This window comes from Tachysurus fulvidraco, chromosome 12 (genome assembly GCF_022655615.1).
Source record: "Tachysurus fulvidraco isolate hzauxx_2018 chromosome 12, HZAU_PFXX_2.0, whole genome shotgun sequence".
NCBI lineage: Eukaryota > Metazoa > Chordata > Actinopteri > Siluriformes > Bagridae > Tachysurus > Tachysurus fulvidraco.
In genome coordinates this window covers 27,534,241-27,606,329 of record NC_062529.1, presented here as the reverse complement: position 1 = coordinate 27,606,329, position 72,089 = coordinate 27,534,241, and the positions used below count along the sequence as shown (strand labels likewise).

Here is a 72,089-nt window from a genome sequence, read left to right as displayed (position 1 = left end):
TGTGTGTGTGTAGTGTGTGAGAAGTGTGTGTGTGTGTGTGTGTGTGAGTAGTGTGTGAGTAGTGTGTGTGTGTGTGTGTGAAGTGTGTGTGTGGAGTGTGTGTGTGAGTGTGGAGTGTGTGTGGAGTGTGTGTGTGAGTAGTGTGTGAGTGAGGTGTGTGTGTGTGAAGTGTGTGTGTGAGTAGTGTGTGAGTAGTGTGTGTGTGGAGTGTGTGAGTAGTGTGTGTGTGTGAAGTGTGTGAGTAGTGTGTGTGTGTGTGTGTGTGAGTAGTGTGTGTGTGTGTGTGGAGTGTGTGTGTGTGAGTAGTGTGCGAGTGTGTGAGTAGTGTGTGTGTGTGTGGAGTGTGTGTGAGTACTGTGTGTGTGGGGAGTGTGTGTGTGAGTGTGTGTGTGTGTGTGTGTGTGTGTGTGTGTGTGTGTGTGTGTGTGTGTGTGTGTGTGTGTGTGTGTGTGTGTGTGAGTTGTTTGGGAAACTGTTCAGTTAGTACAGGTGAGTATTCTTTTGTGTAATTCATTTGAACTGAGTCACACACTGTTTTTTGTAGTGTGTGTGTGTGTGTGTGAGGTGTGTGTGTGTGTGTGTGTGTGTGTGTGTGTGTGTGTGAGTAGTGTGTGTGTGTGTGTGTGAGTAGTGTGTGTGTGTGTGTGTGAGTAGTGTGTGTGTGTAGTGTGTGAGAAGTGTGTGTGTGTGTGTGTGTGAGTAGTGTGTGAGTAGTGTGTGTGTGTGTGTGTGGAGTGTGTGTGTGAGTGTGGAGTGTGTGTGGAGTGTGTGTGTGAGTAGTGTGTGAGTAGTGTGTGTGTGAGGTGTGTGTGTGTGAAGTGTGTGTGTGAGTAGTGTGTGAGTAGTGTGTGAGTAGTGTGTGTGTGGAGTGTGTGAGTAGTGTGTGTGTGTGTGAAGTGTGTGAGTAGTGTGTGTGTGTGTGAGTAGTGTGTGTGTGTGTGTGGAGTGTGTGTGTGTGAGTAGTGTGCGAGTGTGTGAGTAGTGTGTGTGGAGTGTGTGTGAGTACTGTGTGTGTGGGGAGTGTGTGTGTGAGTGTGTGAGTAGTGTGTGTGTGTGTGTGTGTGTGATTTAGCCTCTCACACTGACTCGTCATTGTAAAGGCTTTATGTTTGTAACATTATGAAGCGTGACAGAGACTCACTGTGTGAACACCACAATGTTATGAACTTTAATGCTGGCCATGGTGCAGAAAGCACTGTTCAATTCAATTCAAGTTTATTTGTATAGCGCTTTTTACAATAGACATTGTCTCAGAGCAGCTTTACAGAACATAAACACAGAGCAGAAGGTAAACATAATTAATGATAAAGGAAATAACGAATAATAAAAGAAATAAGAATTAACAGAATAAAAATTCTAGATTATTATTAGATGTATATAGTTCACAGTGTGTATGTATTTATTCCCCTATGAGCGAGTCTGAGGTGACTCAGGCAGCAGTGGCAAGGAAAAACTGCCTTAAATTGGTAAAGGAAGAAACCTTGAGAGGAACCGGACTCAAGGGGGAACCCATCCTCATATGGGTGACACTGGGGGTGTGATTGTAATATACAGTCAGATAAATGTTGTATTGGTGTGAGGTTTAAGGACTTCTGATCTCCTGAGTACCACAGAGTCTAACTGGAGATGTCTCAGGATTCTTAGAGTCGGCCTCGGCTCAGTGGACGTCCAAAGGCTTCGTCCCACAGAGGACGTTGGGAGCTGGTACAGTGTCTGGATGCCTCGGGATGGGTACAAAGAGAGAAGCAGTGGAAAGGGATTAACATATCTGCTGTTCATAAAAATGTGCTGGTCTGATGTACTGGTGCATGATATTATGGGATGTATTATGTGTACGCCTGACTAAAGAGATGAGTTTTTAATCTACATTTAAACTGGGAAAGTGTGTCTGAGCCCCGAACACTATCAGGAAGACTATTCCAAAGTTTGGGAGCTAAATAAGAAAACGCTCTACCACCTTTAGTAGACTTAGATATTCTGGGAACTAGCAGAAGTCCTGAGTTTTGTGATCTCAGGGAGCGTGAAGGATTGTAACGTGTTAGAAGACTAGTTAGATACATGGGAGCTAAACCATTAAGAGCCTTGTACGTAAGTAGCAGCAGTTTGTAATCAGTTCTAAACTTAACAGGTAGCCAGTGTAGAGATGATAACATTGGGGTTAAAGGTCATACTTTCTTGTCCTAGTGAGAACTCTGGCAGCTGCATTTTGGACTAACTGTAACCTATTTATTAAAGATGCAGAACAACCACCTAGTAATGCATTACAATAGTCCAGTCTAGAGGTCATGAAGGCATCAACTAGCTTCTCAGCTTGGTGATATTTCTAAGGTGAAGAAGGCTGTTTTTGTAATATGGTGATATGAGTTTCAGAAGCTTTAAAGCCTTTTAAAGCAGAAAAAGTCACACAAATCGTCTGTAGGCGAAAAACATCCTCATAGAACATCAAGAGTTTCTCAGAGATTGATGCAGTTGTGTGTTGTAGTAGAACACATTCACATTTACAGTAGGAAAAAATTCATTCAACTGTTAAGTCTGACAGCTGTGTGTTTACTGTTCAACACCACACACACACACACACACACACACACACACACACACACACACACATATATCTGTGTGTGTGTGTGTGTGTGTGTGTGTGTGTGTGTGTGTGTGTGTGTGTGTGTGAAATGATCTGTGTTTTCTTGTGTTTGTACTTGAATGTAACAGGTGCTTTATGTGTATGTGTAACAGGTGCTTTATATATATATATATATATATATATATATATATATATATATATATATATATATATACACACACACACACTAAATTGTGTTTAGATTGGCTGAGAGCAGTACAGTGTGTTCTGATTGGCTGAGAGCAGTACAGTGTGTTCTGATTGGCTGAGAGCAGTACAGTGTGTTCTGATAGGTAATTTGGAGACATGTCTCATGTGTTAATAAATCAGTAAGTTTACTGAGAGAGGATTCACAGTGCCATGTGCTCTCAAAACATCAAACACACCTCATCATTAATCCTATCTTCATCCTGGGAGCACATTAACATTATCACACTTCTGACTCCATTCTGATTCGGATTATTTCCACAATGCAGTGTAACTGAGAGAAGAGTTCAGCGTCTCATCTCATCGGCCCTGTTTGTGTGCTTTTTAGGTATAAATAACATGAACCTTCCTGTGTAAATTCCTCTGTGTTTATTAGACTAAAGTCTCTCCACATGGGGGCGCTGATGGCCTTCAGGAGTCTGTAAAAAAGTTACTTCACACACGTCCTCTCACACTACTGAACACACACAAACACACACACGTCCTCTCACACTACTGAACACACACAAACACACACACGTCCTCTCACACTACTGAACACACACAAACACACACACGTCCTCTCACACTACTGAACACACACAAACACACACACGTCCTCTCACACTACTGAACACACACAAACACACACACGTCCTCTCACACTACTGAACACACACAAACACACACACGTCCTCTCACACTACTGAACACGCACAAACACACACACGTCCTCTCACACTACTGAACACACACACGTCCTCTCACACTACTGAACACACACAAACACACACACGTCCTCTCACACTACTGAACACACACAAACACACACGTCCTCTCACACTACTGAACACACACAAACACACACACGTCCTCTCACACTACTGAACACACACAAACACACACACGTCCTCTCACACTACTGAACACACAAACACACACACGTCCTCTCACACTACTGAACACACACAAACACACACACGTGTTGAACACTGAAAAACAAACTTCGTCTGAAAATCAAGGCTGAGATTGTACATGTCATGGGGAACCATACAAAGAGGTGTGTGTGTGTGTGTGTGTGTGTGTGTGTGTGTGTTTGTTTGTGTGTATTTATGTGTGTGTATGTGTATGTATATGTGTGTTTGTGTGTGTATATGTATGTGTGTATGTATGTGTGTATTAGAGCTTAGAGAAAATTTTGACTTATAAAATTGCTTTTGGTTGTGTAACAGTATGTTTTTGTAACAGTGTTTGTGTAACAGTGTTTGTGGAGTAGTGTGTGTTTGTGTACCAATGTGTGTGTGTAGCAGTATGTTTACTGGGCAGTGTTTGTGTATTAGTGTGTGTTTGTGTACCAATGTGTGTGTGTAGCAGTATGTTTACTGGGCAGTGTTTGTGTATTAGTGTGTGTTTGTGTACCAATGTGTGTGTGTAGCAGTATGTTTACTGGGCAGTGTTTGTGTAGCATTATGTTTTTGTAGCAGTTTGTTTGTGTAGCAGTGTGTGTGTAGCAGTATGTTTGTGTAGCAGTGTGTGTGTGTAGCAGTATGTTTGTGTAGCAGTGTGTGTGTGTGTAGCAGTGTGTGTGTGTATTAGTGTATGTGTATAGCAGTGTGTTTGTGTAGCAGTGTGTTTGTGTATTAGTGTATGTGTGTAGCAGTATGTTTGTGTGTAGCAGTGTGTGTGGCAGAATGTGTGTAGCAGTGTGTTTGTGTAGCAGTGTGTGTGTGTAGCAGTGTGTGTGTAGCAGTATGTGTGTGTATTAGTGTATGTGTGTAGCAGTGTGTTTGTGTAGCTGTTTGTTTGTGTAGCAGTGTGTGTGTGTGTGTAGCAGTGTTTGTGTAGCAGTGTGTGTGTGTGTAGCAGTGTGTGTGTTTGTGTAGCAGTGTGTGTGTGTAGCAGTGTGTGTGTTTGTGTAGCAGTGTGTGTAGCAGTGTGTGTGTGTAGCAGTATGTTTGTGTAGCAGTGTGTGTGTGTGTAGCAGTGTGTGTAGCAGTGTTTGTGTGTGTAGCAGTGTGTGTGTGTATTAGTGTATGTGTATAGCAGTGTGTTTGTGTAGCTGTTTGTTTGTGTAGCAGTGTATGTGTAGCAGTGTGTGTGTTGCAGTATGTTTGTGTAGCAGTGTGTGTGTGTGTGTAGCAGTGTTTGTGTAGCAGTGTGTTTGTGTATTAGTGTATGTGTGTAGCAGTATGTTTGTGTGTAGCAGTGTGTGTGGCAGAATGTGTGTAGCAGTGTGTTTGTGTAGCAGTGTGTGTGTGTAGCAGTGTGTTTGTGTAGCAGTGTGTGTGTAGCAGTATGTTTGTGTATTAGTGTATGTGTGTAGCAGTGTGTTTGTGTAGCTGTTTGTTTGTGTAGCAGTGTATGTGTAGCAGTGTGTGTGTTGCAGTATGTTTGTGTAGCAGTGTGTGTGTGTAGCAGTGTTTGTGTAGCAGTGTGTGTGTGTGTAGCAGTGTGTGTGTTTGTGTAGCAGTGTGTGTGTGTGTAGCAGTGTGTGTGTTTGTGTAGCAGTGTGTGTGTGTAGCAGTATGTTTGTGTAGCAGTGTGTGTGTGTGTAGCAGTGTGTGTAGCAGTGTTTGTGTAGCAGTGTGTGTGTGTAGCAGTGTTTGTGTAGCAGTGTGTGTGTAGCAGTGTGTGTGTGTAGCAGTGTGTGTGTAGCAGTGTGTTTGTGTAGCAGTGTGTGTGTTTGTGTAGCAGTGTGTGTGTAGCAGTGTGTGTGTTTGTGTAGCAGTGTGTGTAGCAGTGTGTTTGTGTAGCAGTGTGTGTGTAGCAGTGTGTGTGTAGCAGTGTGTGTGTGTAGCAGTGTGTGTGTGTAGCAGTATGTTTGTGTAGCAGTGTGTGTGTTTGTGTAGCAGTGTGTGTAGCAGTGTTTGTGTAGCAGTGTGTGTAGCAGTGTGTTTGTGTAGCAGTGTGTGTGTGTGTAGCAGTGTGTGTGTTTGTGTAGCAGTGTGTGTTTGTGTAGCAGTGTGTGTGTGTGTGTAGCAGTGTGTGTGTTTGTGTAGCAGTGTGTGTGTGTAGCAGTATGTTTGTGTAGCAGTGTGTGTGTTTGTGTAGCAGTGTGTGTGTGTAGCAGTGTGTGTAGCAGTGTGTGTGTAGCAGTGTGTGTAGCAGTGTGTTTGTGTAGCAGTGTGTGTGTGTGTAGCAGTGTGTGTTTGTGTAGCAGTGTGTGTAGCAGTGTGTGTGTGTTTGTGTAGCAGTGTGTGTAGCAGTGTGTGTGTGTTTGTGTAGCAGTGTGTGTAGCAGTGTGTGTGTGTTTGTGTAGCAGTGTGTGTGTGTTTGTGTAGCAGTGTGTGTAGCAGTGTGTGTGTTTGTGTAGCAGTGTGTGTAGCAGTGTGTATGTTTGTGTAGCAGTGTGTGTGTGTTTGTGTAGCAGTGTGTGTAGCAGTGTGTGTAGCAGTAACACTCCACTGAGGGGAAGTGGACAAAGGAACTATTAAAGGGAGTTTAAACAGAACTGGACCACAGATTTGCCCCCTGGGTAAATACACCACTGTGGGAAAATAATTTTTAAGTCATTGTTTTATTTCCTTTTAGTTCTAGCATATGTCTGTGGATAATATAGAAGCCCAATCAAGTTACAATGCTAGTTAAATTCAAACTTTACATTAGACTTGTAGTTCCTGTATTTCATTAATATGAAAGGAAAAGGGACAAGGTAACTCAGGTTATCATTTGTCTCTTTGTGCCATTTGTCCCGTTGTTTAAGGTGGCCATTTGATTCAAGGTCCGAGTCAAGAAGGAATGCTAAGCATTAGAGGTGAACTCGTTTCTATGTTAATGGGATTAAGGGTGAAAGTCCAGGATCTGGTGTGGGGGCTGTTACATCCTTTCATGTTTTGATTGTCACCCGAGTGTTTTGTCACTATCTGATTGGACTGCCCCCTAAAATGTGTATATTTTACCATGTATTACAACTGTAAGTCAGACTTGATGACTGCAGCACCCGTGCCAGTACGCTCTGACTTGCAGACTCGTTTCATCGTGTATCTACAATAAAGACTACTGCACAAGGATATCCAAGTCTCCTGGTCTTCTCTGGAAAAAGTTTACAACAGATGGTGCCGTGACCCGGATAGAGCTTCTCATCTCACTAAACTTCTTCAAAACTTCAAGCTCCAGAATCTTCAGATTTTTTCCAACTCAACTTTGGTTTGGTGAGTGTCACTCTATCCAAAGAACCTACAGACCAGTATACATGTGGTTATCCTCTGCTTTGTCAGGGAAGAGTTAACAAACAGCTGCAGGGTTTGGTTTAACTACAATTTTGGTTTATCCTCTGTTTATGCAGGGACAAATTTTGGTTTATCCTCTGTTGATCAGGGAAGAATTTTGGTTTATCCTCTGTTTACCAGGGAAGATTTTGTGGTTTATCCTCTGTTGATCAGGAAAAAATTTTGGTTTATCCTCTGTTGATCAGGGAAGAACTTTGGTGTATCCTCTGTTTATCAGGGAAGAAATTTGATTTACCCTCTGTTTATTGGGGAAGAGTTTTGGTTTATCCCCTGTACATCAGGGAAGAATTGTGTGTTATCATCTAGAAATCAGCAACAGTTATGGGTTATTCCCTACTTTAGAGAAACTAACAGTAGATTGTCTAAAAAGAGAAATCCCTAGCAATCAAAATGTTTCAAAAGAATGCAAGACTGATCCCCACTACTGAAAAAGGTGGATTAGCTACCCCTTTGTGGACTAGTGGAGAGTTCAAATCACTGTTAGATGAGCAAATGAATGTTATAGTAACAGACTCAGTCAAACAGAATTTGACAAAGAAATATGGCATTCATCCAGGCAAAGTATGGTCTATTGAAGAGTGCAAAAAGGTGCTAGGTGCTTGTATCAGAAAGAAAAATGTCAAAGGAATTATCTGTTGCCACATGGAATTTTGTGTTACCTCAGCACAAGAGCATGCCCAACGTATTGCAGAGCTAGAAGAGCAAAACAAAGAATTACGTGAACGAGTATCTTCCATCACTAATGTATATACTGACTTGCATTTCTTGTCTAACCAAGAGGGAGATAATGTGTCCTTTAGTGACCTTACTGATCAGCCAGTCAATGCCCTTGTGTGTGGAGCTCGAAAAAGAGTTCAAAGTAGAATAGAAGAGGCAGAAAATTCTCCTTGCCCAGCTCCAGTATTACAAGTGCAAACTGTCATTAAAGCTTTAGGGCCTGAAGAAATAGAGAGACTTTCTCAAAGTTTGCCATCAGCACATTCAAATTTTTTTGAATTTAGGAGAGCATTAGCAAAAAAACTGCGTCTCTATGACATGTCTCTAGTGGAAGTCACTCAACTCATGTCTCAGGTGTTAACAGAATCAGAATTTAAGTGTTTTGAAAGTACGGTGTATACTTCTGATTTTAAACGTGCCAGCAAAGATGAGTTTCGAGAAGGAGTCCTTAGGATACTGAAGGATATTATTGGGCCAAAGATTGACTGGGCCAGAGTCACTAGCTGTGTGCAGAAAAAGGAAGAAACTGTAAGTGAATACACTGAAAGATTTTGTCAATCTGCAGTTGCATACAGTGGAATAGCCAACAGTCCAGATGATGTGTTAGATGATAAGGGACCATTAGTCAGGGCATGGTTTGATGGCCTTTCATCAGAGTACAGGAATGCTCTTCCTTTCTTAGACCTTACTTGGTCTATTCAAACACTGAAAAGCAACTGGGACAGGTTAGCGATCTGGGAAAGGGATTCTGATGTTAAGATAAAAGTCAGAACAGCCGCAGAATCGCTAAATAATTCCTATACAGAGACTAGGCAAGAACCCGGATTCCCTAAGAGAGAGGGAACATGTAACTATTGTGGAAAATCAGGGCACTGGGTAAAAGATTGTAGGAAAAAGCAGCAAGATAACAGAAGAAAACCCACCCAGCCTGCTTATAACCCAGAGGTAGTCCATCCTCTTTCTAGTGAAACCATAGGACAGCTTGTTCAGGCCTGTACAAATGCAGTTTTAGACCAAACAATAAAAGTCAGGTGCCCAAATTCAGTATCCACATCAGAGAATCAAGCTAAAATCACCTCCTCCTGTTGGGGAAATTGGTTAACTACTCTCACAGCTCTCAACTTGGTTTTGGACCATGCCCCTGTCACTAACCCATCCTCTTGTGTGATGTCTGCAATGACTGATGTTCCTTTAGAGGATGAAGAAATGACTCATGATTGTGTTGTGCTTACACACTCATCTTCAAATGCTATTGCAGAGAGTCCGCTAAATAATGCTGATTTTGAATTGTTTGTTGATGGTTCAGCTCAGGTCATTGGAGGGAATAGAAGAGCAGGAAATGCAATGACCTCTGTATCTGATGTAGTAGCTTCTAGTCGTCTCCCACATTCCAAACCTAACACTGCTGAATCTCAGGGTAAAGCTCTTGCAGACGTTGCTGCTAAAAAAGCCTGTTCATACGATACAGTGCAAGTTGGTACTAGAATGACAACAAGCAGTGTCATTATGCCTCCAGACTCTCTAACAGACCTCTACAAAGATGTTCCAATGTATGAAGCATGGAAATGGTTAGATAAGGGAGCCATGGTTGATTTAACAGGCTGCTGGACCAAAGGGGGAAATTATATGGGAACAGAATCAGTTCTGCCATATTTGGCTCAGCAGTTACTTAACTTAAGTCACATTAGTCCAGCAGCAATGATTCAACCTTTGTCAAATCACTGGTGGAATCCTGGAATCCGGCTTGTAGAGGTATAGCCACAGAGACAGCTAAACGCTGTGTTGTATGCCAACAGAGTCAGGTTGAGTAGAGAGAGAAAACAGGACGTATTTTACAGGAGAAGTAGTGAAGAAAGTTGCCAGAATGCTACTATGTAAAAGAAAAGGGTGGATTCATGTCTCATACTGTAAAGTAATTTCATCACCTGCAGGGATAGACTAGGACACACAGACCAGTAAGGAGCCCAGGGAGGAACCGAAGGCAGTAGGCCTCGGGGGTCAACCCGGTGGTGAAGACTTCCTTATAGAATTCCCCTTTTATTAGCTTATCCCTACCTAACTGGTCCTTAGGTGTCATAACACTGCAGATTAGGGAAAGTAAACAACAACAAAAAAACTATACGATCACAGAGATTCTGAAACTAAAAACTATACGATCCTACGATAGATTCTGAATATAAACTGTAGTATGGAAATATTGCTCTCCTGCTTCTCTCTTGCTCGCCTTCTTATGTTTGTGTTACAGATACAAGGACTGAAAAGCACTGCGACAACCAAGGCAACAGAAGCACCGAAGTACTGACATTTGAAGACATCTGCAGAACCACTGCTCAGGACTGGCAGACAACATTCTTCATTTACCTGATGACAAAAGGGAAATCATATATCAAGCTACAATGTGCACTGCAAAAGCTTCGGACTCCAGGAAACAACAAATAACTATTACCCTTAAAAAGTTTTCTTTTGCCTACATCTTAGAGTTGCACGAATGTCTATGTTAAAGCACTCATGCCAGATATATATTTTTTGTAAATAGAAAACTGAGCGTGACTTTAATTTATTTTTTATTATTGACTTAAATCTATTGTGAGAGTTATTAGAACTCTCAAAGGGGGAATTGTGGGAAAATAATTTTTAAGTCATTGTTTTATTTCCTTTTAGTTCTAGCATATGTCTGTGGATAATATAGAAGCCCAGTCAAGTTACAATGCTAGTTAAATTCAAACTTTACATTAGACTTGTAGTTCCTGTATTTCATTAATATGAAAGGAAAAGGGACAAGGTAACTCAGGTTATCATTTGTCTCTTTGTGCCATTTGTCCCGTTGTTTAAGGTGGCCATTTGATTCAAGGTCCGAGTCAAGAAGGAATGCTAAGCATTAGAGGTGAACTCGTTTCTATGTTAATGGGATTAAGGGTGAAAGTCCAGGATCTGGTGTGGGGGCTGTTACATCCTTTCATGTTTTGATTGTCACCCGAGTGTTTTGTCACTATCTGATTGGACTGCCCCCTAAAATGTGTATATTTACCATGTATTACAACTGTAAGTCAGACTTGATGACTGCAGCGCCCGTGCCAGTACGCTCTGACTTGCAGACTCGTTTCATCGTGTATCTACAATAAAGACTACTGCACAAGGATATCCAAGTCTCCTGGTCTTCTCTGGAAAAAGTTTACAACACCACCCTGACTGAGGCAGTTGTTCATAAACATTTGGTCTGAATGTCTGGGGACAAATCAGACTGGACTTTAAACGTCAGACCTTCATGACGAGGACGAGTGTCACCATGGCGACGTCTATAAGAACAGAACCAGGACATTTATCACCGTCATCTCACTGAATGTTGAAGTAGAAACTTTACACTGAAGTTTTTTATTAAAAGTCTCAGTTCATTATAATCGGATGTAACGACCTTATTAAGTGTTAATTAACATTAATGAACAAAGCATAAAACCTCAACACTAATAAGTGACAGTCAGTAAATATGGATTGGATTTTATTAAATATTAATGAGATACAGCTGTGTTAATAATTGTTTATTCAGTATTCAGGTATAAACAAAATAACAGAACGTTCATTAGAAGCACGTTGTGAATAAAATATAGTTAAAAATATATTTTTATTGTATTTTTAATAAAAGTTCACAGAGCTGGATATAGACGACAAGACACGAGCAAAACTTACACTGAAAATAGAATGAGAGAAAAGAAGCACATTAACTCTATAGTTTATATCATAATCAGTGAGGGAAAGAAATGAAGTTTTATTACTTTATTATTTAAATTCATCCTTTATAATATGATGTAATTCATTCCTTCTAAATGTATGATGTATTTCTACAAGACATTTTAAGTGCCTTTATACAATATAATGTTAGTTATGTACCCAGTAATATAGTAATGAGTCTGTCTGTGTTTTGCCCTGTTTCTGTCTGCTGTCATTCCCTGCTGTTAATTGTTGGCCCCGCCCACTCATTTGTTACCATGGACACTAATTGCACTCAATCTCTTCCCCAGGTGTTTTGTCTTTGTCTCTGATTGTCTCTGCTCTTTGTTCACGTCCCTGATGTTAGTCGTTGTGGTATGTTGTCTGTTTATGTCTCTGTTCCTGTTCCCTGTTCCGCTCAGTGTTCTGCCCTGTTTTTGCCTGTTTATCTGTTGCTTGCTTCTTGTTCTGGATTGATAAAAGGTTAAACTGCATTTGGATCCTCACTCGCCTTTATGTCATCGTGACTAATATAGCTATAAATGTACATGTGTAAAAAGTGTAAATTATATCACAATAATAAACACATAATAAATGACACAAACAGTAAAATGAACAGGGTTCAGCTCGAGTTCATGTGGATTTTCACCTGCTGTTACAAATAATCCCTCAGGTTTTTATGGGATTGAGGTCCAGGGAATTTTATCCAGGGATCAGAGGTCATTATAAACTCAGTGTAGAATTGTGTTTAGTCTGATTCACTGTACACGATGAACACACACTTCTCACGTCTCTGTGTGTGTTTAATGTGTTAGAACTAAATGAGTGATGTGTTAATAAACATGTTCTCTATTCTCCATCATGGTAATGCAGGAACACTGGAGTCTTCATCACACACAGATATTCATTAGAAGCTGAATATGAAAGAAAAAGATGTGAATTAATCAGCACAAAGTGGACTGTGGTACTTCATGACCAACAGCATGTAATCATCTCTGCTCCAACAGAAACATCATCATCTCCTGTTTATAATGAATCATTCAACATTTCTTCATTCTTACTAACATCTGTGTTCTAACATTTAACTAGAACAAATGAGAACTTCCACAAGTTCTAACAGGATAATGAGCAGATCTTTACCCATCACATCAGTGCTCTTATCCAATCACAGGAGCTTTTTTATATAACAAACACTACTGTGTCATTTAGATCTTGTTCTACATTTATATTTAAGTGCAGACTTTAAGAACAAACTCAGGTGAATTTTACAGGAATGACAGAAGACACAATGTTCATTAACAATCACTCTCATCAACTCATTGGTGACTTTTTGTAGACTGTCTGAATCCCTGTTTTCTGCCTTCACATGAATTTTACATCAACACACTTTACTGAACACAAAACAGCATTAAAGAGAATCGTTAGAAAAATCCTGATTAAACAGAATATAGTGACATTTTCTAACCTGATAATGTGAAAGTTATTGAAGAGAAATGTGATGTGTATCAATGTGTAATGATAATGAGGGGAAACTTTTATTAACAGCTCATTACTCACCTCACTGTCTGTAGTTTGTAATGTTCATCATCCTTAAGATCAGACAGCAGCTTCTTTACTGAGTCTCCTAGTTTATTACAGGACAGATCCAGGTGTCTCAGGTGTGAGGGGTTTGATCTCAGAGCTGAAGTCAGAGCAGCACAGCCTTCATCTGAGACATCACACTCATACAACCTGTATAGAGACACAATAACACACTCTTCACTGGTTGTACACAGGGACGTTTCTAGTGTTTAATCACTTTCATCACAGAACACAGTGTGTATTATTGTGGACTGAGTAACACACACTTTACAGACCAGGACAACACATAAGACAAAACTTGGACTTTTTCTGGACTTTCATACACAACACTGAGACATCAGCCAGATTTTATTTTACACAGAACATATTTCATATATTGCAGTATTTAACACATCTGAACTTTATTAAAACACTCACATTGTTCTGCCACTGATCCATATTCACATTTATTTTTACACTCCATTAAACTGATCCTTACATTTCTATTTGTTACATCTATTCTATTTTTATTCTAGTTTCTTTTTTATTATTCTATTTTATTTGATGTTTAAATCACAGACAGATTAAAAACATGTCACTACGTGTCGTACTGTGTATGGTTGTGTATGTGAGAAATAAAATATTAATGTCAATGTTTTCTGTAACTTTTCTCTGTTTCACATCTCAACAAAATCTCTGTTTTAATCCGAGTTCACATGAACAGATGTTTCTTGAGAAGATCAGACTGTCAGTAATCAGACCTAAAACAGGGTCAGACTCTAATTAGTGTTTGGAGAAGTTGTTAGTTCATTGGTGTATTTTTTAACCCCAGACAGTGAAAGTGTAAATGGTTTATTCAGTATTGACAAGAACAACTGTGACTGTGTTTTATTTATACACAATGTGTTTATCTATTATTACGACCTGGATGAAGATTAGACCATGATTTATTATTAATGTTTTAATAGATGATCTTACCTCAGTGTCTCCAGTTTACAGTGAGGATTCTCCAGTACAGCAGAGAGACTCTTCACTCCTGAGTCTCCTAGTTTATTACAGGACAGATCCAGGTATCTCAGGTGTGAGGGGTTTGATCTCAGAGCTGAAGACAGAGCAGCACAGCCTTCATCTGAGACATCACACTTATACAACCTGTATAGAGACACAATAACACACTCTTCACTGGTTGTACACAGGGACGTTTCTAGTGTTTAATCACTTTGATCTTTTTTTTTTTTTTCCAAAATCACCAACAAAGCCTTTAATTATTTGTTTGTTTGTTTGTTTGTTAGTTAGTTTGTCATCATATAATGTAAGAAACCTGAATGTAACTTTGAGCTGCAGATCATTTTATTATTTCAGTTTTACATTTTATTTCACTGTAAAGATCTTTACTACAATTACACATGTAAACTTTTTTAGCTAAACAACCTTAAATCCACAACTAGTATTTTTGTAAGAAAACTAACTAACTAGTCATCTAAATGAATAAATCACTTCAGAAAGCTTTCACTGATGACTAAATCACATCCAGTTTTAGAGTTTAGAAATGAGGAGAGAAAAGAAAAGCTTCTTTTAGCAGTTAACAATTTAACATTATTGATCAAATCTGTGGCAAATAAATCAGATGTGTAAAACAGGAAGTGGTCATTCATCTAAATCCACATTCACATACTACTCATTAACACAGTGATAAGTGTTAGTCTGGTAGTTACATCTCCTCAGTCCTCAGGTACAATGTGGGATTATTAATTATCATCTGACTGCAAGTCCACATTAATACTGAGAAAAGGGAACAAAGGGGGTGCAGTGAGGTGGTGGGGCACAATATGGGGAGGGTCACAGTGTTGGGCGGGGCATGTGAAGGGGGTTGTCAAAGTGAGGCGCAGGGCACAGTGATGGGGTCAAAGTTAGGGGGTGGGACACAGTAAAGGGGACTGGGTACAGTATGGGGCGTGACGGGGCACAGTGAGGTGGCAGGGCACAGGGGTGTCAAAGTGAGTGGGTGGGGCACAACAAGGAGACGGGGCACATTGATGGGCATAGCTTATGATAGGCGGGGCTTATGACTGTAGGTACAGGATATTTTCCCTTCAGCTAACAGTACAATCAGTCTTCATGTTTTAAATCATGATGTAAATATTAATGTGTGATGAAGACGAAGCCTATTTTCAGACATATCTACTGTAATCTACATCATCAGACACTGATTTATCAGGAACATTTTACTGGGGCTCGAGTGTCGACCCTGACTGTAGACAGTGTGTATTATTGTGGACTGAGTAACACACACTTTACAGACCAGGACAACACATAAGACTAGAACTTGGACTTTTTCTGGACTTTCATACACAACACTGAGACATCAGCCAGATTTTATTTTACACAGAACATATTTCATATATTGCAGTATTTAACACATCTGAACTTTATTAAAACACTCACATTGTTCTGCCACTGATCCATATTCACATTTATTTTTACACTCCATTAAACTGATCCTTACATTTCTATTTGTTACATCTATTCTATTTTTATTCTAGTTTCTTTTTTATTATTCTATTTTATTTGATGTTTAAATCACAGACAGATTAAAAACATGTCACTACGTGTCGTACTGTGTATGGTTGTGTATGTGAGAAATAAAATATTAATGTCAATGTTTTCTGTAACTTTTCTCTGTTTCACATCTCAACAAAATCTCTGTTTTAATCCGAGTTCACATGAACAGATCTTTCTTGAGAAGATCAGACTGTCAGTAATCAGACCTAAAACAGGGTCAGACTCTAATTAGTGTTTGGAGAAGTTGTTAGTTCATTGGTGTATTTTTTAACCCCAGACAGTGAAAGTGTAAATGGTTTATTCAGTATTGACAAGAACAACTGTGACTGTGTTTTATTTATACACAATGTGTTTATCTATTATTACGACCTGGATGAAGATTAGACCATGATTTATTATTAATGTTTTAATAGATGATCTTACCCCAGTGTCTCCAGTTTACAGTGAGGATTCTCCAGTACAGCAGAGAGAATCTTCACTCCTGAGTCTCCTAGTTTATTACAGGACAGATCCAGGTATCTCAGGTGTGAGGGGTTTGATCTCAGAGCTGAAGTCAGAGCAGCACAGCCTTCATCTGAGACATCACACCTACACAACCTGTATAGAGACACAATAACACACTCTTCACTGGTTGTACACAGGGACGTTTCTAGTGTTTAATCACTTTCATCTTTTTTATTTTTTGTAAAAACTCCAACAAAACATTTATTTATTTATTTATCAATGTGTTTGTTTGTCATCATATAATGTAAGAAACCTGAATGTAACTTTGAGCTGCAGATCATTTTATTATTTCAGATTTACATTTTATTTCACTGTAAAGATCTTTACTACAATTACACATGTAAACCTTTTTAGCTTTAACCTTAAATCCACAACTAGTATTTTTGTAAGAAAACTAACTAACTAGTCGTCTAAATGAATAAATCACTTCAAAAAGCTTTCACTGATGACTAAATCACATCCAGTTTTAGAAGAGTTTAGAAATGAGGAGAGAAAAGAAAAGCTTCTTTTAGCAGTTAACAATTTAACATTATTGATCAAATCTGTGGCAAATAAATCAGATGTGTAAAACAGGAAGTGGTCATTCATCTAAATCCACATTCACATACTACTCATTAACACCGTGATAAGTGTTAGTCTGGTAGTTACATCTCCTCAGTCCTCACGTACAATGTGGGATTATTAATTATCATCTGACTGCAACTCCACATTAATACTGAGAAAAGTGAACAAAGGAGCACAGTGAGGGGGCGGGGCACAACATGGGGAGGGTCACAGTGTTGGGCGGGGCATGTGAAGGGGGTTGTCAAAGTGAGGCGCCGGGCAGAGTGATGGGGTCAAAGTTAGGGGACAGGACACGGTAAAGAGTTTGGGGTACAATGAGGTGGCGAGCGGGGCACAACCAACAGGGTGGGGCACAGTTAAAGGGACGGGTACAGAAAGGGGCAGGGCGGGGCATGCGAAACGGTGAGGAGGCAAGGCACGGGGGGGTAAAAATGAGGGGGTGGGGCACAACAGGGAGACGGGGCACAGTGATGGGCTTATGATGGGCGGGGCTTAAGACAGAAGGGTACAGGATATTTTCACTTCAGCTAACATTACAATCAGTCTTCATGTTTTAAATCATGATGTAAATATTAATGTTTGATTGGTCACAGCAACGTAGCAATATTAGCAGCTAACAGGTCTAAGCTAGCGGAGAAATGTCTGACTTGGAGTTGATTCTGCGAGAACTATAAGAGTTTCGCCGAGAAAATAAGGAACAATTAGAGACAATAAAAGGAGAAATTGTAAAGGTGAATGCCAGACTGGACGAGGCAGAAGGGCGAATTGAGAAAGCAGAGGAGAGGATCCAAAACACAGAGGAAGTTATCACGGCTATGCTACAGCTGCACACTAAAATGGAGGATAAGCTGCTGGATCTGGAAAATCGCTCCAGACGCGATAACATAAGGATTTACGGGGTGCCGGAGGACACTGAGAAGGATTCAACAACGATGGTTTCGTTTGTGGAAAATTTACTACATGGGGGCCTCGAGTTAGCAGAGGACATGCCCGACCTGCAGATTGAGAGAGCTCATCGGTCAGTGGGACCGAAGCCACCCGTAGAGGCGCCACCACGCAAAAGAGACAATACACCGCAAAGCATGGCAGAGGAAGGGGTTTACCTGGCAAGAAAACCACTTAAATCTGGACCACGAATATCCAACTCAAATACTCAAAAAACGAAGAGAATATTCTGAGATCCGCAAAGTGCTGAAAGAAAAAAGTTCCATTCCAGACCCTCTTCCCAGCCAGGCTGCGCGTGAGGCACAATGACAGAACCAAAACCTACGATAATATAGAGGAGGCATCAGAGGACCTGCGGAGAAGAGGTTATACTGTGACAATCACCAGGCCTCCGGACAATCACCAGGCCTCCAGGTGCAGTGGTTATCATGGACAAGAGTGGACAGACGAGCGAGGAAGGACACACTCAAAGCCGGGCGGGAAACATGCTACAGGGAGAAGCTCCGAACCTTCAGAAGGCCCCCTCTGGTACCTAAAGGATTTAACCTCAAGCTTGAGGAAGACGGAGTTAATGGTGGAATTTCTAGAACTGTACTGTAATTAAGGGTGGAATTCCATGACAGGATTGACTGGTTCGTTCGGGATTATTTTTCACCTTTGACACCCCCCCCCCCTTTTTTTTCTTTCTCTCTTTTCTTTTTTCATTATTACTCTACTATGCGAATGTTGAGAAGAGGGGGATTTTTCCCTTTGGGACACTTTGGGAAGCTCAAAAGGGTCAGGTTAACAGACCCCTACATAGGAAGTCACACGGACAAATTGTGTTCAGGTTTATGTTTATTAATATGTTAGTTGTTCATTCCCTGCCGGTTCTTGCAGGGAGGGGGAAGCGCACCAGGTTTTTGAGTGGGATGAAGAGGGGAATCACATAGATGCAAAACAGGTCTTTAAAGGTAGCATCATATATAAAAATAATATAAATGGAGTACTCAATCCAATTAAGAGGGGAAAATCTTATCAAAATTAAAGAAAGAGAGGATTCAGATAGCTTTTTTGCAAGAATCACATCTTAATGACTCTGAACATGCCAAATTGAATAAATCAGGATTTAAACATGTCTACTTTTCTTCCCACAGATCGGGAAAGAGGAGAGGAGTGGCGACTCTGATATCCGGTGCTGTAAATTATGAACATATATCAGAACATAAGGATAGTGAAGGCAGATTTGTGATGGTTACGGCCAAAATAGAAGGAATAGTGATGAGTCTCATTAACGTGTCCCTCTGGGCAGTGACTGGTCCTTTTATAAATATATAATTGATCTAATGACAACAAAAAGTCAAGGGATCCTAATATGTGGAGGAGATTTTAACATCCGATTAGACCCGAAAATTGACTCATCAAACGGGAAATCTGGTGCCAAAAGCATTTGTAGAAGATTAAATACTTGGTTGAGTGAAGTGGGGATCGTGGACAGTGTGGCGAGAGATAAACCCGACGAACAGAGATTACTCGCACTACTCATCCACTCATAATGTTTACTCGCGTATAGATTACTTTTTTATGCTTAAAGGAGATCTTGCAAGTGTAGATGATTGTGAAATAAAAGCTAGTACTATTTCAGACCATAGTCCCATTTATATGTCAGTCCATCTGAATATTAAGAAGAAATCCACTCTTTGGAGACTGAACTCAAACATTCTGAATAACCCAGCTACTAAGGATAAATGAAAAGAGAAATCCGATTGTACTTAGATAATGATGATAATGAAGAAGTGACCCCACCTATTCTCTGGGATGCATTAAAAGCAGTGATTAGGGGCAAAATAATAGCCATATCTTCATATGAGAAGAAAATGAAGGGAATAAAACTCCAAAAATTGGAAGAAGAATTAAAGAGACTACAGGAAGAACATGCAAAGTCCTTCAAGGATGACAACAAACATACGATTAAAAAGTTAAAAAAAAATAGACGAAATAAACACGCAGGAAATTCAAAAAAAGCTCCTCTTCACAAAGCAACAATATTATGAGGTGGGTGGAAAATCACTCAAACTTTTATCATATAAGTTGAGAAAACAACAAGCAGATAGAACTATACACACAATAAGAAACTCTGCAACAAATGAAATAGAAACCAGTCAAGAAAAAATCCAGCAATGCTTCCTAAAATATTTTAAAACATTATATTCTCAGCCACAGGAAAGCAATGACAATCAGATCGATGCCTTTCTGGCCCAGATTAATCTCCCACAGATCACTGATGAGCAAAACAGGAAATTAATATCTCAGATAACAAAAGAAGAAATTCAATCAGTAATCAGGAGAATGAAAGTGGGTAAGTCTCCAGGCACAGGCGGATTTCCCACAGAATGGTACAAAGCAATGCAAGATCAATTAATTCCAACATTATTAAACGTTTAATTGGGTTTTGGAAAATAAAAATACCCAAAGAGGGTAAAGACAAATTGGATTGTGGGAATTACCGTCCTGTAAGTCTTTTAAATAATGATTATAAACTATTCACCTCCATATTATCTAAAAGAATAGAAATGATATTACCAGAATTAATACATAAGGACCAGACTGGCTTTGTCAGACAAAGACAGACCCAAGATAACATCAGGAAGACACTGCACGTTATGAGACGAATCACACAACAAAAACTGGAGACACTGATATTAAGCTTAGACGCAGAGAAAGCATTCGACTCTGTGAGGTGGTCATTTTTATATAAAGTACTATCAAAATTTGGCTTCCATATGACTATAATTGATACATTTACAGCTTTACTCAATAAACCAACGGCTTGAATCAAAATCAACAGAGATCTAACCAATTCATTTATTCTGGAGAGAGGAACGAGACAAGGGTGTTGTGCGTCGCCGCTCCTCTTTGCCCTGTTTATAGAACCCATGAGTCAACTGATTAGGCAGAGGTCGGATATAAAGGGGGTAACAATGGAATCTGGGGAGCAAAAACTGGCCTTATTTGCTGATGATTTGTTGATCAGCATCACACAACCCACTCTGATACTTACCAAATTGATGAAATTACTAGAAGAATTTGGTTTCATTTCGGGTTATAAAATTAATATCAACAAAACCCAAATATTAAAATTTAACTATGAACCACCAGCTTCGATTAAGACCATGTACAATTGGAATTGGAACGCTGAGTCTATAAAATACTTGGGTGTTTTTTTACCTAGGGACTTCTCAAGACTATATGACATTAATTACGGCTCATTAAATTTAAAGATAAAATCAGATATTCATAGATGGAATGTTATTCCCTTTCTGAGTTTAAGTTCCAACATAGAATCAATAAGGATGAATATTCTTCCACGGATGTTATACCTTTTTCAATGTCTACCAACCAAAACACATTTTAAGCAATTCTTGGAATGGGACAGATTAATAGCAAGGTATTTGTGGCAAGGGAAAATAATTAAATTTAAGACACTGCAATTAAGAAAGAGAAGGGTGGAATGGGCCTTCCTCGATTACAAGAATATTACCATGCAGCCCAACCAAGGCCCTTAGTCTGCCTATGTTCACCAACATATACTGCAACATGGAAAGACATAGAAGGTACAAAGTTAAACGGAACACCAATAACAGCTCTACTAACTGATATCAAATTACTAGAAGAACATGCCATCCCAGATGATTCTATAACAGGCAGCTTTCTGAGCTTTCTTTTAGGTACCTGCAAACAAAAAATAAAAATATTAAAGGGGTTAAGCATTGCCCCCCTTTTGCAGCTTTTTTGCCTACATGACCTACCCAACATAAAGTGGTACAGCTCCCACATACTTTGACACACAGAGGTGAGCCTGGTCTCATTGGAAAGAAGAGATTCTCTAGTTTCAGAAACTAGTTTCAGATTGATTCTAAGCCTTACTGGCACAAAGTTACAGGGGTTAGAATGCAGGTTTTCATTTCCGCCTGGGTTGTTTACCTGATAAACTGATTAATCTTATTTTTCTGGAACATGTTAGGGACAAAACAACAACTGAGAGTCATAGCCACATGTCTTGGCTTTCACCAAAAAAATTTCAAGTCAAAAGACCCAAAAATGGATTTTATATGAATATTTTTCTACGGCCCTGGTCGTCGGGTGCAGCGTTTTTGTGTACTTGTTTACTATATAACTTTGAAATAAAAGGCTGCAGGCTCAGTCTGACAAGCCATAAATAAGCCTAGACTCTCTCTCTATCACTCTGGTGTGAAAACAGGCCTGTAACTTGACACCCTGAGCTGTGAGAGGGACAAAAGGTCAGGGATTACGCAAGAATTCTTCTGCGCATCCAGTTCACGCAGACACAGGCAAAGAACATACGGCATGTCATATACCGTTGGAATCGTCTGCTTATTGGCTAAACGGCTGTAGAGGTCCCGGCCCATTTCATTGCTATTGGAAGGAGTAATTGTCAGTCAAAAGCGGGTTCCCAAAAAATGAGGTCATGCCACCATTGGCTTCCCAGCCGTCTATCTCTGCCATACAAGCACCGATTGGCTCAAACGAGGGCTTATTTGATTCGTTAGGACCTGGGCTATAAATACGACGTAGACTTTGAATTTTTGAATATCCCAATTAGGAGTTAGAGCGGCAAAACCAGATGATGGTTTCCAGTTTTCAGAACACTAACGGAACCAGAGCGTTTTGGATTAAAAGGCTTACAGATTTCAATTCCTTGGACCTGTGTGGATTTTTGTGGATTATTTGTGTTGGAATATATTACCCCAGTGAAGAAAGAGACGCGTCTAAAGGTAAGGGAAAAACCGGTCTAGTGCCACCTAGGTCAGTTTTGTCCAAAATTTTTTTCTAATTGTATGAAGGCTGTGAATCATATTGTGCTTTGTGTGTGGGCTTAAAAAATTATTGAGAGTATAAACTTTACTAGGTAAATAGGTTTTTTCGTGTTTTCGGAGGATTTGATGCTTTAAAGTTGAATTGAAGCTTGTTTCTGGGTCATCCCCTAGTGGTCACTTCTACTTCCGTGCCGTGCACGGCACAGCGACCCGTTAGAGGTTCTTAATCCAATCACTTCCATATTTTTTGGGACTGCCAGACAATAAGACCTTACTGGAAAGAGATCCATGAACATAAACAATGTATTTAATGTAAACATTCCATTTAAATGTGAAACTGTATATTTGGGTAATCTAGGGTTGGAAACATGGAACGTTAACGATAAAAAACTGCTTATGATACTATTGGCGGCCAGTAAGAAATCTGTTACGAGGAAATGGTTAAAAGTAGATCCACCCACTATTGATGAATGGATTGAAATTATCTATGAGATTTATGTTATAGAAAAGATATCTTTTCCCTCAAAGTTGAAAAAGAAAAATTTTATAAGATTTGGACTAAATGGACTTATATAAAACCAATTAGACCTGATTTCATTTAACTGTATTTGTGCTCAATGTAGACCTGCCCTCTTTTTATATGGTGTTTTACTTAATTGAGGTGGTGCGCAGCCCGGTTCTGTTCTGTTTTGTTATGGTTCTTAACTGGAATAAGTTGTGGTCCATAAAAGAAAAGGTCAGGAAGGCAATACGATCAATCTCATCTAAAATATCTATACCCATCTCCATCTATGTACTTGTACGACTAGAATTGTAACTAATGTACTTGATGTGAATCTGCCTTTCTGAATAAAAAGATAATTAAATAAATAAATAAATCACAGACAGATTAAAAACATGTCACTACGTGTCGTACTGTGTATGGTTGTGTATGTGAGAAATAAAATATTAATGTCAATGTTTTCTGTAACTTTTCTCTGTTTCACATCTCAACAAAATCTCTGTTTTAATCCGAGTTCACATGAACAGATCTTTCTTGAGAAGATCAGACTGTCAGTAATCAGACCTAAAACAGGGTCAGACTCTAATTAGTGTTTGGAGAAGTTGTTAGTTCATTGGTGTATTTTTTAACCCCAGACAGTGAAAGTGTAAATGGTTTATTCAGTATTGACAAGAACAACTGTGACTGTGTTTTATTTATACACAATGTGTTTATCTATTATTACGACCTGGATGAAGATTAGACCATGATTTATTATTAATGTTTTAATAGATGATCTTACTCCAGTGTCTCCAGTTTACAGTGAGGATTCTCCAGTACAGCAGAGAGACTCTTCACTCCTGAGTCTCCTAGATTATTACAGGACAGATCCAGGTGTCTCAGGTGTGAGGGGTTTGATCTCAGAGCTGAAGTCAGAGCAGCACAGCCTTCATCTGAGACATCACACTCACACAACCTGTATAGAGACACAATAACACACTCTTCATCAACACATATAAAACCCTTTATTACAATAACTAAAATATTGTCAGATTTATTAAATAAATAATTGTGACAGAAACCACAAATAAAGATTTCTAGTGAGAAAGTTTCCTCACATCAAATAGACTAGAACACAATAAATGTTCATCTATTACACTGCAGAAAGGCATGAAACACTTTAACTCTGTAAACAATATGGACATCCATGGGTTTACATTTATATCACTTTACTTTTGTAACAGAGATGTTTTTAAATTGTTTTAATATTTCCAACATCAAACTTACCTCTGATTTAATTAATCATCATCATCATCATCATCATCATCATCAGCTGATGAACAGGTTTGTGAACTTCAGAATATATAATCAGTACAAATCTGTTCTTAAATTGTTTAAACGTCTTTCTATTACTAAAGTATACAACACACCAGACAAGACACAACCTTTATAACACCTCTATAAACTTTATAAGGAACCACATAAGTCACCATTAACTTTCAGTAGACTTTCAACATCACTGTACAAAACCTTTATCATGGAAACAAAATCAGGACTAAAACTAAATGCTGTGAACACATTCATAAATAGTTGTGTTCGACTCGGTCAAAAGTCTTTTCTAGGTCTACTGACACTAGACCAAAATCTGGTTAAGACTCTTACTGATATCTAAAAGATCCCAGATAACAGAAATATTATAAACATTCATCTTCCTGGGACACAATCTGTCTGATCACGATGGACGACTTGTTCTAACACTTCACTCAGTCTGTTGGCCAAAACCTTGGGGAGTAATTTATAATCTCTGAATAACAAACTCAGCAGTGTCCAGTTTTTAATATCATTTAGGTCAGGTGTAGGTTCCCCTTCAGAGAGGGCTTTTAGTACTGGGGGAATATTGTTCCTCTCTTGTGGTCCTCACTAAAGCTGGATCATGTTGATAGACTTGTGTTTCTAACTAAAACCTTGACAACACAAATGTATAGTACAAATACTGACATGTATAGTGTAGGTTTAGTTCATTCAGCTCTGAATCATTCTGTTTTCTACAGTGGAGTCTTATTACAATTTAATTTTATTATAACAGTTAGAGTGTAAAACAGACCCACTTGTACACTGAACACAATTTTACATCTTCTTATATTATAATACACAGAACTTCTTTATTTCTCTTCTGTTTATAAGTGAAATAAAAAAGCTGATAGCTGACAGATAACTGCCTCTTGATGATCATTTTAGCCTTCATCATGCAGCCCTTCTGCCCCTGATGGAGGGTAAATCCATCAATTCTATAATTTGATAGTGTGAGCTGACCAGAGACTCTTGTGTAAGTTTAGTCTCCAAGTTCTATTTATTTCCATCATTTCCATGTCAGTGCTGCTTTTAAACCCTGCAGCTCACACAGTACATTTAGTTTGTGTCCCAGCTCCAGTTTGTGTCATTAGTTCCAATGTTTTAGTAAATTTCACAGTAATTTCAGACACATTGCAGTTACATCAGAGTCTGTGAGAAATCATCAGTGTGCAGTGAAAAGAAACAATCTTCCTCCTCAGGACATTGATGATGAACCTAAAACTTCTGCTTCAGTCTCACTATTAGAGAATGTGTCTTACTGAGGAGAAGGTCATGTGATGCTCAGAGAGATGATCTTACCTCAGTGTCTCCAGTTTACAGTGAGGATTCTCCAGTACAGCAGAGAGAATCTTCACTCCTGAGTCTCCTAGATTATTACAGGACAGATCCAGGTGTCTCAGGTGTGAGGGGTTTGATCTCAGAGCTGAAGTCAGAGCAGCACAGCCTTCATCTGAGACATCGCAATCACACAAACTGTATAGAGACACAATAACACACTCTTCATCTACAGATTTTATTATATAAAGTATAATTAACACTGAACACAACATTCCTGTCAGATAGTGAACAGTAGGTGGTCCTGGGTAAAACAGGGTGGGCACAGGGTTGAGAAGAAACTCAACATCAGCTGTCACTCAAAAGAACTTACATGAGTGTAAAAAGAGGACAATGAGCTGAAAGAGATCTGTTCATTTATCAGTTGTTTATGTAGCACACACACACACACACACACACACACACACACACACACACACACACACACACACACACACACACACACACACACACACACACACACACACACACACACACACACACACACACACACACACACGACTATTTAAAGTCTATCAGTTCAAACACAGGATATTTTTATTTAAACATTTCAGGCTATGATGTTAAATCATGAAGGAAAATCTAACTAATGATATTAGATAAATTATTGTTTTAAAATAACTGATAAATCACACATTGTTTTAGCTGAGATTTCTTTTCAGATAAAGTCTTTATTAAACTAGTCTGTTACACGACTAAACACCACACAGAAATGTTACTGAGCAACGTCACTCAATGAAGCTTCTTAAAGCAGCAGCTCCTAGTGAGTGACAACTGGGGTTTATTAATAACTCTAACATTATAACAGAGTTTATGTAGGTGGGCCAGGACTCCACATGGGTGGGACCAGGACCCTGGGGCTGCACCAGTCATATTAGTTTATTATATTATTTACAATTATTGATATTAAGTTTATACAAAAGTTTTGCTGGTGTTAAAAATAACGACTCTTCTAAATGTTCTCTTATTTATTTATTTGTTTGTTTGTTTGTTTGTTTCATTCCTAAGTTATTGTGTAGAAAACTCATTAACACTTAATGACTAATGTATTTGTTGTGAATGTTGTAGTGTTACAGAACATTTCAGGTGAAAAACAACACTGTATATAACTGCTGCTTTTAGTGAGTTATTGTGACGCTCAGAGAGATGATCTTACTCCAGTGTCTCCACTTTACAGTGAGGATTCTCCAGTCCAGCACAGAGAATCTTCACTTCTGAGTCTTCTAGATTATACTCAGACAGATCCAGTGTTTTCACAGTCAGATGAAGTTCTCTCAGTTTGGAGGTTTCTGATCTGAGCGCTGAGACCAGAGGTGACCAACTTTCCTCTTCAAGTGAATCACAGCTGATACTAAAGGGAATAAAATAAAACATAATGAACTCACACAAATGATCAAACTCGTCCTCAAAGCTTTCACTGAACCTTCTCATTGTTATAAATACTGAAAGTACAAACACCAGTTAGACAATATGGTTAAAGTGACACTGCAGTCCACATCTACATGTTGAGGACATTAAAATGGGTAAAGTTAGTGTTTAACTACAGCTAACTAACTAGTATCTAGAGTAGGGTTGTCCCTGTCCTGTATAATATGGGATTGTCTTGTATTGAAAAAGACAAAGATCTCACATTATGGCCAGAAATTCCTGAAGTGATGTGACCTTAACAAACAATCGATACTGGACTAATTATTATAGGAACAAATTGACTTTAAAACAACACTTTTAACATATTATTACTAGTAAATCTGTAAACTTGGTATATACACTGAACACAATTATAAACACAACACTTTTGTTTTTGTCCCATTGTTCATAAGCAGATCTAAGACTTTTTCTATGGACACAAAAGGCCAATTTGTCTCAGATATAGTTTACAAATCTGTCTAAATCTGTGTTAGTGAGCACGTCTCATCTGCTGAGAAAATCCATCCACCTCACAGGTGTCATATCACTATCCTGATTAGACAGCATGATTATTACACAGGTGTGACTTAGGCTGGTCACAATAAAAGGTCACATGTGCAGGTTTTATCACACAACACAAGGCCACAGATGTTGCAGGTTTTGAGGGAACCTGCAATTGACATGCTGACTGCAGGATTGTCCACCAGAGCTGTTGCCCGTGATATGAATGATCATTTCTCTACCATAAGACGTCTCCACAGGCGTCTCAGAGAATTTGGCAGTAAATCCGACCGACCTCACGACCGCAGACCACATGTAACCACACCAGCCCAGGACCTCCACATCCAGCATCTTCACCTCCACGATACTCTGAGACCAGACCCCCAGACAGCTGCTGCAACAATCGGTTTGTATAACCAAAGAATCTCTGCACAAACTGTCAGAAACCATCTCAGGGAAGCTCATCTGCATGCTTGTTGTCCTCATCGGGGTCTGACTGCAGTTCGTCTTCGTATCCAACTTAAGTGGGTAAATGCTCACATTCGATGGCATCTGGCACTTTGGAGATGTTTTCTCTCTTTGTGGATGAATCCCAGTTTTCACTGTACAGGGCAGACGGCAGACAGCGCGTATGGCATCATGTGGGTGAGCGGGTTGCTATGACAACGATGTGGATGGAGTGACCCATGGTGGAGGTGGGGTTATGGTATGGGCAGGTGCATGTTATGGACAACGAAGCATGTTTAGGATGCTCTGGATCGGTGTATATACGACAGCGTGTTCCAGTTCCTGCCAAAATCCAGCAACTTCACACAGACAATGAAGACGAGTGGACCAACATTCCACAGGTCACAATCAACAACCTGATCTACTCTATGTGAAGGAGATGTGTTGCACTGCGTGAGGCAAATACTGGTTACACCAGATACTGACTCGTCACTACCACCTCCCCCCCGACCCCCGATACAGTAAAACTGCACATTTTAGAGTTTATTATGTGGACAAGCCTAAAGCACACCTGTGTAATAATCATGATGTCTAATCAGCATCTTGACGTCACCCCTGTGAGGTGGACAGATTGTCTCCCAACAGGAGACGTGCTCACTAACACAGATTTAGACAGATTTGTGAACAATATGTGAGAGAAATTGGCCTTTTGTTTACATAGAAAAAGTCTTAAATCTTTGTGTTCAGCTCATGAAAAATGTGTTTATAATTTAGTGCAGTGTATTTTATATGTCCATAAAACGTGACTCTGCTCTTCCACACTCGTGTCTCAACTATTGCTTAAATGAAATAAACCTTTAGTTTTCCTCCAACTTTCTCAAAATTCTCAAAGGTTCCACTTATAGGTTCAAAATCTACTCTGTCCAAGTCCAACAGTCTCTTCTTTATATTGATGCTTCCTCCTGCCTCTAGAGTCGAATTCTCTCTAATTATTATTATTATTATTATTATTATTATTATTATTATTATAAAAATGTTTCCTCTAACGAGTATAAAACTTTTTAAAGTCAGTTTTCTATGAAAGACCATTTCCACCTCACAAATAAAACCTAATAATGAATAAAAACTTTTTGGGGATTAGAATTTGTCATTACTGCAGTAAACATGGTTCTTTATGTCTGGTACACAGGTGTGTTTAATATACATCAAACATCCAACATAAAACCTGCATTAACTTCATCATTATTGTAAGATATTAAGATAAGTCATAACTACAAAACTACAAAACTCCCTCAAATGTAATCACCTGCTTCTACATGTTTAATAGCTGCACTTCAGTATCATTCATTTATTAATGCAGTTTTTATTCCCTAATTTATCTATTTACATGAACTCCACTCTGTATCACCTTCAGGTCAGAACATCCCAAAGTCCATATTAGAGTGTGTTCAGTTTCTCTCTAACACTGTAACAGTAGAACAGTTATATTCACATTTACTTACATTGCTTTACTGGATGCTGTAATCACAGGCATCATCTTCAGAACAACATCTTCTGTTATCTTATCTGTACTGAAATATTTACTCTGGTCAAACTCATCCAGCTCCTGTGCTGATGTCAGTAACACAAACACCAGAGCAGAAAGCTGGGAAGAAGAAAGTTCACTTTGTTTTCCAGATTTCAGGTAGTGTTGGATTTCCTCCACTAGAGAATCATCACCCAGTTCATTCAGACAGTGGAACAGATTGATGGATTTCTCTGTAGGAAGATCTTCACTGATCTGCTCCTTAATGTACTGAACTGTTTCCTGTGTGCTCTGAGGGTTACTTCCTGTCTGTGTTACTAAAACATGTAAGAGTTTCTGATTGGACTCCAGTGAGAGACCCAGAAGAAAGCGAAGGAAAAGATCCAGATGTCCAGTCTGACTGTGTAAAGTCTGATCTACAGCACTGTTGTGTACACCTGAGATTGTATTTTCTTTCATCCACCTGTTATAACCCTGATTCTGTATCAGAACATTTCTCTTCTCCTTCATGAAGGTCAGGTGCACATACAGAGCTGCGAGATGCTCCTGAATGCTCAGATGAACAAAGCAGTACACTTTACTGTGGTGAAGCCCAAACTCCTCTCTGAAGATCTGAGTACACACACCTGAGTACACTGCTGCTTCTGTCACATCAATACCACACTCTCTCAGGTCTTCATCATAGAAGATCAGGTTCCCTTTCTCCAGCTGCTGAAAAGCCAGTTGTCCCAGTTTAAGAAGCATTTCTTCATCACTCTCCTGCTTCTTTGAGTATTTTTCTCTGATGATGTTTGTCTGAATGATGAGGAAGTGTGTGTACATTTGAGTCAGAGTCTTGGGGATCTCTCCACTCTCTGCTTCACCCAACATTCTCTCTAGAACAGTGGCTGTAATCCAGCAGAAGACTGGGATGTGACACATGATGTAGAGGCTTCTTAATGACTTCAGGTGTGTGATGATGTTATTGGCCAGGCTCTGATCACTGATCCTCTTCCTGAAGTACTCCTCCTTCTGTGGGTCATTGAACCCTCGTACCTCTGTGACTCGATCCACACACTCAGAGGGGATTTGATCAGCTGCTGCAGGTCTGGAGGTGATCCAGATGAGAGCAGAGGGAAGCAGATTCCCTTTGATCAGGTTTATCAGCAGCACAGGCACTGATGCTGGTTCAGTTACATCACACACTCTCACTGTGTTCTGGAAATCTAGAGGAAAACGACACTCGTCCAATCCGTCAAAAATGAACAGAACCTTTTCCAAACTGGACATTTCTGTTTCTTTTGTTTCCTTAAAAAAGACATGAAGGAGCTCCATCAGGCTCATTTTCTGGTCCTTCATCAAGTTCAGCTCTCTGAAAGGAAGTGGAAATATGAGGTGGACGTCCTGATTTACTTTCCCTTCAGCCCAGTCCACAATGAACTTCTGCACAGAGACGGTTTTTCCGATGCCAGCGACTCCCTTTGTCAGCACAGTTCTGATGGGTTTGTCTTGTTTAGATGATGTATTTGTCAGCACAGTTCTGATGGGTTTGTCTTGTTCAGATGATGTATTTGTCAGCACAGTTCTGATGGGTTTGTCTTGTTTAGATGATGTATTTGTCAGCACAGTTCTGATGGGTTTGTCTTGTTCAGATAAAGGCTTAAAGATGTCATTGCATTTGATTGGTGTTTCCTCTGTTGTTCTTCTCCTGGATGCTGCCTCCATCTGTCTCACCTCATGTTCATTATTGACTTGTCCACTGTCTCCCTCTGTGATGTAGAGCTCTGTGTAGATCTCATTCAGGAGTGTTTGGGTTCCCAGGTTTATTATCACTCCATTCAAACACTGAAACTTCTTCATCAGATTTAATTTGAACTTTTTCTGGAATTCATTTCCACCAGCAGATTCTGGGTCGTACCTGTGATATGGAGAAGCAGGAAGACACGGGGTTCATGTATTAGACTTAATCATCTGTTTTCAGTAATCTAATGACTCTGTAGTATACAGACTATTATTTGGACACTTAAGCCATATTTGAATGCCATCGTATGAATTTCACTGCATTACAAAACAACGTCATTTGAAGAAAGAAACCACAAGCAAACATTCCAATCACAACATTTCCCAATAAACAGACTGAGCGATATTTAAACACATAATAGTGGCTTTATTACAGTCAGAGTTCTAGTGTTGTAGTATTTAGTTTGCCCCCCCTGTTTATCTCATTAAATACCCTTTAAGTGTAACTTTAGCATTGACATTAAAAGTTAAGAGACGTTACCTGTGTAGAAGTGAGGAGTCTACAGCTTTAACCTCCAGATGATGATCCATAGGCTCATGACTCTTCATGGAGCTACAACTGTGTGTTGGTGATTCTGATCTCTTTCCCTGGAGTTTACTGTACAACATTATGGACACGTCTTTAATTATTTATTTACGATCTTTACAGTTTTTAACTCACTTGATAACTGAATGTGGATTTTTACATACAATAAACAGAATGACTTTTTTATGCTCAATGGTGACTGTGGTAGCTTTTTTCACTAGTGGAGCCTTTATTTAAGTTCATTTTATATTTACTCACTAAACACACTGTAGCACAGAAACTAAGAGTCCAAACCCATTCCAGTAGCACACTGCCCCTGTGCACAAAGGACCTGCAAACTGGATTCTGTACCCTTTCTCTATAGTATCTAGACCCCATTGAGAAACACTTGGAAGGTAGCGTAGGCCAGGCGAACCCCAGAGTCAAGGCTCCCCGGAATCCCAGCCCTGAATGTAGGGTTTTCTTTTTGTAACTCCTGCCATAGACGACCTCTTAGGTCCTGTCTAGACTGATGGGGCTGGCCTTGGCTTGCTGATCGGAGACCTTTCCTTATGATAGGGAGCCCGTAAGCAACACAAGCCTTCCTCTCCTGTCTAAGAGAGCTAGACTGGGGCCAACTACAGATTATGCTACTGATTAAACTTTTTAAATGAAATAATTCCTTATGAAATATGACCATCTAATTGAGATCAGTTGCTTTGCTCGTTTCTGTTTGAAAACTATTAGCCAGAGAGCTCCATCACAGAGATATCAAGGTGAGAGTAGGTGAAGTAGCCTGCTGGAGTTTTACTGCAGAAAGTAGAAAAGTCGGTCTGTAGTTATAAGGTAAGGCATAATGTTATTTTAATCATTTCAGTGGAACAAAATTAAGGTCATTTATGGTAATGCTGTTAATATGTCAGGGTTGTTTAATAGGAGATTGTGCTGTCACTGGGAATAAAGGAGTCTCCCACATGCCATAAATGTAATGTAAATGTAAAGACAGATGCTATTAGTCTAGACTAACACTTTTACGTTCAAACCCTAGATGATTCTTATGACTTGTTTCCTGTCATTAGCTCAATAATGCTAATCAGTGGTCTCGCCTGCAATGACTGAACACACAGCAACCCCCAAACTACCACACTAACATGTGAATTTTACTGTATTACAAAACAACATGTCAAACCAAGTGCTATTTATATTAAAGGTGCGGTGCACGTTGTTTGAGAAATGCTTCAGGAAACTGAGTCGGGCCGACAAACAAAACAAACGTGTAGCCAATGAGTAGAAAGAGGCGTGTCTTGTCAATATGGGCGGAGAGTGTTCAGTGCGCATGTGTGACATTAGCATAAAGAGGCGTGTCTTGTCAATATGGGCGGAGAGAGTGTTCAGTGCACATGTGTGACATTAGCATAAAGAGGCGTGTCTTGTCAATATGGGTGGAGAGAGTGTTCAGTGCGCATGTGTGACATTAGCATAAAGAGGCGTGTCTTGTCAATATGGGCGGAGAGAGTGTTCAGTGCGCATGTGTGACATTAGCATAAAGAGGCGTGTCTTGTCAATATGGGCGGAGAGTGTTCAGTGCGCATGTGTGACATTAGCATAAAGAGGCGTGTCTTGTCAATATAGGCGGAGAGAGTGTTCGGTGCGCATGTGTGACATTAGCATAAAGAGGCGTGTCTTGTCAATATGGGCGGAGAGAGTGTTCGGTGCGCATGTGTGACATTAGCATAAAGAGGCGTGTCTTGTCAATATGGGCGGAGAGAGTGTTCGGTGCACATGTGTGACATTAGCATAAAGAGGCGTGTCTTGTCAATATGGGCGGAGAGAGTGTTCAGTGCGCATGTGTGACATTAGCATAAAGAGGCGTGTCTTGTCAATATGGGTGGAGAGAGTGTTCAGTGCGCATGTGTGACATTAGCATAAAGAGGCGTGTCTTGTCAATATGGGCGGAGAGAGTGTTCAGTGCACATGTGTGACATTAGCATAAAGAGGCGTGTCTTGTCAATATGGGCGGAGAGAGTGTTCAGTGCGCATGTGTGACATTAGCCGAAAGCGATTGAAACATTGACATGGAGGATAAAAACGAAAAGTGAAGAAAGGCTTACAATAAGACAAGAAGCAGGACGTGTTAATATAGGATCAGATTTCCAGCGCTGGAGAGAACTGAACATGTTCCATGTTAAACAGAGCTAAACCTCACGCTACAACACACAGTACTACACAAACACATCTGTATTACCACAGTATTACTCATTGTGTTCATTTACTGATAAAAAATACCCCCTCGGCCAGCTGCCCCAGCAGGTTCCCCCATAATAGTTGCCTGGGTTACGTATTTATGTGTGGGGCGGAGCTACCAAAACAGGGGTGACACCCATTTGGTTTAGGGGCGTGTTTGTTTTGGTGATTTTAAATGTCAACATTGGCTTTCAAACATCGTGCACCGCTCCTTTAAACACACCACAAACACACTTTTCCCCAAACACATTTCCAAATAAAAGATTAAATAATACAAAAAGTATTTGGACACACAACAGTGGCTCCATTACTGTGTTTCAGTATTTATTTTGTCCTGTTTATGTAGTTAAACTTCCCTTTAAATGTGACTTTAGCAGTGACATTAACAGTGAGGAGACGTTACCTTTGTAGAAGTGATGAGACTCCAGCTTTAAACCTCACAGGAACATCCATAGATGCATCACTCTTCATGGAGATACAGCTGTGTGTTGGTGATTCTGATCTCTTTCTCTGGGGTTTACTGTACAACATTGTACACAGTCCTTTAGACATTTATATAAACTCTTTATTTTACTTACATTATATTTCCCTTTAAATGTGACTTTAGCAGTGACATTAACAGTGAGGAGACGTTACCTTTGTAGAAGTGATGAGTCTCCATCTTTAAACCTCACAGGAACATCCATAGACGCATCACTCTTCATGGAGATATAGCTGTGTGTTGGTGATTCTGATCTCTTTCTCTGGAATTTTTCTCTGTACAACATTATACACAGTCTTTTAGTCATTTATATAAACTCTTTATTTTACTTACAGTTACACATGAAATGATAACATTAACCTGGATAATGATTTTGTCTTTTATTCCTCTCGTGCAGTGTGTGTGTGTGTGTGTGTGTGTGTGTGTGTGTGTGTGTGTGTGTGTGTGTGTGTGTGAGTGTGTCTGTGTGGTCAATCTGTAAAAAGCAAACAATTCAGAATTACATTTTAACAGCTTTAGATTGTAAGCATTAAATTATGCTAATAAATCAATATATAATAATCTCTATGATGCTGAGATCACATATTTGCAGGAAATTAGTTATTTGTGTTAAACATTATCACACATTTGTCTCTGCATCACAAACACGTACTGAACATTGTTTAGCAACTAAATGCAACAACATGTATATTGCATGAATATTGACAAGCAATATAAAAACAGTAAATGTTCACACAAACATATGTGTATAACATTAGCCGCTAATTACAAATAGCGATCTACATAACAACATCTCAGAAACTATAAATTCACTAAACAACATTAATAACTCAGCACGCTGGGAATATATAGCTTTAAATTACTGTTTCGAACTGGAAATGTTATATAAGTTCTAACAAGGTTTTAACATGACAACAACACGGCTTTTTCTCTGTGTTTTTTTTTATAACTAACTGCAACCTTTTTTTTCTAAGCAATCACGTGTGTCTTTATCACGTGTCTATCATGAGCTTTAAACACACTGATCCCTTTCCCATAGATGTTATAACTCCTTGTATTAATGAAATAAACATATTAATGACCAAGAACTTCCTTAAACTAAATACAGATAAAACAGATCTGCTCTTAGTCGGCCCTCCTAAATGTACTTCATCTCTTAATATTGATAAAATTAATATCACTGGCTGTCATGTAAAACCCCCAACCACTATCAAAAACCTGGGCATAGTGTTTGATTCTTCTGTCTTTCTCCTCTCACATCTCATCTCTCACCAAATCTGCCTTCTTTTATCTACGAAATATTGCCCGATTACACCCAAGTTTAAATATCAATGATGCCGAGACCCTTGTCCATGCTTTCATTACCTCCTGTCTAGATTACTGTAATGCACTTTTTTATGGTTTACCATCAACTTCTTTAAAGAAACTCCAATATATGCAGAATTCAGCAGTAAGAGTGTTAACACACACACAGAAATCCCCCCACATAACCCCCATCTTATACAGTTTACATTGGCTCACAATTAGTTTCTGTATTCAATATAAAGTTCTCCTCACTACATTTAAAGCTCTCCATCGCTCCTGTCCACAATATACCACAGATCTCCTTCACACATATACCCCTGCCCCTGCACTTAGGTCCTCTGACTCTAATTTATTAGAGGTTCCTCGTTATAGGCTGAAATCTTTTGGTGGTAGAACCTTCTGTATTGTGGCTCCCAGCCTCTGGACTTCTCTCCCCAGAACATTCGAGACCTGGCGTCTTTACAGGATTTCAAAACTAATCTGAAAACTTATCTGTTCACTTCCTGTTATTCAAATTCTCAAGTCCATTGACATGGTTTTGTGTCTCTATTTGTCTCTTCTGTATTGTCTACTAGAATGTTTGTTGCTGTAATGTACATGTTTGTTGATTGGGATGTTTTGATGTTGTGTTTCCTTTTCTATGGTGTATGTGTATGTTGTGTAGACGTATAGTGATGTTTACTAAACCTCCTTAATTCTGTTTCATTGTATATCACATCATGTAAAGAGTCACTGAGATTGTTGAAAGGTTCTTTATAAAATAAACTTATTATTATTTCATTTTACATTTTGATTGGGACCTTTTTTAGAAGGGCAAAGAGTGGGGGAAGTTTTCATTTTACAGCAATCATAGGGAAATAATGTTTATTACAATTATTAAGTTTATTACAAGCATAATAATGTTTATTATGCTTTTGTGTTACTCAATGAAAGAATCAATTAAAGTTCTACTTACAATTAAATCAGTCAAGACGTCATTTTTTAAATTTGTATTACTTTGCATCAGGGGCAGTTCTAGGGTTTCATCTTTAGGGGTTTTATCCCTCAGTGAGAATTTAAAACAAGAAGAGTTTTATATTATATATTATATGACTACATAGTAAGCCAAAAGTTATGGTATTATTTAAAATGGCAAAAGTGGACACCAAAATTTTATGCATGATGTAATGATGTCAGTCTTGAATCAGATCAGTTCATGTGTGTGTGTATTCTCTACAAACAGTGTGTCCGATGAATGCAGTGATTGTTTGCATTAATATTTAGTTTGTGCTACAACTCTGGTAATAAGAATAGTGACATTTCACTGCGTCTTTCCGCCGATTAACGTCCGCACCGCTGTCTCTATGGAAACGGGCAGGAATCAAGCGCGTCTCAGTTCTTACTCGAGTCTGACACTTATCAGCCAATCAAAAAAAGGGGCTACACAATAGCCAATCAGAAAATAGCACTATCTGGGAAAGATTTAACACAACAACTGATGAAAAAAATTGGGGTTGCGGGGGTGTGGGGGGTGTGGGTGGAGAGGTCACGCTTGCCTGTCTTCAAAACTTGAGAGCCCTGGTCATGAATACAAAGAGGACTCAATTAGACATTGAACATTTTATTTGAAAGTAACCTTCAACCCAGCGTCTTTTTTGTTAAGGTTAGTTCAAACTGTTCAAAATATTTTTGTTTGCCTGCAGATATAAAATTTCATTTATTCGGTAGCAGTTCATTGATTTCATAAATGCAACACACTACAGTTTTTTCTATACTTTCCATAAAGGCAAAAAACGATATATGCAGTGTTCTCTTCATTTTAGATGTCAAAATGGTTTCGTGGCTCCCTGGGGTATTTTTTCTGTGGGAAACGGGTCCTAATGGCTCTTTGAGTGTTTAAGGTTGCCGACCCCTGGGCTAGACTAACACTTTTACGTTCAAACTCTAGATGATTATTATGACTTGTTTCCTGTCATTAGCTCAATAATGCTAAGCAGTCGTCTCGCCTGCAATGACTGAACACACAGAAAACTACCACACTAACATATGAATTTCACTGTATTACAAAACAATATGTCAAACCAAGTGCTACTTATATTAAAGGTGCGGTGCACGTTGTTTGAGAAATGCTTCACAAAACTGAGTCGGGCCGACAAACAAAACAAACGTGTAGCCAAAGAGCATAAAGGGGTCTTGTCGATATGCGGCGCAGAGAGTGTTCATTGCGCATGTGTGACATTAGCAGAAAGCAATTAAAACATTGATATGACGGATAAAAACATTAGGCGAAAAAGGCTTACGATAAGACAAGAAGCAGGACGTGTTAATATAGGATCAGATTTCCAGCACTGGAGGGAACTGAACATGTTCCATGTGAAACAGAGCTAAACCTCACGCTACAACACACAGTACTACACAAACACATCTGTATTACCACAGTATTACTCATTGTGTTCATTTATTGACAAAAAATACCCCCTCGGCCAGCTGCCCCAGCAGGTTCTGCCATAATAGCCTGGGTTGCGTATGCGTGTGTGGGCGGAGCTATCAATACAGAGGTGACACCCATTTGGGTTAGGGGCGTGTTTGTTTTGGTGATTTTAAATGTCAACATTAGCTTTTAAACATCGTGCACCGCACCTTTAAACACACTTTTCCCCAAACACATTTCCAAATAAAAGATTAAATAATACAAAAAGTATTTGGACACACAACAGTGGCTCCATTACTGTGTTTCAGTATTTATTTTGTCCTGTTTATGTAGTTAAACTTCCCTTTAAGTGTGACTTTAGCAGTGACATTAACAGTGAGGAGACGTTACCTTTGTAGAAGTGATGATGCTCCATCTTTAAACCTCAGAGGAGGATTCATAGACGCATCACTCTTCATGGAGATACAGCTGTGTGTTGGTGATTCTGATCTCTTTCTCTTGTGTTTACTGTACAACATTATACACAGTCCTTTAGACATTTATATAAACTCTATTTTACTTACAGTATATTTCCCTTTAAGTGTGACTTTAGCAGTGACATTAACAGTGAGGAGACGTTACCTGTGTAGAAGTGATGAGTCTCCATCTTTAAACCCCAGAGGATGCTCCATAGCCATGTCACCCATCATGGAGATACAGCTGTGTGTTGGTGATTCTGATCTCTTTCTCTGTAGTTTACTGTACAACATTATACACAGTCCTTTAGTCATTTATATACACACTTTATTTTACTTACATTTACACATGAAATGATAACATTAACCTGGATATTGATTTTGTCTTTTATTTCTCTCGTGCAGAACTCACGATGTACACATTTGGTCGTTGTTTCTGTAGTTTAATTTGTTTTTTTTTTTTCACATTTAGGTATATATATATATATATATGTATATATATATATATATATATATATATATATATATATATATATATATATATGTATATAATGTGTGTGTGTGTGTGTGTGTGTGTGTGTGTGTGTGTGTGTGGTCAATCTGTAAAAAGCAAACAATTCAGAATTACTATACAGTATTGTTCACATAACCAAATACATTTCTACAAACATTTTAACAGCTTTAGATCGTAAGCATTAAATTAGATAAAACATTATTTTGAATTGTAATAATATTCACAATATTATATATTTATTTATAAAGCCTTCTTTCAAAAACATTAAAAATATTAATGTGACCAAACTTTTGGGTGTTACAGTAATTCTGTATGATAACAGTAAACTAGCAGAATGTAGAAGAACATATACTGTATACTGTGTACTAGGTTATAGTTTGTTTGAACAAGCATGCTGATTAAGGAGTATTTATTCATCTAACTCTTTTCTAATTCATTTGCATCAACTGTAAAACATTTTTACATTCCAGAATATTACAGTTGTTTATTTATTTATATCCCTGTGTATTGCATTACATAAGTGTTTTTACTAGCTTTCTTTCTAATCATCTACAGAACAAAGCCACACAAACCATCTCATGTGTGGATACATTTCAGCTCAGTTAATGTGGAAGGAAAGGCTGTGTACAGTTACAAATACTGTACAAACACCTGTGTTAAGACTGTCACAAAGATGCAGAATCATATAGCCAAGTGCCCAAAGTTTCCCCAGGGCTCCAAACAAACAGCCCCAGGCAAGAGTTCATCTGCTTCCATTCACAGTGAAAATGATTCAAGAGTGACTAGGAGCTGACGAGAGGGCGTCTGAATCTGAATCAGAGGATTTGACACAATGGATGATCGTAGCCAGAGAAATGTTGATGAATGTTTTGCTCGAGCAATGTATGCTACTGGCTCACCTCTGATGCTCACAGCTAATGTCTACTGGAAGAGATTTCTGAATGTTCTTCTCCCCACATACACACCTCCCACCAGACATGCTTTATCTACTCATTTGCTGGATACTGAGTTCAACAGAGTGCAAGCAAAAGTCAAGCAAACCACTGACAAAGCAGATTGCATTTCAGTCATGATGAAATGTCAGATGCTGAGCTCAAACAAGAAATACAAACTGTCCTACCTGCTTCCCTGCTGCTCCAAGCAGAGGAAACTGCACTGGTCAAATCAATGGAGAAGCACCAAGAGTTCTGCATAAAGCCAATACACACAGCAGCATAAATGCTGGACCCAAAATATGAGAAAATCTAACTCTCTGCTGAAGAGATCAGCAGTGCTTACACTGTCATAACTGCCATGTCTCACCATCTGGGTCTTGATAAAGGAAACGTTCTTGGCAGTCTGACAAAGTACTTTACCAAACAAGGCCTTTGGGAAGGGGATGGGATATGGCAGTCTTGCCAGCATGTACTTGCATCTTCCTGGTGGAAGGGACTTTGTGGATCTGAGGCCCTTGCACCGGTAGCCTCCATCATCCTTCAATCCCACCAACATCTGAGCGTAACTGCTCACTGTTTGAGAACACACACAAAGGTTCACAACAGGCTCACAAATGCAAGGGTTGAAAAACCGGTGGCCATCCGAGCAAACCTACGGCTCTCTGAGCCTGACAAAGAGCCATCCTCAACAAGGCTAGACAGTGACACTGAAGATGAAGATGAGTCAAATGTTGGGGAAGTGGACATGGAGGATGTTGATGAGGTCCAGGAAGAAGCCATTGAGACCTAACCCTAACCCTTAAGATGCTAGCCCTATGGACATTCTAGCTAAATATAGCATGTCGGCTACAACAGCTTTAGATATGCATGCCCCTATTAAAACAAGACAAGTACCTTCTTTGCGTACATCTCCATGGTTCACGCCTGCCCTTCGTATTATGAAGGCTACTGGTCGACGCCTTGAGCGTCTTTATAAGAAAACTGGTTTAACCGTGCATTTCAGTACTTATAAGAACCATATTCACTTTACAAATCTGCTCTACAGACTGCTCGTACAACCTATTACTCTGGCCTTATTAATACGGCTACATCTCGGCCTAAAACACTGTTTTAGAAACTCACCCATCCACCTCCACCTGACAGCAGAGCACTGTGAGATATTTTTGCAATCTTTTCAAAATAAAATCAATAGTATATATAATCACTTCACCTCTAGCCTTTCCCCTACCCACTCTGATGAATTTGGTTCAGTTTCTACTCAACATACCTTTGATAACTTTCTCCCTCCCACCCCTGTATATATCTCTGAATTAATAGAGAAGTCTAATCCTTCCACGTGTCATCTGGATCCAGCCCCTACAAACTTACTTAAAAAATGCACCTCTGTTATTTCCGGTCCTATATCAAATTTAATCTCACAGCTACTCAGCTCAGGTTTAGTTCCACAAGAATTATAAACTGCATCAGTAACCCATATTCTAACGAAACCAGACCTGGACCCCTCTGTACTGACTAACTATAGACCAAGTTCCCATCTCCCATTCCTTTTGAAGCTCCTTGAAAAAGTCGTTGAATTCAGCAGTAAGAGTATTAACACACACACAGAAATCCCCCCACATCACCCCCATCTTATACAGTTTACATTGGCTCACAATTAGTTTCTGTATTCAATATAAAGTTCTCCTCACTACATTTAAAGCTCTCCATCGCTCCTGTCCACAATATATCACAGATCTCCTTCACACATATACCCCTGCCCCTGCACTTAGGTCCTCTGACTCTAATTTATTAGAGGTTCCTCGTTATAGGCTGAAATCTTTTGGTGGTAGAACCTTCTGTATTGTGGCTCCCAGCCTCTGGACTTCTCTCCCCAGAACATTCGAGACCTGGCGTCTTTACAGGATTTCAAAACTAATCTGAAAACTTATCTTTTCACTTCCTGTTATTCAAATTCTCAAGTCCATTGACATGGTTTTGTGTCTCTATTTGTCTCTTCTGTATTGTCTACTAGAATGTTTGTTGCTCTAATGTACATGTTTGTTGATTGGGATGTTTTGATGTTGTGTTTCCTTTTCTATGGTGTATGTGTATGTTGTGTATACGTATAGTGATGTTTACTAAACCTCCTTAATTCTGTTTCATTGTATATCACATCATGTAAAGAGTCCTTGAGATTGTTGAAAGGTGCTTTATAAAATAATAATAATAATAATAATAATAATAATAATAGTAATAATAATAATAATACATTTTTATTATTATTATTATTATTATTATTATTATTATTATTATTATTATTTCATTTTACATTTTAATTCAGACTTTTTTAGAAGGGCAAAGGGTGGGGGATGCTTTCATTTTACAGCAATCATAGAAAAATAATGTTTATTACAATTATTAAGTTTATTACAAGCATAATAATGTTTGCTTTTGTGTTACTCAATGAAAAAATCAATTAAAGTTCTACTTACAATTAAATCAGTCAAGACATCATTTTTTAAATTTGTATTACTTTGCATCAGGGGCAGTTCTAGGGTTTCATCTTTAGGGGTTTTATCCCTCAGTGAGAATTTAAAACAAGAAGAGTTTTATATTATATATTATATGACTACATAGTAAGCCAAAAGTTATGGTGTTATTAAATGGTAAAAGTGGACACCAAAATTTTATGCATGATGTAATGATGTCAGTCTTGAATCAGATCAGTTCATGTGTGTGTGTATTCTCTATAAACAGTGTGTCCGATGAATGACGTCATTAATAAACTAATATTCACAAGACAAAGACCAAATCAATAAATGTTATTTTTATTTAGTATTAAATGGATTGTTTGCATTAATATTTAGTTTGTGCTACAACTCTGGTAATAAGAATAGTGACATTTCACTGCTTTTGGTTGACGTCTTTGCGGCTTTCCGCCGATTAACGTTATAAATAAACGCCTCCAGCTCTGACTGCGCGTGCACGCTGCGCGTACCTGCGCTTCTCCATTTTAATAAAGCAGACAGCTGATGACGCACTTTTAAAACACTACAACACACGCGTGTAAAAGCAAAGTTAAAAATCGCTCTTGGATCAAACTGATAAATAATTTTCTTTCCCATCGACGACACGTCCTGCATTTTAACGTCATTTTTATTGTTTATTTCTGAAAGTAAAAATGCTCCTTATAGTTTTAGAGTGACTGAGATCACACACAGGGGGCTGGAGACACCCTAAAGAAGGCCTAGAACTGCCTCTGCCTTGTATTCATGTCTGCTTATGACCAAACAACATGTTTATTTATGTTTCTATATCATATAGTTTATATACATTTCCCTATAGTTACAAATAATTCCCATAAATTAAGATTAAGTACCAGATTAAGTTCCCGTTGAAAGTTTCAGTAAGTTTACCGAAACTTTCCGCCCCTTTGTAACTCTATAATACACGACATTATGTAGCGACAACCGTGGTTTTAAATAGCTGTATGTTAAAATACCCCTATTATAATCCTTTTTATTAAAATCTATTAAATCCAAGTGTGGGAATAAAAGTTAATGTCGTTACGCAGTTTAACTAATAACAGTTGTACATATAGCGAACAAGGAAGAGCTACGATGAGCTAATGCTAAAGCTAGTTTTCGACATGAACAGAGGAAATAATAATAATAAACAAAGCTAAATATAAAAATACAGAATAATACCAGATATGTGGTGTATTAGCGGTGTTAAGTTACAACGGTGTTACATTTCATGTCGTTTATATGATGTAGTGTAAAAATAACAAGGAATTAGCCGCCTAGGGCCGAAGCTCAAACCGCTCCATCCTCCCTATTTAAGCGCACTTGCTTTGTGGTGCACAAACAGCGTTCTAGTGACCTACCTAGTGCACTACTTGTCAATACGAAACACAGCCACGAGACACGTTAGCTAGCGCTGTATTGTTTGGGTAAGAATCGCTCCGTCATCGTTTACACTCAACAGACGCGTTGTTCCTTATCGTATTTTATATTCGTATGAAAATATCGATGTATAAAGGATTTAAACGTGTAGAAGTCCTCACCTTACGGTGGTGTTATAGCCTGTAGTCCGCTGTCGAACTATTCTTTCGCTTTCATTTAGAGGCTTAGTGCGCATGCGCACAGAGTAGCCTTGCGGTGCAATGACAAGTATACATATATTAAATATACAGTATACATATTCAATACAAAAGTATATAAAGAACAAAGGCAAATAATCAATCTACAAAAGTAAATAGTAGAAAACAGGCTTAACACAGAATAAGTAATAGATTATTTAGAAAAGACAAATTAAATAAACAAATAAATAAATCAAACAAACAAACAGACAGACAGACATTTGAAAAAATAACTTGCATGATCTTAAATAGAGTGGAAAAGAAAAGAAAAAGAATTAAGGGCAGAATCACAATAAATCAAATGATGTCAAAAGATATAGCAGCTTCTTATAGCACTCTGACCTCACATCTTATTAAGGGCTTTTGGGAAAACATTTTAAGACATTTTGTGTCTGTGTGTGTGTGTGTGTGTGTGTGTGTGTGGGGGGGGGGGGTTAAAGAATCTACATTTATCGATGGAATATTTTGCTAAAATAACAATAAAATAAGCTGTGCCAGCTTAATGGGAAGGCACAGTTTGAAAGCCTCATCCTCCTTCTTTTTTTTTTTTTATTAGATGCAAAGTACAAATACAAAGACCAACAAAAAAAAACGCGTGTGTGTTTGTGTGTGTGTGTGTGTGTGTGTGTGTGTATACATACATATATATATATACACACATACATAAATCAAAGAGGAAAATATATTAATTTAAATAATATTAATCATAATGACAATAATAACAATGAAGACAGTAATAGTATTACACAAGACAAAATGTAAATGTAAAATTGGGTATGAGGAAGGTGACAATATCAACAGTAATAGCAATAATAATAATAATAATAATAATAATAATAATAATAATAATAATAATAATAATAATGAAAATAATGATAAGGTATTATAAAGCTGCTACTGATAACCCTCATGGCCATGGCATAGTATAGACCCCCGCCGGCGTCATATTACAACGGGCTATGTTCCCAAAATCCATACCCATCCCCAGCCATCCCGCACATGCCACACTTACCCTGTTTGTGTGTGTGTATATGTTTTTTTTTGTTTTTTTTTTGTGGAATAAATATGGCTGCTTTCATTGTTATACTCATGATATGTTTGTCAACTAGTGTATAATGCATTAAAAAAGCATGGCGTGTAGCATTGAACCAGCCCAGTGCAAAGCCCAGGCCACCACGCCCGCGCCACACTTACCCTATGTATGTGCACACGCCACACTTACCCTATGTATGTGCACACGCCACACTTACCCTATGTATTTTTTTTTTAAGTTGAGTTAGGTTGATATTGTTGAGGAATGAGTCAATGTCTTTCTGATCTGGGTCTTTATTGGAGGAATATAATTTACTGTAAAAGTTTTGAAAGATTTGATTTATTTCTTCTGGTGAGTTGGTGGATTTCCCTGCTGTGTCTACAATCACTGGTATTGTAGCTTTTTCCTTATTTTGTTTGATTTGATTTGCCAAATATTTACCAGATTTGTTATTATGATGGAAGTTTTCTTGTCGTAGCCTATGAATTAGGAATTGTGTATGTTTATTGATTAATTTGTTCAATTTGAGTTTATATTTTCCTAATATAGTTATAGTTATAGTTTCTATAACTATATAAGTTATAGTTTCTTCTGTTGGGTTATTTATGTTAAAGTCTTCTAGTTGTTAAATTTTTTGTTCCAATTCTACTTGTTCATCCCTTTCTTTCCTTTTTTTGTAAACTGAAAATGAAATTATTTTTTCTCTTAGTACTGCTTTAAGAGATGGAGATGTTTCCGGCGAGTCATTCATCTCTAGAAACGCAGCACTTCTGCATCAGCGCAACGGCTGGGCCGAAAAGAGCCTGACCCGGTTCAACCGGCGCCCCAGCAATGTGATGCTTCTCACTATCAGGGAGACCAGATAGGTTGAGCCACAGCGCACGTTCTCCGACCAACGACAAAGCCATAGAGTGACCGCTTCCCTGGACAGCCTGACGGGCATTGCGGAGGACGAGGTCATTGACCGTGATGATCTCCTTCCAGAGATCAGGGGATGGTGACCCACTCTCCAGCTGCTGGCCCAAATCAAGCAGGAGTTCAGCCTGATACGCGGACAACAGCAAGGAGACATGAAGAGCTCGAATGGAAAGAGCTGAGGCTTTATATGACGCCTGATGGATCGACGCGGAGAAACGATCCATCTTGCCTAGGAGACATCCCAGCTTTGTGAAGTTCTTACGTTAAAAGATAACAAACTCACACTCTAGCTATAGAACACAGTCTGGTTTGAATTATGATGTTAAAAATTAAGGGTTCATTAGAAGTCCAGTTTCCTCGTTTGTTCACGATACCTTTTTAAATGATTCTCTAGGCTTGTAGCACTGACTTATAAAATAGTGTAATCCACACAGACTCATCAGAGACTCACCTCATCACCTTTAAGTAAAAATAAGTGTCTAGTCCAAGGTTGGCTGCTTTTTGCAGAATTAGACCTGCTCTTTGTGTCCAAGCCTTTATGCTCTTTAAGGTACAGCAGTCTCTGAGCTGCTTGTAGTCTGAAGGCTTGCATGTGACACTTAATGTCCACCAGGCCTTGACCTCCTTCTTCCATTAGCACAGAAAGTGTTGAAGCCTGTATCCAGTACTGTTTACTCCAGAAAATAATCTGTATGACTTCTCTGTATTTTACTAATCAGTTCATCAGTTAGTTCCATGACTATTCTTTTGTGCCATGAGCTAGAAGTTCAAAATCAGTAGATTGATCAGGCCTTGGTTTTATACATTTAAATGTTAGAAGTCTGGTCCCTAAAATGGATATGATCAAGATCTGGGCAAATACGACAAACGCTGATGTAATGGTTCTATCAGAAACTTGGCTTAAGAAATCTGTAACTGATGATTTAATTTTTATTGATGGTTATAAAGTCTATAGAACTGATCAGTTGTATAAAGGAGGTGGGGTTGCCATGTATGTCAAATCCAAGCTTATTAACTCTGTAACTCTGTCAATTACTAAAGCTAAATAGTTTGAGGTCTTGGTTATCAAAGTAGGCACATCAGAGGATTCTTACATCACTGTTGTTGGTTGCTATCGACCCCTGTCTGCTCCAAAGGTTGCTGTCAAATGTATTTCAGATATTTTACATGAGTTAAATGACTCTGAATTCATCCTTATAGGTGATCTAAATTGGGACTGGCTTTCAGTGATGTCAGATTGTTTTAAAGAACTGTGTGATTCATTAAACCTAGTACAACTCATTAATGCTCAAACAAGGCTAAATCCTAAAGCACAACATAAATCTACCTTGCTTGATTTAATTATAACAAATACGTCTCACAAATACACCTCAACTGGCATATTTTGCAGTGATGTTAGCGATCATTGTGCAATTGCTTGTGTCAGGAATACAAAAATTCCCAAAGTAAAACCTCGGTTGATTTTAAAGGATTTCAAGAGCAGGCTTTCCTGAGTGATTTATATAATAGTGATCTTAACAGATTGATTCCGGATGTTGAATTGCCATGGAAATATTTTCACTCAATTTTTCTGTCTATCTCAAATAAACATGTTCCCATTAAAAAGGTTAGGATCAGTGGTAGGGAAAATCCCTGGTTCTCAGACAGTCTCTCAGAGCTAATTCATTTAAGAAATAAATCATGGGCCCGAGCTAGATTTTCAAACTCCTCTGCTGATTGGACTACATTTAGAACCCTAAGGAACAAGTGCACCTTGATGATAAGAAATTCCAAAATTTCTGAGTTTTTTCTGAAGACAGTTACACAGAATCTAAAGAACCCCTCCAAATTTTGGAAAATTATTAAATCTATGTCAGGTACACATGTTGCTTTAAGCCTCACTGAACACCTTCTGGTTGGCTCAGATGACATAAAGGATAAAGCTGCTATGATCAGTCAGATAAATAAACACTTTATCTGTGCTGGGTCTGCATTCGACAGTTCAAATGTAAATGCATATCCATCTTGGATAAGTATTGGGCAACAGTGAGTAAAAGCACAAGTATCGTACTAGAAAAAGACTTCAGTAGAAGTGAAAGTCACCTTTTAGAATATTACTGAAGTAAAAGTCTTAAAGTATCTGATATTTACTGTACTTAAGTATCAAGTCATTTTCTGATATTTAATGTACTTAAGTATTTGAAGTAAAAGTAGAAAGTAAAATTTCAGTGATTTTCGGTAGGTATAAGAGACGCTTCATGCGGTAGGAAGAATCTTTCATTCCAATGTACAGAAACATTTCTTGGTGTATAACGGGAGGTCCTCCAGCAGGGGCTTCCATGGCAGTTTCAGTTGTGCTTCTGCCTCCTTTTGGCAACATTACGCTGAAACAGAGCGTGCGGAGCGTAATACAATCTAGGAGCAGTGATACACCAAACCTCCCTTATTACAGTCACACACATTTCTGCTGAGTTTATTTTGTAGTAACGAGTAACGAAGATGTTTAGTGGGAATATAAAGTTTATATTTTATCTCGGAAATGTAGTGGAGTAAAAGTGAAAGTTGTCATAAATTTAAATAGAGAAGTAAAGTACAGATACGTGACATTTCTACTTAAGTACAGTAACGACGTGTTTATACTCCGTTACATTACAACACTGACAAATAGACACATATTTCCTCACATCCAACTAACTCACTATGTTCAGACTTGGGACATTCTGACTTCACACATACAAGTGTATTGAATAAAGAGGTTTGATATTCCACAGGACTCTGCTGCGTTCTTCTCTGCAACTTAGGAAAAGTTCACTTGAACTATCTCTGATTAATAGAATAGAACTTCTGCCACAATGGGGTCTTATCAAAAACTCGCCCACAGTTGCTTGATCTTGGCATTTTTACGTCTGATGGTAAATACATTGAAAGAGTACAAGTACTTGGGTATATGAATAGACGACAAACTTTTATTTAATCTACATATTTAGTTAAGAAGCTCAAAATAAAGAACTGCTTTATTTTCTATCTGTGATTGATTATGGTGACATATTATATATGCACGCAGCCTCCTCCATCATACGGAGCCTTGATCCAGTGTATCATGCGTCTCTACGCTTTATTACAAATGTAAAGTCCCTTATTCACCATTGTATTCTTTATGACCTGGTGGGTTGGACATCACTGACCACCCACAGAAAACAGCATTGGTATATTTTTATATATAAAGCCATGCTAGGTAAACTTCCAGCTTACCTCTGTACCCTCCTCTGTCCCAATTCTGCTAGTTATCAGCTAAAGCTCATCCAAGTGGTTGCTTTTTAATGTACCCAGGGTTTGGGCAGATTTGGGGAAAACTGCATATTCATACTATGCATTATGGGCATGGAATAACTTGAAAAAAGATCTTAAACTAGAAATGTGTATATCAATAAACACATTTAAGGCCATCATAAAAAATGTGGAAAAGGAGACATATAGTTGTTTTTCTTGAGAGGTCTTTGTATTTAAATGATTTTTGCATGATTGTATGTGTGTATGTTTTTACTATGTTGTGTTTATGTACGACTGCTACCTTGTGTGTAGCATTTTAATATGTTCTTTATGTATGGCTGCTAGCTTAGACAAACTCTAGTCTAAGAGAGTAGAGTTAGACTAAACTCTTAGACACTTAGACAACTCTTTTTGAGGTGTGTAATGATCTGAACACTCATCACTTGTGTGAGGACTTAAACATTTGCCCTCGTGCTGTTGTAGGACAATAACCCAGAGACAGAGTTACTGTTACCCCCAATGATGATGATTTTCCTCCAACAGCATGACCCCAAGTGTATTGTTCCTCTCACACCACAGTCATTCACCAACTATTTCAGTTTTATTTCTGACAGAAGGAACAGTTACACTACAGTGTTCCATACTTACGTCTGACGAATGTTAGTTCATGTCACTTCCCTCAGCAGCGTCTCTTTATTCTCTCAAGTTAATAAGAGAAAAATAAATCTCAGCTTGTCATGTTACTGAGAAACCACAAAGAAATGGAAACTCACTGAGACAAATGCTAAACTCTCTCATTTCATTTATTTCATTTTATTAAGTATTATTTCATGACACTACTTTACCTATTTTATTGTGTGAACAGTGAAATATTGATGATATTAATATTTTATTCAGTAAAATTACATTTTATAAAGCAGGAAATAAATCAGGGAGAGATTTAGCTCAAGTTGTTCTATCTCTAATCCACTGAGGTTTGACCTGGTGAACCTGAACATGTCCCTCCACTTGTCCATCGTTCTTACAATTAAATCTTCTCATTAAAATGTGTTCAGTGTGGAGCAGTGTTGGGTCTCACACCACCACTTTAATTATTATACACAAACCCTCTGTGTGTGTCTATGTGTGTGAGTGTGTGTGTGTGTGTGTGTGTGGTGTGGTGTGGTGTGTGTGGTGTGTGTGATGGAATGTTCTACATAATATACAATAATAATTTAGAATAGAATAAAAATAAATTTATATAATGTGACAAACATTACAAAGAGCATGAGAGTATAGTGTCATGAAATAATACGTAATAAAATTAAATAAATTAAATTATAGAGTTTAACATTTGTCTTGTGGAGGATAAACTGAAATTAGCTGTATCTCCTGATGTGCTAGCAACAGAGACACAGGCAGCACTAGTATTGCTTTATAGGCTTAAAAACAAGACATTATACAATACACCAAGTTGTAACGACAGGTGAATAAATGTAATAACATTTTAATGTTGGTTAAATTATGAGTGTTCGTTAGCTGCTGCACAGAAAACAGATTGAAAATAATTCTATTAATAATAATTCCACTACTGACTAAAACAGCTGAGAGGGAAGCAGGTAAAAAACAGACTGATACACAACAGAAAGAAGGAGTTTGTGCTCATATTCACTCATTCCCAGGTGAGTCTCCTCATAAAGGTGCAGTCTAAAATGACAGATTAAACAGAACCCAGTTTGGGTCGATTCTGAACTCCAGCACTGGGTACAATGTGGACTGATCCAGTGGGGGTTGTTTTAACTCAGCAACGTTGTGTTATAATGTTAACCCTACATGTTATAGTCATTTATTTTTATTACAAACATGTTTCTCTTCAGAAATACATTCTGTAACTATATATTGTGTTAGACACACATTTATGTTTGAAGAACTTTATTTATATAGATTATATATTTGAAGAACAAAAATAGATTTTCTACAGAATGTTAGACTATTAATTTTACACAACAAAAATAATGACACTGTATTTATGTAATTTATTCCTTCTAAATGTATGATGTATTTCTACAAGACATTTTAAGTGCCTTTATACAATATAATTTTAGTTATGTACCCAGTAATATAGCTATAAGTGTACATGTGTAAAAAGTGTAAATTATATCACAATAATAAACAAATAATAAATGACACAAACAGTAAAATGAACAGGGTTCAGCTCGAGTTCATGTGGATTTTCACCTGCTGTTACAAATAATCCCTCAGGTTTTTATGGGATTGAGGTCCAGGGAATTTTATCCAGGGATCAGAGGTCATTATAAACTCAGTGTAGAATTGTGTTTAGTCTGATTCACTGTACACGATGAACACACACTTCTCACGTCTCTGTGTGTGTTTAATGTGTTAGAACTAAATGAGTGATGTGTTAATAAACATGTTCTCTATTCTCCATCATGGTAATGCAGGAACACTGGAGTCTTCATCACACACAGATATTCATTAGAAGCTGAATATGAAAGAAAAAGATGTGAATTAATCAGCACAAAGTGGACTGTGGTACTTCATGACCAACAGCATGTAATCATCTCTGCTCCAACAGAAACATCATCATCTCCTGTTTATAATGAATCATTCAACATTTCTTCATTCTTACTAACATCTGTGTTCTAACATTTAACTAGAACAAATGAGAACTTCCACAAGTTCTAACAGGATAATGAGCAGATCTTTACCCATCACATCACTGCTCTTATCCAATCACAGGAGCTTTTTTATATAACAAACACTACTGTGTCATTTAGATCTTGTTCTACATTTATATTTAAGTGCAGACTTTAAGAACAAACTCAGGTGAATTTTACAGGAATGACAGAAGACACAATGTTCATTAACAATCACTCTCATCAACTCATTGGTGACTTTTTGTAGACTGTCTGAATCCCTGTTTTCTGCCTTCACATGAATTTTACATCAACACACTTTACTGAACACAAAACAGCATTAAAGAGAATCGTTAGAAAAATTCTGATTAAACAGAATATAGTGACATTTTCTAACCTGATAATGTGAAAGTTATTGAAGAGAAATGTGATGTGTATCAATGTGTAATGATAATGAGGGTAAACTTTTATTAACAGGTCATTACTCACCTCACTGTCTGTAGTTTGTAATGTTCATCATCCTGAAGATCAGACAGCAGCTTCTTTACTGAGTCTCCTAGTTTATTACAGGACAGATCCAGGTATCTCAGGTGTGAGGGGTTTGATCTCAGAGCTGAAGTCAGAGCAGCACAGCCTTCATCTGAGACATCACAATTATACAACCTGTATAGAGACACAATAACACACTCTTCATCTACAGATTTTATTATATAAAGTATAATGAACACTGAACACAACATTCCTGTCAGATAGTGAACAGTAGGTGGTCCTGGGTAAAACAGGGTGGGCACAGGGTTGAGAAGAAACTCAACATCAGCTGTCACTCAAAAGAACTTACATGAGTGTAAAAAGAGGACAATGAGCTGAAAGAGATCTGTTCATTTATCAGTTGTTTATGTAACACACACACACACACACACACACACACACACACACACACACACACACACACACACACACACACACACACACACACACACACACACACACACACACAGCTTCACCATTCAATAGAATTGTGTCACCTGTCAACATTAGTGTGTATGGACACTTAATATAGTGTACATGATATTTAAAGTCTATCAGATCAAACACAGGACTTTTTTTAATTACTCATATAGTCCATGTTAAATCATGAACGGAAATATAACTTAGAATATTAGTTAAAATATTATATTATTTTAAAATATTTTAAAATCACTGAGAAATCAAACAAATTGTTTTAGCTGAGATTTATTTTCAGTCTACAAGGAGATCCATTATATTTGTTTGATTATGTGTTTTAATTGGAGTTAAAATGACTGTGTTGGTGTTGCCCCATGTACTGTAAACCAACTGCAGTTCTGTTCTTCAGCTCTCAGATGAGTCCAATCTCCACTCTGACACTGTTCTCCAGTGTAAACACAAACTGTAACACATTTCATCTTATTATATCCTCTGATTACAGTGTAGGAGTTTCAGGGGTAAAGACACAGTGTGGTGTCTGTTTCAGAGAAGATAAAGTCTTTATTAAACTAGTCTGTTACACGACTAAACACCACACAGAAATGTTACTGAGCAACGTCACAATGAAGCTTCTTAAAGCAGCAGCTCCTAGTGAGTGACAACTGGGGTTTATTAATAACTCTAACATTATAACAGAGTTTATGTAGGTGGGCCAGGACTCCACATGGGTGGGACCAGGACCCTGGGGCTGCACCAGTCATATTAGTTTATTATATTATTTACAATTATTGATATTAAGTTTATTTGAGCTGGAAAAGTTTTGCTGGCTTTAAAAATAATTAATATTTTTAATTTTTAGAAATGTTCTCTTATTTATTTATTTGTTTGTTTGTTTGTTTGTTTCATTCCTAAGTGATTCTGTAGAAAACTCATTAACACTTAATGACTAATGTATTTGTTCTGAATGTTGTAGTGTTACAGAACATTTCAGGTGAAAAACAACACTGTATATAACTGCTGCTTTTAGTGAGTTATTGTGAGTCACAGAGAGATGATCTTACCCCAGTGTCTCCACTTTACAGTGAGGATTCTCCAGTCCAGCACAGAGAATCTTCACTACTGAGTCTTTTAGATTATCCCCAGACAGATGCAGTGTTTCCACAGTCAGATGAAGTTCTCTCAGTTTGGAGGTTTCTGATCTGAGCGCTGAGAACAGAGATGACCAACTTTCTACTCCAAGTTTATCACAGCTGATACTAAAGGGAATAAAATAAAACATAATGAACTCACACAAATGATCAAACTCGTCCTCAAAGCTTTCACTGAACCTTCTCATTGTTATAAATACTGAAAGTACAAACAGCAGTTAGACAATATGGTTAAAGTGACACTGCAGTCCACATCTACATGTTGAGGACATTAAAATGGGTAAAGTTAGTGTTTAACTACAGCTAACTAACTAGTATCTAGAGTAATCTATTAATAAACATGGTATTAGCTTCCACTGTTACACTGATGACACACAGCTATATGTTTCAGCTCAGTCAGATGTGAGACACCAGTTTAATAAGACTGAAGATTGTGTGAAGGACATCAGACAGTGGACACTTACTAACTTCCTCCTGTTTAACTCTGACACACAGAAGATCTTGTACCAGGACCACAGACAGGCAGAAGTAAGCTTTCTGATTACAGAGTAACTCTGGATGGTCTTTCTATTACATAATGTGCAGCAGTAAAAGACCTCGGTGTGATTATTGATACCGGTCTCTCATCTGAAGCTCACATAAATAATACCACAATGTTAGCCTTCTTTATCTCAGTAATATTACTAAGATCAGAGATATGATGTCATGACATGATGCAGAAACACTAGGTCATGTGTTTGTTACCTCTAGGTTGGATTATTGTAATACTTTACTGTCTGGATGTTCAGTAGGAGCAGAAACAAGCTCCAGTTAGTCCAGAACACAGCAGCTAGAGTCCTAACTAGAACCAGGAGATATGAACATATCACCTCTATCTTATCCTGATTGCAGTGAAATGTAAGAAATGTTAGACTAATGAATGTTAAGTTGCAGCTCAGCAGCCTGTTGACTTTAAGATAAATCACTGCTCATGTGATCAAAACCTCCATCACATACAACACTTTCCAGAACTGCAGCAGCTCAGACCATCAGAACCAGTGAAGAAATTATTAATGAGGTTTTTTGTGTAAAATACTGTTTAAATCATGTTTATAAACCATGCCACTTGGTTATAATCTGACCAGAAGTAACTACAGAGAATTCTGTTTAGGAATCAGACTGACATTAGCTAAAATCTTATCATGTAGTGTTATAGATTAGCATTAAAGGGAGCACTTTTCAGCTAAATGAACACTTTCTAATCAGACATGAACGTTATCACACAGGTTCATGCTAAACTTAGTGACAATAATCTATTAGAATCCTTTCAGTCTGGGTTCTGTACTAAACACAGTATGGAAACTGCTTTAGTGAAGGTCACTAATGATCTCCTGATGGCTGCTGATGCTGAACTCTTAACTATTCTTGTCCTGTTAGATTTGAGTGAGGCCTTTAATACAGTTTCACACATTAAACTAATGTGGTATATAAAGTTTGGTATATATTTTATATGTCCACAAAACGTGACTCTGCTCTTCCACACTCCTGTCTCAACAATTGAGGATTAAATGAAATAAACCCTCGGTTTCCTCCAACTTTCTCAAAGGTTCTCTTTATAGGTTCAAAATCTACCCTGTCCAAGTCCAACAGTCTCTCACTTCATATTGATGCTTGCTCCTGGCTCTAAAGTCTTCCTTCTCTGTCTCTAGTTATGTTGCTTTGTAGAAGCCAACATTCTGTTTTCCTATTTAAGCTTAGACAAAAATTTATCAGGGCTTTCGAGCCACATGCACCAAATTTGTATGTCGTAGACCCTGGTCTGAAGATTGTTGCTATTACTTTTCTAAGCGATCCAAGTACCGGTACTTCCGGTACTGGGTCTCAAAATGGCCTTTATAAAGTATGGAGGTTTATAAGTATAAGTTTTAAATTGGTGTACCGACTGGCCTTCCGGTTGTGCCGCAGCCCCGCCCCCAAAATATGCAAAATCCAAAAACTTTTTACAACATGGACATGTGACGTATCAAAACACTCAGAACAATGAGGGGAACTGCCTCGTGGGTATTCTGATGATGTCACATACTCGTCTCCACTTGCAAATGTCTGATCTACAGCACTGATCTGTAAATTTGAGATTGTATTGACTTTATTCATCCATACAGAGAATGGATTCAATTTAAGAACATTTCTGTTCTCCTTCATGAAGGTCAGGTGCACATACAGAGCTGCGAGATGCTCCTGAATGCTCAGATGAACAAAGCAGTACACTTTACTGTGGTGAAGCCCAAACTCCTCTCTGAAGATCTGAGTACACACACCTGAGTACACTGCTGCTTCTGTCACATCAATACCACACTCTCTCAGGTCTTCATCATAGAAGATCAGGTTCCCTTTCTCCAGCTGCTGAAAAGCCAGTTGTCCCAGTTTAAGAAGCATTTCTTCATCACTCTCCTGCTTCTTTGAGTATTTTTCTCTGATGATGTTTGTCTGAATGATGAGGAAGTGTGTGTACATTTGAGTCAGAGTCTTGGGGATCTCTCCACTCTCTGCTTCACCCAACATTCTCTCTAGAACAGTGGCTGTAATCCAGCAGAAGACTGGGATGTGACACATGATGTAGAGGCTTCTTAATGACTTCAGGTGTGTGATGATGTTATTGGCCAGGCTCTGATCACTGATCCTCTTCCTGAAGTACTCCTCCTTCTGTGGGTCATTGAACCCTCGTACCTCTGTGACTCGATCCACACACTCAGAGGGGATTTGATCAGCTGCTGCAGGTCTGGAGGTGATCCAGATGAGAGCAGAGGGAAGCAGATTCCCTTTGATCAGGTTTATCAGCAGCACAGGCACTGATGCTGATTCAGTTACATCACACACTCTCACTGTGTTCTGGAAATCTAGAGGAAAACGACACTCGTCCAATCCGTCAAAAATGAACAGAACCTTTTCCAAACTGGACATTTCTGTTTCTTTTGTTTCCTTAAAAAACACATGAAGGAGCTCCATCAGGCTCAGTTTCTGGTCCTTCATCAAGTTCAGCTCTCTGAGAGGAAGTGGAAATATGAGGTGGACGTCCTGATTTACTTTCCCTTCAGCCCAGTCCACAATGAACTTCTGCACAGAGACGGTTTTTCCGATGCCAGCGACTCCATTTGTCAGCACAGTTCTGATGGGTTTCTCTTGTTCAGATGATGTATTTGTCAGCACAGTTCTGATGGGTTTGTCTTGTTTAGATGATGTATTTGTCAGCACAGTTCTGATGGGTTTGTCTTGTTCAGATAAAGGCTTAAAGATGTCATTGCACTTGATTGGTGTTTCCTCTGTTGTTCTTCTCCTGGATGCTGCCTCCATCTGTCTCACCTCATGTTCATTATTGACTTGTCCACTGTCTCCCTCTGTGATGTAGAGCTCTGTGTAGATCTCATTCAGGAGTGTTTGGGTTCCCAGGTTTATTATCAGTCCATTCAAACACTGAAACTTCTTCATTAGGGTTAATTTGAACTTTTTCTGGAATTCATATCCAGCAGCAGATTCTGAGTTGTGCCTGTAAAGCAGGAGAATGAGATTTGGGCTTCAATTATTAGACTTTATGATCACTTTTTTTGACTGTTTACAACAGATAGATCTTTATGATGTTCTTACTATGTGTTTGCCTTCATCTACTTTTTTATATTAGAATTCAATAACCTTTTCTATAATCTAATCATTTTTGTCAGAGTCATAGTTATGTTGGTTTTGATCTTACCATGTTTCTTTGATGTTTGTTTCTCTTTTGTCTTCTGCCTTTTGTAGAACACTAAACAAAACTCGTAGCTGTTAATTTTCATCACTTAAAATCTGCGGTCTAAACTTTAGCCTTAGCTTTAGACATAAAGGTAGGGCCTCCGATTTTTGAGAAAGGCTTCAGAAAACTGAGTGAGCCAAATAATAAAAAAAAAAATATAAAAAAGCCAATGAGCAGAAAGGGGCGGGGCTTGTCGATATGGGCGGAGAGAGTGTTCAGTGCGCATGTGTGACGTCAGCAGAAAGCGGTTTTAACATCGACATGGAGGATAAAAACAAAGAAAGAAAGAGAAGAAAGACTTACGATAAGGACAAGAAGTAGGACGTGTTAATATAGGATCAGCTTTCCAGCGCTGGAGAGAACTGAAGGAGCAGGAAGTTGGCCACATATTCACAGGTTGGAGTTTCCCGAGTCAATAACTCCTGAGCTAAACGCTGTTACTACACAAATAACACCTCTTTTCTATCGTAGTAATGTAGAGAGGCAGCTACAACCGCGTTTTGTGTAGTAACAGCGTTTAGCTCAGGAGTTATCGACTCGGGAAACTCCCACCTGTGAATATGTGGCCGACTTTACTTAAGACGCCGAGGCGCTTTTTTCCTTCTCGATAGGTGAGTAACGTTGGTTTTGCTTTGTTACACAGAACTAATATATGCCTTTGTCCTTTACATCATTATGCTTGTGTGGCATTTTTGCTTGTTTGTTTATCTACAATCGTATTGTTCTTCCCTTTCGGCTTGTAATGAGGACTCCTAAGGCTGATGATCCATTTGCAGCTTTTAATAACAATCTCGCAAACAAACAGACAGGGTCAGGACCAGCAAACACAACAACGTAGGGCAGGCAGACATCAAAAACAGAAAGACAAGCAGAAGGTCAGGGCAGGCCAGCAGACAATCAGAAGACCAGAATACAGAAACTAGATCAGAAACAGGAACTAGAAACGCTCAGAATGAATGCTATGACAGATCGAGACTTCAATCTTCGATCGTATATATAGGAAATGGCTGATAGGAGACAGGTGGTGGAGCAATCCGTCTCCGTGATGGATGGGAGGTGTAGTCCGGAAGTGACTAGTATTCCGGAGATGCTTCCCTATATATATATATATATATACTAGATGTCGCCTTGTATAGGGCAGTACATTGGAACAAATGCGTCAATAGAGCCGCCATCTTGGTACGGGGGACCCCCTCCTTTTAATGAATTAGCGTTAATGTAGGCAAAGAAATAAAATCACTATAAATCATCATGAATGCAATTCCTTTTTTTTTTTTTTGGTTCATTCCAAAGGTCAGACATGTATTTATCATTAAGTCCAGAGAAAATTTAAGGTTTTGATATTAAGATAATCTACTTTTTCACAATATAAAAAGAGCATTCTGTTTGTGTTAAGTCCAGAACAATCTAATAAAATATGTTAGACAGTTGAGGGAATCTTACAGAACATACATAAAGTTGGGTCTTTTCACCTTTAAGCAAAAAAGCATGGGTCAATATTTAATTGCCTTATTAGGAGCTTCGGAATCTACTAACATTGTCTGTTTCCCTAACTGTCACTAACTAATGGGTAACTAACATGGATTAGCTGTCGTCGTTAACCAAGGACTAAAACAAACCAACATAACCAGAAATATAATTTCCTAACATTTAATATCATAAAACACATTCTGACTTGTATAATGTAATCCCTTCTGTCTGGGGTTTAGATTTCTTTCGTTTGAACAACCAAACGCAGCACAAGTCCGCCATCGTCCATGCATTTGAGGTAAAAGAGCACCGTACAAAGATGGCGGCGGTTTAGACGCATTTTTAGGACCCCAAGGCGACAGCTAGTGTACAGATATCTATGCTTCCCTATGTTGACGTTCGGGAGGCGAGGCAGGTGCGCCGACCGTGACACAGCTATGATAAAGACACATTTTTTCCCATGATTTGCCTGGGTTACGTATGTATGTGTGGGCGGAGCTATCACTGCAGGGGTGGGACCCATTTGGGTTAGGGGCGTGTTTGTTTTGGTGATTTCAAATATCAACTTTGGCTTTCAGACATCGGAGACGCTACCATAAACAATATACCATGTGACTAAGGAACATTACTGTATGAAACTACGGAAACTCTGGTCCTATGTTCATTTTAGTTATTCTAGATTTATTTATCTATGATGGATCTTGCTGAATACATCACTCTAAATGAGCAGGTAATGTATTTTAAACATCCCACTTTAAGGGCAATTTATGTTCACTAATCCACCTTCTGGCATGCTTGGGAGGTGGGAACACTAACCCTAACCCTAACCCTAACCCTAACCACTGTAGACCCTGGAGCTATAGGCAACAACATTTTTAATGAAAGAACACTATCATATAATTAGGGTTGGGAACCGAGAACTGGTTCTTATTCAGAACCGGTTCTGTTTTTTAACAGGAACCGGAACCGCGTAGAATATTTAAGTTTCGGTTCCAAACGCGGTTCCGATGCGATGATGGGCAAAGCGCTGGGAGGCGGTCACTTTAAATAGCCACGCCTTACCTCATGAATATTAATTGTTTACACTGTTTAACGTCACGCAACCAAATTAATGCAGCTTACCACAGAAATCAGTCACTCGCGCTGCTGTGCTGAGGTTCGCTTTGTGTTAAACATGTCTAATAAAAGTTTAAAGTGTGATTTATTTCCAAAGCTACAACAATGAAGCATATCTACCCCGTCTGAGAGGGTTTTCTCCACAGCTGGAGATACAATAAGCCAGGAAAGGTCTCGTCTTCTCCCAGAGACGTTCATTTTTCTTCAGAACAACTGTTTTGCTAAGTTGTAATTCTGGATGTTAAATTTTATGTTGGATTTATTTAAATTTAAATTGATATGAATTGAAATGCTCTGTTAAAAATATTTAAAGAGTGATTAATAAACACAAATGGAATTGTTTAAGTATTGTGCATTATTTTTCACATTTCTTTTATTATGGAATCGTAAGGCAGAACTAGAACCGGAAAAGTTATTTTGATACCCAAACCTACATATAATATATTGAAACTAATATAGTATAATATAAATATCATAAGTATCAAAATTGCTGCTAAAGACTGTGTAGCATGCCCTTTAAAGCAACACTGCACACAAAATAATCATTTTGTCCACTTAATGTTTTAAATGTTAAATGTTTTAATGTTTTAAACAACAACCTGGAACTTGCAGCGATCACACAACAGCTCTGTAGATTTCCTGATTAAATTCTGCTATAACTCTAGAAGATTCTAATGGCTTGGTATCCTGTCACTGGCTAAATGACGCTAAGTGTTGGCCAACTGCATTACAAAACATTTCAAACCAAGTGGCCTTTATTTTAAAGTAGCTACAAGCAGAAGCAAAACATTTTTTTAAATATAGACTTTAAATAAGACATAAAAAATGTGAGATTTTTTGTATTCGGGTTTCCATCCTGTTTATTAATTTATTTCCCTTTTAAATGTGACTTTAGCAGTAACATTAACAGTGAGGAGGTTACCTGTGTAGAAGAGAGGACTCTTCATCTTTAAACTTTGGAGGAACCTCCATAGACTGTTCGCTCTTCATGGAGATACAGCTGGGTGTTGGTGATTCTGATCTCTTTCCCTGGAGATTACTGCACATTATACACAGTCCTTTAGTCATTTATATTTTGATTCTTTACTGTTTTTCTTAATTTCTTAATCTCTTCTTAATTTAATGAAGTCTGATTTTAATTACAATGAAAAGAATCTGACATTTTTGTGATGACTGTTACATTTTTATTACAATTAAAAAACTTTAATTTTTTTATTATTACTACTTTTTAAAACTTTAATTTTAAGCTAATATTTTCATATGTACAAACGAAATAATTCAGACATAAATATTTAATGGCGTGAATACAAGAACATTGCAGGTTACCAGTTGTTTGAGGGTGGGGAAACGTTATCTGTGTCCAGATAAAGAGTCTGCATCTTTGAATATTAGTAAGTTTGCATAAACACAAAGCTGAGTCCTGTAGAGTCTGATCTCTTCTGATGGAATGGGTCACACTCCTAGAAAACAATATTGTGCAATCCTCAGAAATACTGCTTCTTTTGCTTAACAAAATCAAGTGTTGACAGTATTGAGTGACGAGTGAACAGTCTAAACACAGTTACTGACCTCTCACATTCTCATCTCCAATTCATTCATTCATTCATTCATTCTCAGACTAATCGAGTAATAACACACAAAAATGACTAGGCATTTTGCATTCAGCTGAATAGGTATTTCTGTGTTTGGAATGCTTTTACAGAGTTAGTCTGGAGTTCTGCTTAAGTCCATACAACAACCCATCTTTACAAAGTACCTTAAGTACCCTGTTCAATAACTCAACAAAATAGATACAGCATTATCTTACACATACAGCCCATGTGCTTCAACCTCCATGATAAATGCTGTAATCTGACCAACTGAATCAATTTTAATCTGTTTTTATTAATATCATCTTAGGCACCAAACTGAAAAGAAATATTTGAAGAGAAAAAGGCTTGTCTCTGCATGTGGTTCTGATCTTACACATGGCTAGGTTTGTTGATAAAAAATAAGTCTGCTAAAAATCAAGCAGTTTCTTGTATCTCATAATGACAGATGATTTAACAAGTTTCACTGTAATTAATTTGATTTTGTATCAAGAAAAAACAACACACAGATTGTCATGGAGAGGACAGACCTTTGACCCTTCCTTACACTACCAAAGAACATTTTAAAATTAATTGTATTAATACATTGCTTAGAGCAATATTGTGTAACAATTGTGTATTCATTTACATTTAAAAAAATAATGTAAACAATATATGAAAAGTACTGCACACTACATGAGGGTAAAGCCTTATACCATATATAAATACTACACATTATTGCGTTTTATAAGAGTACAGCCTTATGCAGTACAGGGTTGTTCATAAGTGATGCTTAAATGTATGAATATGTCAAATAAATAAAAACAAAGTTCTAATTCTGTAAAGTAAAAATTTCCTGGCTAGCAAAAAAACAAACAAAAAAAAACATGTTCTGGGAACGGTCTGAGAACCAAACAGTATTATCTGGGCCAGACTTGACCCATCTGAGCACCATCTCATCTGCTGAGAAGGAGACTGATGGGAGAAAACCTCTAAAATGAAACCGTTAGAAGTTGCTGGTTTCCTCGTGTGTTCGGTTTGTTCAGTTTCCGGTCAGTTTAAGTTACTTTTACATTTTGGATCTGTGATTTCTGATAAAAAAAAATAGAGTCGAAAAGACTTTTGACCGAGTAGAGCACATATATTTAGGGAATAACCAAAAGTACATTCCCTAAACGTGCTCTACTCGGTCAAAAGTCTTTTCGAGGTCTACTGACTCTAGACCAAAATCTAGGTTAAGACTCTTACTGATATCCATAATAAAGGTTTTACATACTGTAGTTGTTTCTTGAGCCCTGCACTGAAACAAAATATTTTGCTCAGCATACACACTTAAAAGTAAAGTTCAATTTAATTCAATTCAATTAAAAGTAAAGTACAAAGTTGATTGTCCATATAAAGACTGCAACTTTCAGAGCAGTGTATACTCCACTTTAACAAAACTGTTAAAAAAACCTGACATTTAAGATAAAGCAATGTCAGAAAAGGTGCGTGTTCCACATGAACACCAATCCGATGCTGATGCTGAGCACTTCAAGGAAAATCGCCTTCTTTCGGTGGATAAGTTTACAATTGCACTCATACTTTATGTGGGTGACTTTGAAGTAGCCAATCCTTTGGGAACATTAAAGCAGAAACATAAAATGTGTGCAGGGTATTGAGTCATCACTAAACTCTATCTAGCTTGCTTTACTCTGCAAGCTATGCTACAGTCAAACAGAGTGGTTATGAAAAAGTTTTGCAACCTCTTATCCATGAACTTGTCTCATTAGAACAACATGGAATTTATGTAGAACAGTTGGTGCAAGTGTGAAAGGAACAGTCTTGTTTGTACTGTAGCAGCTGATAACCTTGCTGCCCATCTACGGGCAGGATTCCATCAGACAAACACTGTGAACAAATTTTGCAGAGTCTGTATGGCATCCAGAAGTGAAGTCTGGATTCAAGAGGTACATTCTGGCTTCTTCCAACTCAGAGATAAAACCTGTCATTGCAGGCATGTGCAAGAGGTGATAAAAGACCAAAACCTAAGCCAGCAGTTTACCTGAACTAGGCCAGCAGTTGAGATGACAAAGGTAGCAATGGTTTTGGTCACATCTTTTCCTAGTGATGTTCGGAGAGTACTCCCTAAAACCTAACCACTCCTGGGTCAGTACTTGTTGCATCGTCTGTCTGTATCGAAGGAATCAAGTATAACACAGACACGATGCTCTGTATTGGTTCCTGTTCAGATCTCCCTGAATTTGGTCAGATTCTCCAGATTGTTGCATCTAACCCAGACATTATGTTTTACCTAACTGACAATTCTGACCTTCCAGAGAAACCAACTATCCAAATTATTCATGTCATCCCATCCCAGTGTCACAATGGGAAATATGCAGTGAAGCAAGCAGTCAGCCTGACACAGAGATCTTGTCTACTGCATCCCTGAAGAGGTGAAGAGAGTGGCCTGAGGTATTTGACATTCCAAAATGTTCTGTAGATGTGGAATATAGACTATGCCAAGGGAACCTGATGTATCTTTGTGATGGAGCTTATCACAAAGTGAAAAAGGAGATGAAACATGACATCCTTGAGAAATTTGAAGAGACGATTTATGGCTATAAAGCCTACCCAACAAATGAGGACTTTGAAGCTGTTGCAAAAGCCTTGGTTGCAGAACATCCATGTCTTAAAAAACAAGGTTCATGATCTGATTGGAAGAACAGTCTTAAGTTCAAAATGGGCAATTACAGAACCAAAATGCAAGAGCTGGGATGGCCTGATGTCACATTTAATGGTGGTAAAAGTGGAAAAAACAATTCTAATGGTGAGCCTTCTCACAAAAACTTAAAGAAGCCTCGGAAAGGGGAAATAAATTACCTACCAAGAAAAGAAAAGAAAACATACTCTATAATGATCACTTATGTAAAGTTGTACCTTTGCATTCATTAATACTTTTAGCAATCCCTGAGGCTTACCATTTTCTCCTTATTTTTATTTATTATTGTAATCTCTCTGGGTTACACCTACACACACACACACACACAAACACACACACACACACACACGCACGCACACACGCACACACACATTGTAATTTTCTTCTTATTTTTATTTCTTGTTGTAATCTCTCTGGGTTACACCTACACATACACATACACACACACACACACACACACACACACACACACACACACACACACACACACACATTGTAATTTTCTTCTTATTTTTATTTCTTGTTGTAATCTCTCTGGGTTACACCTACACACACACACACACACACACACACACACACACACACACACACACACACATTGTAATTTTCTCCTTATTTTTATTTCTTATTGTAATATCTCTTTACACACACACACACACACACACACACACACACACACACACACACACACACACACACATTGTAATCACACATTGTAATCACACATTGTAATTTTCTACTTACAGAATATTTAGTTCTTATTGTAAACTCTCTGGGTTACACCTGCACACACACACACACACACACACACACACACACACACACACACACACACACACACACACACACACACACAGATTCGTTCAGATGCGTTCACTGATTCATTCGATGTCACTTTCCTTTAAGTTATAGCTTTGTACCTTTAGGAGTCATGGTTTCATTTACACAGTACCTTGATTTTAAAACGTTTTTTATCACGAGACAAGTTAAATTTTAGCATGTCCAATCCACAAAGAGAAAGTCTGGTGAATTTAAATTCAATAAAGACATTACAATCAGTGCAGGCTAGTTTTAAGGGCATGTTTATGAATGATGAAACACATGTTAATGATGATACACATGGTAAAAAGGGACAATTTATGAGATGTATTATGACATTAATTGGCTATATTTGAAAGTTGTGGTGCATGAGGTCTGAAGCAAACCATATGTTCCTGACAGTTTTAAGGGTAAAATATTTGATGAACACCTTTTTCCCTAATGTCAACAAAACAAAAGATTTTGACATAGCAAATCTGCCTGGTGACTTTGATTCCCAATTACAAAATTTATTATAAATATTTTTAAACTACAAGGAATTCTGAATTATTATGTTGAGATGAGCAGAACACTGTTATAGGACACTGCATGAACTATAGATATGTGTGTGTGACGGTTACATATTTAACATCTGAACATATTTTATTAACATAAGTTAATAATAAATATATTTTTGTTTGTAATTAAACCTGCTGGTATGTTGGGCATTTTTTATAGAGTATGTTTTATAATGTATGTTGAATGTTTTAAAGTGTTTAACACGTTTAGTATGTTTAAGTGTAGGCCTACTTATTGTCTAACAGATTTAATGTCAGCATACTGTAATTTAAAAATAGTTGAGATAAAATATTGAAATGACGCGTCGTAAGGCTGATGATCCATGTGCAGCATTTATTAATCGTAGACAGAACAGGCACGGTCAGGGCAGGCAAACACAATAACGTAGTATAAGCAAACATCGTCAACGGGAAACAGGCAAAAAGGTCAGGACAGGCAGCAAAAATCGAGAAACCAAAGACAAAAACCAGAACAGGAAACAAACATGAGAACCGCTCAGACTGACTGCAAAAGCAAATCGAGACTTCGCACCAGGGTCAAGTTCAAGTGCGCTTACAGTAAGTAGCGTTGGTTACAGCTGACTGCGTCATTAGCCCCCGTGCGGGCATTGTGGGAACTGCAGTCCGGAAGTGCCTAGTACTCCGGAGACGCTTCTCTGAGTTGATGCGCGGGGAGCGGGGCAGGAGCTCCAGCCGTGACAAATATATCATTTTTGTATGATTTTTTTTAACTAATTCCAAGTTATATATATATATTTCATAATAAATTGTACAAAATGTATACTAATAAATAATTTCTATATTAACATTTGAACAGTTGTAACGGGATAAATATTACAGAGGGTTCTTTAAATAAATCCTGCTGTAATGTAATCGCACCCTATTGGCCACGCCGGTGGCGCTATTGCGCGCTGAGTTCGAAATATCTGCAGCAGAGTTAGAGAGAACTGCTGTGGGTGAGTCGGTTCTTTTGCAACTCCGTGCTAAGAGTTATAAAATATTGGTTTAATATTCGAATATTAGACAATGCATGTAAGAGATTGCACACAGTGGGCACTGGTTGATTTTTGGAGTGTTTTCTGTATATGTTTCTTGGAATTTGCATACTTTTATTTCCGTTTGCATGAATGCACTAATGTCCGCCATTTTCCCATGTGCTCTAACTGCGTGAAATGTTTTCTTGAGTAGACGGAACTGCATCCCGGCGGAAAAGACTCACTATTCTCTCCTTTTTACTGCTCTGTGTGCAGGTAATTGTTTATAGTATTTCCTGTGTTTTGAAAATGTTTATTGAAACTGTTATGCTGTATTAATGTTCTAATAATTTGATTTATATTCATAATTAATGTTAAATGCACTATACGATCACATTTAAATTTAAGACATTGCAGAATTTTGATTTATTTTTATGTCTTGTTAAATACAACATTGAGTAAATTGTTTGTTATATTGAGAGCAGAGTTAGAGAGAACTGCTGTAGACTGAACTGCATCCCGGCTGAAAAGACTCACTATTCTCTCTCCTTTTTACTGCTCTGTGTGCAGAAAATAAACAATAATATCATCCACATTGAGTGTGTGTGCTGTTGAGGAGTGGGTCAGACTGGGCCAGTTTGGATCAAAGGTCACATTGGTGCCGTGACCCGGATCTCAATCAAGGTGGTCGAAGATCATCCCAACTTTGGACCGGCGGACCTGTCATCATTCTTCACTGCACAGAACCTTCAGCTAAGATGTTATTAGTTGTTGCTGGACTTTAAAAAAAAAAAAAAAACAAAAAAAAAAAACTTTTGAATGGGCACTCTAAAGTGGTTTGATATTTTATTGTCCAGGTATCACAGCTGTATGATATAGTATACACATTTTTTTTCTTATTTTCCCATCTCTATACTTTTATTACTTGATTATGGAAAACACAAGGTTACCTGGATCTCGGTATGTGAGCAGTCCGGTTAGTGTTGGTCGAGGGAGAGGTCTATTAGTGACACCAATTCCTTTCCCAGATATTAGCTCTAGCTCTAATATGGGTACTGCTAACAATGGTATGGGGTTAGAAGTGAATGCACTTCTTGAGCCGAACGCTAATGTAAACCCTGTTAATGTGAATTGCAGTTCTGGTAATACACAGCCAATTAGTACCTCAACTCCAGTCCTTAGCAGTGACATGATGAGTCAGATGGGTAACATAGTGCAGCAAGTAGGCCTTCAATTGGCAGATAGTATCCTCGCACATTTGAATTTGCACAGTCAATCAGAAGTTGCACCTGAACAGGCAAAAAATAACCACAATAGTAGATACACACCTGAGCAGTGCTCTATGCCATGTACATCACAGATTCAAGTAGTGCGTCAGAGGGACGTTAAAGATCCTCCTACTTTCAGAGGTGACAAATCTGACACTGTTACACTCGATGAGTGGGTGGACCTCATGAAGAACTTCTTGAAAAAGGGGTTTCTGCCTACTGAAGAACAAGGTGAAGAAATTTTAATCCACTTGAGAGGCAAAGCCAAAGATGTTGTTAAAGTGGGGATGCTGTCTAGCGGATTAGATATCAGAACAACTCCTGATGCAATCTACACCCTACTACGGAAGCATTTCAGTTGTCAACAGTATTCTCCTGTTCCTTTGCAAGATTTCTACACTACCCTTCCAGAACCTCATGAGGATCCCTTTGATTACTGGTTACGCCTGAACCATACTGCTGACATCACAGCTGAGTGTCTGAAACAACAGGGAAAGGTACTAGATAACCAACTGATCGAAGTCACACGCATGTTCATTAGGAATTGTCCAAACTCAGATCTAGCATTGACATTTCGTTCGAAAACCATTGACAAATGGACAGCTCATGAAGTGCAAGAGATCCTGAACGAGTATCATTCAGAGAAAAATCTCAGAACCACTGGACAAGGGAATAGACAGATTGAATGTGAAAATAGAGTCAGTATTAATGAGATGCGTGTAAGTCCCAGTCCAGACCCAGTGAAAGCTGAACAGGATTCACTTCAGTCGAAACAGTCAGAAAACATGGCTCTGGAAAAAGTGATCGGTATGTTGGAGAGAGTTCTGATGAATAATAGTAGTAATGCACAGGCGAGCAAGGAATATAGGAAGAGAAACACCATGCCTAGAATTCCAGGCTTGAATGATACACCATGTTTAGTGTGCAAGGACACCTCACATTCTGCTTTTACTCACTGTAAAGACAAAAGGCTCTGTTTCCAGTGTTTTTCACCTGACCATCCCAGATTCCGTTGTCTGAAGGAAAGGAAGAATGTGTCCTCAATCAACCAGCCGTCAAACTAATTGATCTACGTGTGAGGGAGGATCACGTAGATCTTGGAAGTGAATCTCCCATGTCCAGTTTTGAAGATGAAATGGATTATGAATCTGTATGTCACATGTTCAGTGATGTAACTTCAGACAAAACAGTAATCTTTCAGGGTGTTCAGAAAGTTCCAAAAGCTGATAGCTTGTTTTACACATCTGTTTCAGTTGAAAAGGATCTCACCCTTAAAGCTTTAATTGATAGTGGATCAATGGCGTGTACTATTAGCGAGTCCGCTATAAAAAAGGTGCTGAAAAGTATCCCAGATATGACAAGCCAGTCGGCAGAAGATATTGTCATTGTTGGTTGTGGTGGCCATCGTGTTGCCCCCACTGCAGTCTATGATCTTAAAGCTACAGTGTACGGTTGCTCCATGATAATTCCTACTCTAGTTGTGCCTGGGCAGACTGAAGAAATTATTTTGGGCACAAACGTCATAAAGAGACTTCTGATGCAACTGAGAGAAACTGACGGTTATTGGAGGCTCATGTCTAAGTCTAGTAACAATGAGAGTGATGAGTGCTGTATGTTTCTGTCTCTTTTCTCAAATGCAGAAAGATGGAGAGGTGAATCCATACCAAAAAAAGTCGGTACTGTAAAGTTACAAAGGACTGTGACGTTAGAGCCGCAAACAGAACATCTGGTTTGGGGTAAGCTACCTCAGTCTTCTGTCTTGTCAGTAGGCAGCACTGTTATTGTGGAACCGACTGAATCCAGATCAAGACCAAGACAAATACTGGTCGGGAGGGTTATAACACCGCTGTGGGGAGATGGTTCTATCCCCTTAAAAGTCATCAACCCCACTAATCACCGAGTTGTGTTGAGGAGACATGCAAAAATAGCTGACGTGTCACCTTGTATTGCTGTGCAAGATTTACCACTACCGAAACAGATTCAGTCAAATCTGCAGTGTACTGAGGAACCCTTACCACCTAGATCCAGTGAAGAGATGAGGCATGTCTTGAGTGCTTTGAACCTTGGCGATCTTGACTTGGAATCATGTGAAGTTTCAAATCACTGGAAAGATAAGCTGTTGCAAATTATTGAGAAGTATGACCCAGTTTTCTCAAGAGACAAAATGGACTGTGGAGAGGCTAAAGGCTTTGTCCATCGTATTAACCTCACTGACGACAGACCCTTCCGTTTTCCATACAGGCGTATACCGCCAAGCCAGTATGCTAAACTGAGGACAGCATTAAATGAGATGGAGGAAAAGGGAATCATCCGCAAGTCACATAGTGACTACGCTTCCCCACTCGTCCTAGTTTGGAAAAAGAATGGAGATCTCAGAATCTGCACTGATTTTAGATGGTTAAACGCAAGGACTGTCAGAGACGCCTACCCTTTACCACACCAGTCGGATGTGTTAGCTGCATTAGGAGGCAACGCTTTCTTCTCAACCATGGATCTTACCTCAGGGTATTATAATGTCCCTCTAGAAGAAGAACACAAAAAGTACACGGCATTCTCTTCACCATTTGGACTCCATGAGTATAATAGGCTTCCCCAGGGTCTCTCTAATAGCCCAGCCACATTCATGAGAATGATGATGTCTATCTTTGGAGATGAAAATTTCAGCAGCGTCCTCTGTTACCTTGATGATTTGATGGTGTTTGCCCCCTCTGAGTCAGTAGCCCTCCAACGTCTTGAAATGGTTCTCTTGCGGTTGTCACATCACAACCTAAAGTTGGCTCCAAAGAAATGTTGTTTCTTGAGGCGTTCTGTGAAATTCCTTGGCCACGTTGTATGTGAAGAAGGGATTAAGACTGATCCTAGTAAAGTTGAGGCAATTAACAATATTCAGGCTTCTGATCTGATGGAGCCTGATGGAAAAACACCATGTCAAAAAAAGATCAGATCCTTTCTTGGAATGGTTCTATATTATCAACATTTTATTGAAGGATGTTCAGCAAAAGCAAAGCCTTTATTTAAGTTGACATCAGGTTCAGTGAAACAGACTCCTGTCACGAAAGGACGCAAGCCAAGAAAGAAAGTTAGTTACCTCAAACTTTCGCCAGCTGACTGGACGGTTGATTGTGAAGAAGCGTTGCACACCCTAAAACTAGAATTAACAAAAAATGTAACACTAGCTCACCCAGACTTGACCGACCTTTTGTTTTGGCTGTCGATGCTTCTTTCGATGGAGTGGGAGCTGTATTGTCACAGGTTCGGGCGGGTGAAGAGATTGCCAGACCCGTAGCCTTCGCAAGTAGAACTCTGTCTCGCTCACAAATGAACTATCCAGCTCACAGATTAGAGTTCTTTGCCTTGAAGTGGGCTATATGTGAGAAGTTTAGCCATTGGCTGAGAGGACGGCACTTTACGGCATGGACCGACAATAATCCTCTAACATATATTCTGACTAAACCCCGACTTGATGCGTGCGAGCAGCGATGGGTGGCAAAACTTGCTTCTTACAATTTTGATCTGAAGTATGTCCCAGGAACGAAAAATGTTGTCGCGGATGCTCTGAGCCGTGAGCCATTTGTCCAGTCTTGTATAGGCCATCGCCTTATCACTGAACCGTACTTATCCCTCCTGAAGGATGTCAGTGGTGTAGTTGACAACACTGTCCGAGATGCTTTCAAGTGCACTAGTAATCAGCAGGTGGTGCAGAAGGATGGCAAAGGTT

The 72,089-nt window shown here is 38.6% G+C and overlaps 2 protein-coding genes and 2 long non-coding RNA genes across 14 annotated transcripts; 1 reads left to right on the top strand and 3 right to left on the bottom strand.

Moving 5' to 3' along the window:
- Positions 1 to 23,688: 23,688 nt before the first annotated feature.
- Positions 23,689 to 44,248, bottom strand: LOC113638338 (NLR family CARD domain-containing protein 3-like). Of its 11 annotated transcripts, XM_047821198.1 has the most exons (11): positions 44,132 to 44,248; positions 38,804 to 38,920; positions 38,573 to 38,689; positions 34,623 to 34,742; positions 34,390 to 34,506; positions 31,719 to 31,835; positions 31,054 to 31,355; positions 29,436 to 30,963; positions 26,735 to 26,929; positions 25,543 to 25,716; positions 23,689 to 23,866 (listed from the first exon to the last, which is right to left on the bottom strand). In XM_047821198.1, the coding sequence occupies exons 1-11, from the start codon at positions 44,203 to 44,205 to the stop codon at positions 23,689 to 23,691; spliced, it is 3,039 nt and encodes a 1,012-aa protein (XP_047677154.1). In that variant the 5' UTR covers positions 44,206 to 44,248. The 11 variants fall into 11 exon arrangements, with proteins under 11 accessions (XP_047677154.1, XP_047677143.1, XP_047677148.1 ...); XM_047821187.1 differs by lacking the exon at positions 25,543 to 25,716; XM_047821192.1 differs by lacking the exons at positions 25,543 to 25,716; positions 44,132 to 44,248 and adding an exon at positions 43,952 to 44,105.
- LOC125145990 lies at positions 29,885 to 56,423 on the top strand. The gene is made up of 2 exons (XR_007144473.1): positions 29,885 to 29,972; positions 56,321 to 56,423. It is a non-coding gene; the product is annotated as an uncharacterized LOC125145990 (long non-coding RNA).
- LOC125145991 lies at positions 43,202 to 43,935 on the bottom strand. Its single transcript, XR_007144474.1, has 2 exons — positions 43,715 to 43,935; positions 43,202 to 43,551 (listed from the first exon to the last, which is right to left on the bottom strand). It is a non-coding gene; the product is annotated as an uncharacterized LOC125145991 (long non-coding RNA).
- LOC113658674 (protein NLRC3-like) lies at positions 55,993 to 61,878 on the bottom strand. Its single transcript, XM_047821203.1, has 4 exons — positions 61,811 to 61,878; positions 61,407 to 61,523; positions 57,860 to 57,910; positions 55,993 to 57,658 (listed from the first exon to the last, which is right to left on the bottom strand). The coding sequence occupies exons 1-4, from the start codon at positions 61,861 to 61,863 to the stop codon at positions 56,008 to 56,010; spliced, it is 1,872 nt and encodes a 623-aa protein (XP_047677159.1). The 5' UTR covers positions 61,864 to 61,878; the 3' UTR covers positions 55,993 to 56,007.
- Between the last annotated feature and the right edge of the window lie 10,211 nt (positions 61,879 to 72,089).

What these genes read in the sequence shown, in the direction of transcription:
- LOC113638338 (XM_047821198.1), bottom strand. Translation starts at nt 44,205, where the DNA reads ATGCGCACTAAGCCTCTAAATGAAAGCGAAAGAATAGTTCGACAGCGG. An exon ending in GGCTATAACACCACCGTAAG is followed by an intron (nt 38,921 to 44,131) that starts GTGAGGACTTCT and finishes AATGTTGTACAG; the next exon opens with TAAACTACAGAGAAAGAGAT. An exon ending in GTCTCATCACTTCTACAAAG is followed by an intron (nt 31,836 to 34,389) that starts GTAACGTCTCCT and finishes AATGTTGTACAG; the next exon opens with TAAACTCCAGGGAAAGAGAT.
- LOC113658674 (XM_047821203.1), bottom strand. Translation starts at nt 61,863, where the DNA reads ATGCAGACTCTTTATCTGGACACAGATAACGTTTCCCCACCCTCAAAC. An exon ending in TCCCCACCCTCAAACAACTG is followed by an intron (nt 61,524 to 61,810) that starts GTAACCTGCAAT and finishes TATAATGTGCAG; the next exon opens with TAATCTCCAGGGAAAGAGAT. An exon ending in GAGTCCTCTCTTCTACACAG is followed by an intron (nt 57,911 to 61,406) that starts GTAACCTCCTCA and finishes AGTTTTGTTTAG; the next exon opens with TGTTCTACAAAAGGCAGAAG.